The 72089-nt window shown below is 38.7% G+C and overlaps 2 protein-coding genes across 2 annotated transcripts; one reads left to right on the forward strand and one right to left on the reverse strand.

Moving 5' to 3' along the window:
• Positions 1-916: 916 nt before the first annotated feature.
• On the reverse strand, positions 917-23239 carry LOC121244568. The gene is made up of 11 exons (XM_041142696.1): positions 22761-23239; positions 21820-22154; positions 21360-21437; positions 18639-18741; positions 9997-10085; positions 8855-8966; positions 7462-7515; positions 7309-7357; positions 2950-3050; positions 1465-1577; positions 917-1355 (listed from the first exon to the last, which is right to left on the reverse strand). Exons 1-11 carry the CDS (start codon positions 23175-23177, stop codon positions 1007-1009), a joined length of 1800 nt encoding a protein of 599 aa, XP_040998630.1. The 5' UTR covers positions 23178-23239; the 3' UTR covers positions 917-1006.
• Positions 23240-51465: 28226 nt separating this feature from the next.
• LOC121243860 (gibberellin-regulated protein 9-like) lies at positions 51466-54299 on the forward strand. The gene is made up of 4 exons (XM_041141925.1): positions 51466-51626; positions 51734-51787; positions 52206-52263; positions 53888-54299. Exons 1-4 carry the CDS (start codon positions 51576-51578, stop codon positions 54067-54069), a joined length of 345 nt encoding a protein of 114 aa, XP_040997859.1. The 5' UTR covers positions 51466-51575; the 3' UTR covers positions 54070-54299.
• Positions 54300-72089: the final 17790 nt, after the last annotated feature.

Consider the following 72089-nt stretch of genomic DNA (forward strand, 5'->3'; position numbering starts at 1 on the left):
AAAGCAACTTTCACTAAAGCCCTTCTCTTTTTCACAAAACAACTCACAATATTTTATGTAAATAACTTCTAAGTTTCTAGCTACCCACTTTGGCAAAGCCTAATACAAAATATATCTCAAAAACAATTTCCAATCTACTTACTCGCATCTCAATTTGTTTTTACAAAATCCATTAAGTCCTCACTTTTGAAGACATCGCTTCATGTATTTCTTCTCTTTCTTTTTTGAAAGTAGGCCGCACAAAGCCTGCCTGATAAACACCCAGAGATGAAATAGTTATTTTTGTTGAACAAGTTAGAATGTTGACCAAGGTAAATGGACTTGGAGTTGTGAGATATCACTTGGATAAAGCACAATATCAAGCACAAAAGGGTCTTGAACTTGCGCTCTAGCAAACAAATTTTTTGACGAATATTGTAATACCTTCTTAGAGAGGTATATTATTATAAATAAAATAGAAATGAGCGTTATCAGGCGCATGAACCTAGCTTAAGGCCATATGCCCTATGAGCTCCTACTTAGATTTTACCCTCAACTTAGGTTCCAGCACTATTCACTGTATTTGTTTAAATGCTTACAAAAAAGCAAAAAAACAAACAAACAAGGCATCACGAAACAAATCCAAATCTTCGAATGAGAGAGAGAGAGAGAGAGAGAGAGAGAGAGAGAGACAGCTATGTTTATTTAAAATCATAGGAAAATGTAGACATCAAAAGAAGAAAGCAGAACCAAAAGAAAACCATTTAGAAAAAAAATGAAAATAAAAAGGGACTAAAGGAAACAAGAGTAACACGAATGTGCATGCGCGCGCGCATTCACAGAGGGAGAGGTATTATTAGAACCTCCTCTTTCCTATATATTGATTAAACAAAAGTAAATGCTGAGAAAAAAAAAAAAGATTAATTGACAACAAATGGAACATAAATACGATTATATGAATTAAAGAGGACTGAAATAGTGAAATGACAACCAAATAGTACGAACTGTAAATATACAAGCCCAAGGTCTAAAGGAAGTTTCTTTCGAAGGTTCCTGAAGAAAACCTGGAAGAAAAACCCTGAGCCATGTTGTCTGGATCGAAGTTTATACTTTTCCTCCCAGCTGACAAGTCCTTGTCACGATCCCAAGGCTTCCAAGGATGTTGCCCCACCCACTCTTCTTTCTCTAGCTGCTGCTGCTGCTTGGATTTTTTCTTTGAACGACCGATGGCAGACTCTTCTTGGTGCTTCTGCACCAATGATTTTGACCGTTTTTCTTTATTATATTTATCCACCAAATCCGCAACTGAACTTTTCTGTTTCTTTTGCTCTTCATTTGAAGCAAGAGCAGCAGCCTCGTTATATGCTTCCAGATAACTGCGACAGGAAGCATGCATTTAAAATCCCCTAAACTAAATGTGTGTGAGAGAGAGAGAGAGAGAGTTGACCGCCCAAGGCATTCTGAAAACTAAAAATTGAAACATACTTCATCTTTGCTTTCTGGGCTCTATCCGAGGGGGTATCCGTCCAAGCACTAGTGTCCCCACGTCCTTCTTTCGTATTCCTGCTGAATGTTGTGGACTGCATAGTCATACCAGGCTGACAAGAAAAGAACAAGAGTGAACTATTACTTAGTAAGCAATTAAAATAGGTAGCATTTGGAGTTATCAGTAACCCTGGAAAGTGAAACCCTACAGAGCGATATGAACGGTAAAATAGGATTGGTGCACAAGAATCAAAACCAAATATACTTATCCTAAAATAAAACTAATAAGAAAATTACAATCGCAGACTTTTTCAAGAAACGAGAAAACAAGAAAGATATCTATAGCAATGTGAGAGGGAGAGAGAGAGAGAAGGGGGGAGAGGTTGCAGAGAAAACAGCAGTGCTTCAAGAAATTGATGTGGTTGTTACTATAATTGAAGTTCCTTTTACTTGAGCGGCTGAACCGCAACGAATTAGTCATTAATAGCCATGGATGATTATAAAAAATGCATCATTAGAAACTGCTCAAGGGTTATCTTTGTTAATATATAACTAAGTACAAGGTGTATGAAATCATACACATTAAATTATCATATAGAAGGAACACTCCAATAGTTGCGCTTTATTTTAGCCTATGCAGTTTCCCCCTTTTTGATAACATTGGGGCATATATTTGCAATGAGGCATAGGGTCTTTAGTACCGTGAATCGTATCTACAAGATTTCTAACTTCTCCATGCGTTCCCAAGCTCCAAAGTCTGTAAGGTGCATGTGGTCATCTGAGCAGAACAGCATCTAAATAGATATTGACTATTGAGTCCGCCATAAGATAAACTTTCCTCGGATTCAAAGGATATTCATCACATATGACAGCATGCTGGTCACTCCCAAATACAAGTTGGTGCTTTGAAAATTAGTCACATTGAGGAAACAATGTTCGTAAAGTGTGCCAAATGCAAGCAAGTTGCTTACCAAAAGTGAAGTGCATGCAAGAGATTGGTGCTTTTTGTACGAGCTTACCAGTATGGAATAATTAGCACTTATCAAACTAATACATCAAAATTTGCTAATAACAATCCAGAGGTACAATCCTCTTTCTCACTTGTTAATTAGTTTGGGTACTGAGAAGGTATTAATATCTGACTACTATTCATTATTTTATTACTTTTCACCTACTTTTCACTATATTTACTACTATTATTTTATTATTAGTAGTACTATTCACAGAATACCTGAGAATACCTCACTATCCAAACGCAATCTTAAAGTAGTACTTTAAAGTAGTTTTGAATCTGAAACAAAAGAATCAAGTTTGTACAGAAGAAAGTATCACTCCTAATGTCTTGTAGGTAAAAATCAAAATCTTATAATTTGTCTCTGAGAAGGGTGACATGCACAGGAATTCCAAGTTCCAGTAACTCAAGACTAAAGCTAAAGCTATTAAATTAACAATAATAACCAAACGATAATTGAAAGAGGGTCTTACTTTTCTTTCAGGAGGTAGTGTTGTCATCCACTCATCTCGTTTAGGTTCCACTTTTACATCCAAGTCTGCCAAGAGCTCATCATCACCCTCAATTGATATACCTACAACACAATAGCAATCCTGCAGTCAGATCAACAGATAATTCTCAAGTCATAACCTATTATATATACCCACTAAAGAAGGAAAAAATAAAAAATAATTGTAAGTACTCAAGCGTATAAAATCTTTGCTACACAAGGAACTGAAGCAAACTTTACTGATATTTCATTATAAAGTTGTACAAATAATATATAGCACAATGCTAACTCAACTGAAGTATTAGTTTTCTATTAGATTAGAGGAATTGGGACATGACTATTTAAGACTGGTCAACTTGGTTAAAATTAAGCATCTTTAACCAAGCCTCGCTGCAGAAATGGCTATGGTGTATGGTGAAAAGCCATATCAGTTGTAGAGACATCTTATTGGGGAATATGGGGGAAATTAGAAAGATGCATCAAGTGCTTTTGACTTGCAAGGTCTTAGCAGTCAGGTTTCTCTGTTCCCAAGGAGAATGTACTTGTGCATTCTCATCTTACCTACACATTTCTTCTATCGTAATAAAAGGGTGAGTCTCAAACTTACATGATCCTAAGCAAGGACATGACCAAGTTAGGTACATGATTAGAAGATCACACTAGTTTTCATTAGGCAAGTATTTGTTTTGATCAATAAATTTTTTTTTTTTTATTGAGCATAAGGCTTGAGTATACGGGACATATACAAGAGCATCACCTATATATGCGCGTTCAGCAATACAAGGAACTCATGAAAAGACATTCCATTAAAATCAATTACAATCAACCAATGGAGCCATCACCCACCTCAAAACGGATATTTCTTGAATATGTGTCCCATCCTCTTCTTATGTGTTTCCATAAACTAACCCCATATGTCCCCTTTACCTCATTCGAACACCATCCCCCATGGTTCACCATATTTTGATTCTATGACGACTCTCCATAATGCTCCTTGTTCATTGTGGTATCTCCATAGCGATTTGCCAAGCAAGGCTTTGTTAAAAAGATAACAAGTGCTGGATTCCCAATCCTCCTTCTAGGATAGGGGAGCACACTGTGGCCCATTTTACCAAGTGGAATTTAAATTCCTTATTCATCCCCCCACCCCACCCCCCCCCCCCCCCCCCCCCCCCAGCCCAAAAAAAAAGAAATCTTGTTGAAGTTTCTCCATGCGTAGAGCCACCTTGGTGGGAAGTGGAAATAGTGATAGGAAATAGGTTGGCAAGTTGGATAGGGTACTTTTGATTCTAGTGAACCTACCACCTCTGGATAGATACATCCTCTTCCAACTAGCCAATTTCCGCTCCAATTTTTCTCGTACTTCATCCCAAATAGATTTTTATTTGAATGGGCCACCAAAAGGAAGACCCAAATAATTTCATCGGCAGTTGGGATATCTTGCATTCCAAATTCTTCACATTCGGAACGTTCCCCACTGGGACTACTTCTGATTTAGCCAAGTTCACCTTGAACCCCGAAATAGCTTCAGAGCATAAAAGGAGTGCCCTCAAAGCTCAAGTTTGATCATGACTAGCACCACAAAAGATTAGGGTATCATCAACAAATAATTGGTGAGATATGAGAAGTGAGCTTGTATTTGCCTCCCCCAATGAGAATCCAAATAAGAACCCACACTCCACAACCCCTGAAATCATCTTGCTAAAGGCTTCCATAACAAAAACAAAAAGTAGCGGAGATAGAAAGTCACCTTATCTCAAGCCTCATGTGCTTTTAAAGAAGCCCTATGATGTGCCATTCACCAATACATGAAAACAAAGAGTAGAGATGCACAATTTGATCCAAGAACACCATTTCGAACCAAAGCCGCATCTTTCGAGCATATAAAGCAAAAATCTCCAATTGAATCAGTCATAGGCCTTCTGCATATCAAGCTTACACGAGCCCCGGCACTCTCGACTTGAGTATATTGTCCAGGCATTTGTTGGCAATAAGCACCAAATCAAGAATTTGCCTACCTCGGACAAATGCAATTTGAGGCTTTGAGATTAGCTTCTCAACCACCATACTCAATCTATTCGCCAAAATTTTCAAAAGGAGCTTGTAGATTCCACTCAACAAGCTAATATGGAAATAATCTTTTATCTCTACAGCACCAGGGTTTTTTTGGAATGAGCAATAAATGTTGCATTGAGACTCTCTTTTCAAACATACAATTTTCATAAAATTCATGAAAGACCCCCCATTATATCTTCTTTGATCACTTCCCAACAAGTTTGGAAAAAAGCAATAGAAAATCCATTTGGACCTAGAGCTTTGTCACCCGCCATGCTTCTTAACACTTTTCTAATTTCTATTTCTTCAAAAGGCCTCTCAAGCTAAATAAAATCAAACTTTTAGCCAAATCACGCTCGTGAAAATGCAATACACCTGCGCAGTAGATTCTACCACGGAAGTCCATGAACGCAGGCAAATCAAATTGATAACCAACGTATGCACTCGCAAGTATTAATACGAATTCTTCATACCTAGCTCGCTGCACCCGCTTAACTAATTCCGGTAACAAAACATGATAGACTACATTCAATATGAAGGAGAAAAAAAGGATTTCACAGTCAAGAGCATCAAAGTGAAGCCCATCTATTCTCGGTCTCCAATAGAATTGTTCTATATTTAAATTAACATATGCTTGAGTAGATGTTAATGTAACGATCCTATATATAGGTAAGGGCATATTGCATTGCCAAGATAGGCACAACAGTAGTGAACCCAATTATGTCATCCTCATGTATGGATTGTTAATCTGGGACCTTGGGCAGGATCGGGATCATAAGAATCGCTAACCCAAACTCACGGGAGTCAACAATGAGTACTGGCCAATAAGAAAAGTGAAAGACAGGTTTACGGCATTATGCTAGTTCATGTTACATGTATATATGTTTTTTCAAGGAAACCTATGTTCAAATATATTTACTGTATGATATGTTACTTATTGAATATTTGACTCATTTTTATTTTAAATGTTTTAAAATGTCCCACAGGATGGTTATATGAGAATGGCAGGACATGACTTGACTTAGGGAAACGTGGCAAAGATGCCTAGACAGTGATGGAGATTTCAGATTTATGTTAAGCACAAGTACTTATCAAAAAAAAAAAAAATGTTAAGCACAAGACTTTGAATTTTTCTTTTTTTTTTTTTATAAGAAGAATTTATTAATCCACATAATTAGCCAAAGCCCAAGTACACAAGCTAATTGCTTTGAAAAGCAACATAAAAGTCATTAAAGCTAGTCCCATTCCATACAATAGCAAAAATCATTAAGGCTTCCATTGACTGTCTTTAATTTTAATGAAGTATATTTTATTTTAAAACTATGGAATCTTTTATATCTGGTGCATAAGAAAATTTTTAAAGGCTAGTAACATTTGGTCCCTCGAGTTTTTCTTAAACTAACGTCAATCCTCACCCTTGAGGGACGAAGTGTTATAGAGAGAGACTAGAGAGACAAAATCTTGATATATATATATATACTTCCAAGATACCACTATAACGCGGGCAAGTTGCAAGAATTGATCCTTTCAGCTTGTTCTGCAGCTCTATGGTCCATCCATACTATGACATTTTTTTCTTGAATCACCACTCCAAGAAACTCTGATGGAAGAGCCATAGGCATCCAACACAGCAGAAAGATGTAAAAATAAACTTATGACAAATTTTTCTTTTTCAAAATAATACGCCAAAACAAGCTACCTGAAATTACACACTGAGAGAACAAGTAGCTGCAAATCCCAGACCCTTCATTTCCTCCACCACAACATCAGCAAGGGAGCATGCTGATTTCACAGCCGCACAAATGGCATGCCAGAAATCATTAGGATAGGAAAAAAAAAAAATAGTCTACTTCCTTTCTCTTTTTTCTTTTCTTCTCTCTAGTTAACAAGTTGTAGCTGTAGTTGGAGGGTCTTAAATCCATGACCTTACTCTCTAAACTAATATTTCCTCTATGAGAGAGAATTCTCACCTAATATTTCCTCTATGAGAAAATCTTCACTAATAAGCACTAAAGGTGCAATCAAAGTATACAAGATGTAAAAAAAGAAAAAAAAGAGAGAGAGAGACCTATCTAGGAGAAAGATTCAAGAAAATCATGAAACTGCAATTTGATCTTAAGCTAAAACATCAACCTAAAACATTCTTTTCTTTTTTAAGTTAGATACATACCAGTGGAATTTGCACCCACAAGTATACCGTCCACACACAAAAACACAGACAGACGCAGAGAGATCAAACATAGAAAACCAAAAAAGAAACCTTAGTAACAGTCAGCAAGTGATTAACCTTGCAATCTTCTCCATTGTGCAGCCTCACGCATCACCTTCAACTCAGCCTAAAGGAGCAAAAAGAATTAATATATGCGCATACACCAAGAATTACTTAAGATATTACTTCTGTAGGAAATACCTAAACCACTACCACAGCGAATATGCGTACCTTAAATGCTTCTTGTTCTTCCTTTAGTTTAATTTTCTCATTCATAGCTTTCCTCTACAACAAGGAGATTGGGTTAGAAAGAAACACATGTCAAAACTGTAAATGTTTTTTTGTGAAGATGCCACAGTACAACTAATATTACCAAAGGAACACCACGTGAAAATATCAATTCGAAGCAATTATAAGGTTTTTATACTTGCACTTAAAAACCTGCCCAGAAACAAGAAATTGGAAAAACTTTGAAGGAATTGAACAGCAATTGATGTGATTCTTAGGCTCCAAGCCTGCAAGCATGTTGTTGCTTATGCATGGCATGCATTTGAAGACATTATTGTTGATTTTAAGATTTCTTGTAAGTTTCAAATAATTGACTAAACTACTATATTGTTACAGTCTACCTCTCAAAAGGCAAAATTAAGATCCGTCTCGGAAATTGAGTAGCTAAGCATTTAACTTTGGATTTCCATTTAATATGTGCTGCATAAACTGATTAAAGAAATGCTTAGCAGCAACTAGATGCTACTAAAAATCTTGATTCCAATATACAGTTTTAAGATCAATGAAAATTATGGCCATCTTCCATTTTCTTAGGTTTCAGTTAGCAGGAAAAGAAATGTTTGTTAACATTGAACTGGACATTAAGAAAGTCTTTGTTTGTCCTATACAGGCAGTAATATGCTTTCAGAGTAAAACCATGTCTCCTTCTTTGTAGTTAATAACTACACATTTAAAAAATGTAGTAAGAGTTTCCGTCACATCCATCAGTAATACTAGTGTATCTGGCCCACCAAAATATCTCAAGAAAATCAAACTAAAAGAAGGAACGACTGTAAAAGAACATCTTACATAGTATCGCAACAAGCTACAACTAAACAACAATCATGCATAATAACCGCTACTTGGATGCAGACTTTAATATTTTTCATAATACTATTATTGAACTAAAAGAAGGAATGACTGCAGGACACAAAAGTGAATTGTTGATGCCTTTTATACAAATTGATAAAGACAAAGAATCCAAAAACTCTATCAAGGAAGAATGAGAAAGTACACCACCATATGTCCACTGCAAGAAAGCACTCAATAACAGGCATTTGAACCTATCATGGGAAAGTTCAAGACCATCCAATGTTCTTTCATGCCATTCATACACATGAGATTACGGCACTACACTCCAGATAATGGAACAAATCCAACACCGTCATCAACATAACTGATTTAAGACAGATTGATTATAATATAAGTGACCACAAATCATGTGCAATAGGACAATTGAACTTCAAGCATATGTTTATGACCAACCCAACTGAAGCAGAGTGCTAGAAGAAAGTAACCACACAAAATAGATCTTTTATACATTCACATACCAACCATATATACATAAGAAACTCACCTTATCGGGATCTTGCAATTCTTTAAAAGCTTTATTCAACTTAATAAATGCTTGGTGGGCCTGGGGATGAGGGCATTTATCTGGGTGCACTAGAAGAGATAACTTCCAGTACCTGGATCACAACAGTCAGTCATTAGACAAAAGAAAATACCACACACAAGCTGCAGGTTCAGAACCATATAAATATCACTGAAATATAAACAAGAAGCATTGGCCATATGGTGATGAAAAAGCTTTATTTTCTTTTTTTCACTTGCAGCTATTTCACTTTCCAGCATGATAATGTGTAAATCCTTCACCCTGATTTTCAAATTTGTATTGATGAAGTAAATAGGCATGATTCCACAAAGAAAACATCATTCATGTTATGATGGTGATGACTGTACAACCCAAAACAATGTTTTAATCAGAAAAGGCCACTGAATTAACTTATTGAAATATTAAAAATACTCAGTACATCTAAGACATGTTTTTAGGTCCACTAAATCAGTAGATTGCTAGAGAGACTACAAATCACTTTATTCTAGAATCTCAAAATCAGTATATGGCAAAAGATCCAATAAGCCAATTTTTTCTTCACTGTCGATTACATGCTAAGGTCTTTGTTCTTTAGCCTTGTGCTATTTGCTAGTTACCCCCAAGACATCTCCTACCGAAAGAGATTTATTTTTTAGCACTAAGGGTGCTATGAATATATGGTAGAAAACATCTTGTTTACAAGTTAAGAAACACCTTCAAGCCTTCCGAAGCTATCTAAGAGTTCATTTCTTGTGACCATTTTATTTGGGATAACAGATTTCAAAGTTGTTGGCAAGCCCATCTCCTTTATTACTCCAGACTGGCTGGCTGTTTTTATTGGTTTCAGACCAAATCTCTCAGTACCCTCTCAACTCTCCCTCCCTCAGTGTAGTTAAGAAGGACAAAAGATGCTTACTGAGGTAAGGCAGGCATGTTCGAGGTACACGGCACAGGAGGTATAACTTAGATTATTCAACAGACAATAATAAGACCACCCAAAAAACAACACTTCAGATGAACTTACAAATTTCCATTCCAAAATTATTTCAAGATTTGAAGATCATAAACAATGGATATAACAAGTCAAGTTCCATTATTTCAGAGATAAAAATCAAGAAATGAACCTTTTTTTAATGTTATCCGTGGACATATTTACGTTGACACCTACAACATCATATGGACAATCAGCCTCAGCTCCCATGATTCTGGTAACCTGATAAGATAAATGAAACTAGTAGATGAGTTATTGCATTCAATTGCAATCACTACCATACCATCCAAGATGCAATATATATGATCAATACACAAGATATATCTCCACAGACAAGAAAGAAAGGCAAACAAATAACCAAACAAACAAACAAAATATATCTGAAGCTTATATCATCATAATTCATAAAAAATAAATATATAATGCTTCAAATAGGATATATCATTTTATACAACTTTGTTTGGAGAAGAGGCATTTTTGTCTACCACAAATTAAACATAGGTCTAAGGCTTTTGTGTTAAATTTGAAAGCAAAAGAAGTAAAATGGCAAAGAAATAAGAATTTGGAGGACAGGGGGAAAAGACTGTAGGATTACTGAACAAAATAACCACCTTAACATAAAGTAATATTTTTTACTGACGAGGAACCCTAGAGATCATGCAAATGCAACATAATTTAACCCCAAATCAGTTTGATGTGAGCCCGCATCACATGGATCAGGTAAATCATTGGCTTTTCCACGATGGCAAAAGGTCCCAAAAATTATTTGTAATCAAGAATTTGAACTTTAGATTTGGGCAAAGCATACCCCTAAACCAAGGTCCTTACCACATGAGCTAACCCCAAAAAGCTCCAAAATTATTTTGCACAACAATTGAATTTAGAGAACTACTATTCTAAGACCTCTACACCACACACTGCTTACGTGATATAATTTGATTTAGAAGATAAATTTAAAAAAAAAAATTAAGTAAACGGTTAAATTATATTAGTACGAATAAACATAGCCTAAGTACACAAGGGGTATACAAAAGATAACACCTATCTAGGAGGAAGAAATAGAAATAAGAAAATCGTGAAAATCAAGGCCATTGAAATCTACAGCTTTCGCCCAAAGAAAAAGTGTTAAAACAAATAGTAATCTAATCTCCTCCAATGTACGCTCCCTGTCTTTGAACATCCAGTCATTTCGTTCCTTCCAAATACCGGCGAGGTTCGACCAACATGCTAGAAGCTCGACCACTGAGCAGGCATAACCCAAGCTGGCTCTACCCTTCTGAATATATCGACCCATAATGCTCTAGCAATCTTGCAATGTAGTAGAAGATGGTCTATAGTCTCACCACTTTGTTTACATATTCAACACCATTCCACCACTATCACCCCGCATTTCCTTAAGTTATCCATCGTCAAAATCTTTTCCAGAGACGCTGTCCATGCAAAAAATGCCGCCCTAGGAGGGGTCTTGTTTCTCCAAATTCTTCTCCATGGAAAGTGATTATTTTGCAATCGCGTGAGGGCCTTATAGAAAGAACAAACTGAAAAGATACATTTTCTAGCTGGTATCCACCACAAAGTATCAACTCCTCGAGTGCTCGGTCTCATGAAGTATAAGAGCTAGAAGAAATCTTCAAAGTTGTTGACTTCCCAATCTTGGGCCGCCCTAATGAAGCTCGCATTCCACTGGAGTAAATCACCATCCCTCTTCATGAGGTCTGCCACTAAAGCTTCTTTCTCACGTGCAAGTATGAACACTGTAGGGAATGAGTCCCTAAGAGCTCCATCTCCACACCATCTGTCCTGCCAAAATTTAGTTCTTAAGCCATCTCCCATCACAATTCTAGTATGACAGCCAAATACTTCCCACCCTCATCTAATGTGCTTCCATATACCCACACCATAAACCCCATTTACCTCCTTAGGGCACCATCCGTCCCACAAACCTCCATATTTATAATCAATCACCGACTTCTATAAAGCTTCATGTTCTGTATTATAGCGTATGAACCAATTGCCGCCACATTCGCGGGAATTGGGAACAAAGATAAAAAATAAGTAGGTAGATTGGAAAGACTGCTTTTAATTAGAGTAATCCTACCACCTTTCGACAAATACAATCTCTTCCAACTTGCCAAACTTCGTTCAATCTTCTCAACTACTGCATTCCAAATAGCTTGTCCTGCAAACAGCCCCCAGAGAAAGCCCAAAGTAATTCATAGGGAAAGAAGAGATCTTACAACCAAGGGTGTTAGCCGATAGCCAAATATTACGATCATTGCCAACTGGAACCTACTCTGACTTGGATAGATTCACTTTCAACCCAGAAATAGCCGCAAAGCAAAGTAGAAATGCCTTTAGTGCCTGAATCTGGTTTAGATCTGCCTCGCAAAAAAATAAGGGTATCATTTGTAAACAAAAAATGGGAAATGTGAATAGTAACTTAATGTATGTCACCAACCGAAAAACCCACCAAAAACCCATTATTAACCATCACTGAAATCATTCTGCTACATGCCTCTATGAGTATGACAAAGAGAAGTGGGGACAAGGGATCCCCTTGCCTTAGACCTCGAGAGCTATTAAAAAAACCAATTGGGCATCCATTCACCAAAACTAAGAACCGTGCCGTCGATATGCACCACTTAATCCATGTGCACCACCTCTCTCCAAAGCCACACCTCCCAAGCAAATACAACAAAAAATCTCAGTTAACATGATCACAAGCCTTCTCCATATCCAACTTGCACAAGAGACCTAGATTGCCCGATTTTAATCTACTATCTAGGCATTCATTGGCGATGAGAACTGAGTCCAGAATCTGTCTTACCCGTACGAATGTGTTTTGGAGTTTTGTAATGATCCACCCTAAAACTTCTCCCAATCAATTTGCAAGCACCTTGGAAATGATCTTATACACCCCATTCACAAGGCTAATGGGCCGGTAATCCTTAGCCTCCGATGCCCCAACCTTCTTGGGAATAAGTGTAATAAAAGTGGTGTTGAGACTTTTCTCAAATTTCCCCACCGAGAAGAATTCATGAAATACCTTCATTAATTCCTCCTTCACCACTTCCCAACAAGATTAGAAGAAACCCATAGAAAATCCATCTGGCCCGAGTGCTTTGTCTTTTACCATCTTTCTTACCACTTCATGAACCTCAGCCTCCTCAAATGACCTCTCCAACCAAATGACATTCTGCTGCTCAATGGACTCAAATGTTAGCCCATCAATCTTCGACCTCCACCCCTCTGGTTCGGTAAGCAGCTGCTCAAAATAACCAGCAACATGTTCTTGGATCACAGGGATCTCCGTACAAATAGCTTCATCAATATTCATCATCTCAATAGAATTAGTTCTCCTATGAGAATTTGTCACTCTATGAAAAATCACACGCTTTCAACCACAAAGCCCGAGATTTCTACTGCCAAGAAATCTCTTTCAATAGGGTAACCCTCTCTAGTTTTGAGACTAGTTCTATCCTCCGAGCAAGTTCCTGCAATGAAAGGGCTCATCCCTCTATGCCCTCTCTACCTCATAAAGCTCCTCCAGTAGTGACTTCTTATGGTTGCCTATATCACAAGAAGACTGTGCATTCCAAAGTTTTAAATCTTTTTTCAAAGTTTTCAATTTACCTACAAGAATGAAACTAGAGGTACCTTGGATCTGGTATGAGAACCACCATTGCCTAACCCATTCCACAAAGCGTACAGTTTTTAACCTCATATTATCGAATTTAAAGTATATCCTTCCTCCTTGAATTCCCCCACAATCCAACAAAATAGGGAAACGATCAGAACATAGGCGAGGCAGTCTTTTTTTACATACCTCCGAGTAATGAATTTCCCACTCCGGGGAGACTAAAAATCTAACCAATCTAGACCACGTCTGGTTGTTGGACCATGTGAATGCACCACCCATAAGAACAAAGTCCACCAACCCCAACTCAAAAATACAATCCGAGAAACTCAACATTGCTGGCCGAAACTTGCTATCTCCCGATCTTTCACTTGGGAATCTAACAACATTAAAGTCCTTGCCTATACACCACGAAAGGTCCCACCAGTTGTGTAACCCGGCCAACTCTTCCCATAGAAAGTTTCTTCTGCTATCCAAGGTCGGCCCATAAATTCCAGCAAAAGCCCATCTAAAACTACCGTCCACATTTAATGAACAAGCCACTATGTATTCCCCAATATACTCCTTCCATTTTTTCCATCATCCTTCTATCCCACATAACTAGTACTCCACCTGATGCTCCAATCGAAGCAAGAAAAACTCAAACAACATATGGACAGCTCCACAAGCTTCTAATGATGCTTCTTGAAATATTTTCCATCTTAGTTTCCTGCAAGCACACAATATCCCTTCCACTCTCGGAGAAAATTTTTTATCCCAGGCTTTATTTACCTCATTAAGCCCTCGAACTTTCCATGATATAACCTTAGGCTTCATGGAGACAATGTCGACCCCCTCCCTTTCGATCTTTCTCGACTTGAATTGCCCTCATAATTGATAGACCAAGTTAATCTATTGAGCTTGCTTTGTTTTTTTAATTGGATTTCTTGATCTGAATATTTCCTACTTCAATGTCAGTTAACAAAGCCATAAATTGTTCTTCAAAACCTTCACACTCAATCCCCACACAATGCTAGACTTCCTGCACCTTATCCATAACCTAGTCTAAAACAGTGTGCTGACATGGTGGTAGAGACTTCAGCTATATAAGCTCCCCATTCATCTCAGCCCCTTCCTTTGATGCCCACTTCGATGTCACCAGCAACCCCGTCTCCTCCTCAGCAAGAGAAAACCTGCCCACTTTGTTGACGTCCCCGACGCCTCCAACCCTCGCTAGTTTTAGTTCTCCTTCTATGCACCCATCAGCCCTTTATGTCCACTATATGCAAGAGAACAGCCAGCCAACTGTAAGGGAGGTGGGTCACTCGTGTCTAGGACCGTCTGCTCCACCACACACATGCCCGCCGGAGGAGATTCCACAAAAATTTCCACCCCCTTCATCTCTACTCGCCATCAGTCCCTTTTGTCCACTCCATGCCTAGAAACTGTCTACCGACGGTGAGGGAGTTTGAAAACCCGTGATTGATGCCGAGGTAGCCATCTCCGGCAGCTCCACCACTATCGTATCCTCCCTCTCCACCGCCACCGGTGGTTCCTCTGCCTGCAACAAGACCATCGGCACCATCTCCGACGCCGTTGGTTGGTACCCACCTGTCGATGGGCCTGCATAGCTTGTGTCTTGTCTCTTCCATACAAGGCCTGCCTGTCTCTGATTGTTTAATTGGCCCACAAGCTAAGGCCCAAATTCTGGACCCATGCCGTGCTTTGCCTTCCCTCTTAATTGGTCCCCAGCTAGGCGCCCATTGGAGTGGCCCACGCCACTTTGAGCCTTGCCAACTAGCCCTTCTATATCCAGGCCACACATTCCATTTCCTTTTGTATCGAGGCCACCCTTCTGGCCCAAGCCCAAGCCCAAGCCCAAGCCCATCACCCTATTCTCCTCAAAGCACCATACAAGGCACTCCATTTTCTCTTGCAATGCGTCTAACTGTTTTTTCGGGTCCATAAGAGTACGATACACACCTTCCTCTGCCAGGCGGCCCAGGCCGACAGCACACCTGCCACCACCATCGTGTCTTTGTGTGCCTACTATACCAGCAGCACAACCAGCCCTCACTGGACCAACAACTCTACTCAGACTTCCCGACATGTCAGCCCTTCCACCCAGCCTATTTTGTTCTCGGAGCGGCACCGATACCCTTGATTGTTGGGGAACCTCCCTGTACAAACGTGAGGGAAGTTGGTTCATAGCCACCATCATTACGAGCGGCAACATGCAAACCTGTCCCCCCTCTCTTCCAGCCTCCTTCTGTGCCTCCACCAATTTCATCCAACCCTTACCGTCCCTCTCCTTTGGAATGAAGATGAAATTCTGAAATTCAGTCGATCGTCGCCTCCATACTCCACTAGTGACATGTAATAGCCATGGGAATTAGAACATCTTTGTGCAATGAAACCTTTATCTCCCTCCTGATGAGCAGTATAGAACTCTCTACTTTCACCCTTCAAGCAGTCCTCCAATGCTTTGGTAAACCAGAGTACCGTGGCTATCCCAAGCTCATTCCTTTCACAACTCTCCAACTCCTTGCAATAATGTGCAAATATCTTTCATCCCTTGTTACCTCAAAAACTTTTGATTCTATTACTACTAGTTTCGAAAAACCCATATTCCCCTCCAAGACAATAGAAAATCTCATCGTCAAACACCCTCAGCCACCATCGTATCCTTCAGTGTACAGAGAGAAAAACTGAAGGCTACGGAGAGAAAAACTAAGTGTACGCCGTCCCTTCAAGAGAGGAGAAATCTATGTTCTATGATCCTCAAATAATATTAAGTAAAAAAACTTTAAATTTTAAAATTTGAATCTTACAAATCAAATCAAGTGATGTGGATGGTGTGCTCTACACACCAGCTTGAGAATAGAGTAATTCTTGATTTTATTGTCACATACAGATTTTATACTGGCCTAGATAATTCATGGGAGGCCTAGTCTTTTGCAATAAAAGATAAGTATGATTATGGGCCAGCAAGATGTGGGTCTCATACACTTTCTTCTTCGATGGCCATTGTCGTTGTTCATCATCGTTGCTAGACCATTGTTAGCTTGATAAGGAGTTGAGTTTTATATTAACAATGGGTTTTTCGAAAAAAATCTTCAAGATTATGGTGGTAGGAGCAAGTTTGATACACTTGGTAGAGAAGCAAAAAGGTGACGAATTTTGGGAGTTTCAACTATGAAGTGGTTGGTGAACACCCTAGGGGAGATTATTTCTGCGCAGGAAAGGAAGCAATTTTATGCAACATACCAACCTAGTAGCAATGTTTTCACATCCAGAAGTGTTCAATTTCTTAAGGTAGATATCTGGAATTAGTAGAACACGTTGGTGTTTGGAGAAGGGGATTCATCATTATTCCTAAGAAGTGAAGGGGAGATGATGGAAGAGACTAGTGTTGGAGCTCAGGGAGGCAAGCTTCAACATTGTCAATGGAGAAAGTGGGACAAAACAAATCGAAACTCACAAACAGTTAGAGTTGGGCTATGAGAAAAAAAAAAAACACGAAGTCATACGTGGAGGCACTCGTCTTTGAGTCCAACTTCCACCACCAGAGACATACATAACAGAGGGAAGGAGGCATCAGTGAGAGCTGGCTCAGAGTAGAGGGGGCAGTATCAGAAACTTAGTAGAGAAGGAGGACCGTTGTTGAGCCAAACCAGAAGAGGTGTGAGTCGTTTGGCTTCCACAGAAGTTACATAAAAAAGGGAGGCTCACTGTTCAAGACCAATTCGGTAGAGAAGTGAAGCAGCTGAACTTGAGGTATGCGGTCACCTGATATTGGAAAACTGGGATCGGTTTTGGTTTTGGGCTCAGGCTCGGGCTCGGGCTCGGGCTCGGGCTTGGGCTTGAAATGAAAGGGAATGGGTCTATAGTTTCAAGAACCAGATATGGCCCGCAAAGCAATGGGTTTGCACAATATGCGTGCTATCAGAGAGTTGCCAAGAATTTGCCATCAAGCCCTCCTTATCACAAGAAAATCTTAATGCCTCTAGAAAACAACCTTCAATCGCTGGTCGGCTGATCATTGTACCAAACACAATGCCAAAATTTGTTCAACTAATGCAAACCAAAGAATTGGTGTTTACCTCCATACCGTACTTAATTAGAGACTAGACTCTAATGCATACATATTCCCTCTACTATGGTTCTACCATAACATTTAGATCTTTGTAAGCTAGATCAATCTTCTTGTGAACAAACCAAAACCCATTCTATGCCTCACTCGAAAGTTTTAGGATGAGATTCCAATAAAAATTTGTAATTATTCTTCTCTCCTCTAAGCCATCAAAATCATAGCATGCATTTGCAACAACTTATATGTCACACAAATTATGCCACCTTAAATCATTTTGGCTTTTCGTTTCATTTTGGGAAGGGTTAGCCTAAGGTTTTATACAACATGGTTTTTTCAAGTGCATTCAAGCTCAAATTTACCTTCTTGCAATCAAAAAACTGAAAAAATTAGGCTGCATTTGGATGTTAAACTGAGTTGAGTTGAGTTGAGATGATAAAATATTGCTAGAATATTATTTTTTAATATTATTATTATTTTGGGATTTAAAAAAGTTGAATTGTTTATTATATTTTGTGTTGGAATTTGAAAAAGTTGTAATGATGAGTTGAGATGAGTTTATCATCCAAACGTACCCTTAATGGAACTTCACAATTCAAGAGCCAAAAGAATATATTTTGGTTAATTTGTGTCAGGTACTTAGAGAACTTAGCTCATACAATTATTTTTTGATTGAAACTTAGCTCATGCAATTATTATACTTTAACATTTTAAATAACAATTATATGAGAATATTACTTCCCTACCTGTTTCAAATAAAACAACGGATTTTAAGAAAAGTGAAAACGGTGCAGAAGTTCAACAGGTTGGTAGTGGACTACCTCAAATAATTAAAGCCTTCAACAGTTAAGTAGCCGGTGCATTATTTATGGCCAAAAGTAGTAAAGGTCCATTCAACCAAATCCTTATGTTTATTACAAAACAAGGGAAACATAATAGTAGTCAACTTAATATTCCTAATAGAGGATCTTATAAAAAAATTACCAATATACTATCACAATTACAAATCCGTCACAAAAATCAGCTGGAAAAATTTGATTAGTAAGCAAAAATAAAAGGATTAAAATACCTCTTCGAATCGCTCTGCTTCATTTGCTGATGCAGCCTCAGCAACCACAGCAGGTGGTGGGGGTCCTATAAAATTCTCATCATCTTCCTCCAACTCAGCTTCTCTACAAGTATTTGTTAGAAACCCTCGTAACATTTCATCTCCATTCCAAAATATTTCAAAATTACATATCACTAACAGCGTTGGTAAAAACCGCGCTCAAAGCACGCTAAGCAAGCACATTTACCAAAGCGCTCATTTTGGCGCCTTTTTTCAGTGAGCTTAAAAGAACAATATAAAATATCAGTTGTAACTATTACTGATTGCATAGAGCAATAATTTAGAGATGTAGTAAGTGAGGAAGATTATGAGTGGGGTACAAATCTTTTTATGACAATGATGATGGTCCCATGCTTAATGATGAGATTGACTATAAACTTTAGGATTGCATTGCATTGCTTATATTAGCATCAATAAGTACAATATTTGTGCTTTTTTGGTCACTTCTTTCAGGTGCATTTCAATTCACTCATGTACTTATTTTGATTATCTAATATTGTGGTTTTCTATATTTTGTAAAAGTACAAGAGATAAAATTCTATGTTTGAATTAAACATAATTATCAAAAAAATATTCATGTAATTTGTTGATTACTTGATAGACATGGTCCAAAATACTCTAACATATTGAGTTAATAATCTAAATGTATAATTATCTTGCTCATCTGAACCTTTTTTATTTTATTTTATGAATATTTTGTTAGAATACATTGGTTTTGAAAATGTCCGCCATATTTGAATCAAACATGCACTTCAGCTTTGCGCTTTGCACTAAGGCTGTGATTGTTTCAGCAAAAAATATTTTCAGGGAAATGCTTTCATCTTTGGGTCTGTTTAGTGTTTGGAAAGGCCAGAAAAGAGAGGTCAGTGGAAAATGACTAGTTGGTCAATAAGAAAATCATGTATGGGGTGAAAAATACAGTGATACCCCATTCTAATAAGTTATAAGAGTAGATGATGTATGAGATCTCACATTACTTGGGAAGGAGAAGTTCCTTTATAATGTTCCAATGCAGCTCCTATTATATCATTGACCAGTCCTTTTGGAGTATAGGCTATGTTGTTTGGACTTTCCATTGGGGCATTACAAATGGTATCAGAACCTATATCAACTAGAAATGTGAAACTTAAGTCGTGCCACCTACGATGGACTGACCCAACGAGGACGTCGAGAATATATGGGGGGAGATTGTGATACCTCATTCAGATAAATGATAAGCGTAGGTAGTATATGGGATCTCACATTGCTTGGAAGAAGAAGTTCTTACTATTTATAATGTTCCAATGGAGTTCCAATTATATCATTGACTAGTCTTTTGAAATATAGGTCATGTGGTTTAAGCTATGTTGGGGCATTACAAATATTAACCACTCTCCAGGGCCATAGGTCATTTTCCACCCCTTACTTCACGTATTCTTCTTCACCCACACAAAAGTTAGACGTCATTCTTCACTTTAATAAAACAAGTGGCCTAATCATAGACTGCCACATCAATTTTAATTTTTCATAAAAAAAAGTAATTAATTTTTTTCATATAAAATATATTTCTTATTTTTTTAGAAGTATTTAATTAAATTACTTATCAAGAAAAAAGTATTTAATTAAATTATTTATGAAAAAAATAATTTGACACGCGGCGGTTGGTGATTGGGTAAGTGTTTTACATTAACAGTGATAGACAAAAAAATTTACAGATGATTCTATTTCTAATAAACTCATAACACAAGTTATTGCACAAGGAATTTTTTATTCAAAAAATTTATTGGTGCAAAAATCTTTAAAAAATTTAGATTTTCTATTTTTTAATATATATCAATATGATGAATCAATATTAGAATATATGAAATCGTATAATTACATTCATTATTTTCAATGCAACCAAACACCAGAAATTCTTTTCCGCATCATTTTCAAGGTGCCCACCAAGCATCAAAAAGTCATTTTCCTCATTTTATGTTGAAACAAACGAAGCCTAAGGTCTTGGAGGTGTGATGCAAAATAAATTATAACTAAATCAAGTGACAAACTAATGGACTAGCTTCGAAAGTGGAGTTTCGGATTTGAAGCAGTATTGGTTAAAGTAGAAGACCTTTTGACAAATATTGAAATAAATAAACGGGGCAACACTAAAGATTCACGTTAGCAAGGAATAAATAAGGAACTTCTAGGTTGGTTTTAGGAAATATATTCTTTTAAGAGTTGAATACCCTAATTCATGAGTAATAGGACTTTTATAAAAGTTGAGCATCTGTTGTTTTCTTTATTATTAGGAGTTTCTAGAGAGTCGTTTTAGTCCAAGACTAGTACATTTTAGAGTTCTCATAGGATTTGTGTTAGATTTTAATTTGGTTTCAAGAGTTTTAGTTGTTTACCTTTATATAAGGCAAATTGTGAGTCACATTTTTGGTGGTTGATTATTACTTTTAGTTATGAAAATATTCTTTTGAGAGTTTTTCAATATTCTCTATGATGCCAAGATTGGTTCTTTGGGTTTACGGAAGATTTGTGTGATCTCAGTGTTTTAACATCTTATGCATTTGTAGTGTCAGATAAAATCTACATGCTGCATCAAGGTTTCTGTGCTTAATGTACCTGGTGCTTTCACCAACACTGCACTAAGATGTCCCAAATTATAATCTCAACTAAGTCCAAAACCAGCTGTTGAATTTTTCAAGGAAATACCTGAGCTCATCCTGAGCTTCTGTTAACTTGGCTGCAGCTGCAAGTAACTCAGCTGATGGCATCTCAGGGCCAATTATTCTGCAACAAAAAGTCACAAAGAAAAAAAAACTCATTTGATGAATGTTGGCATGTATATCCTCGTAAGTGGTGTCTTAATTGTATTAGAGCAGAGCATTTATTTTACTTATCAAAAAACAATTATTAGAGCAGCATGACCAGGAGGTGAATCTCTTTCCTCCATTCTGTGATTGGGTATACTCCACCAAGATGAGATAGGGAGGGGAAGGCAAACAATTATGGACTGCTTCCAAAAAAGGGGGTGTTTAAAGCAAGGTCATTCCATGCTGCTTTATTTCCCAGCAAAAGTACTCCTTTCCCTAGAGGAATATCTAGTGCAGTAAGGCTCCTCCAGGAACCACATCTAATTAGGTGAAAAATAATCCAAATGTATATTATTTACCTTCTTTTAGTAGCACTAACGCCATCCTCGGTACTCGGTCCTGCCACATTGTTTTCATCCATTACATGGTTGCAGCCCACATCCGCTGCAACCAACTGTACACCATTTTCTGGTATAGAATGATCAGCTTGTTGCTCTTTAGGTTCCATACAAGCACGAATCAGGGGTCCTACAACTTCTAAAGTAGGACGAGCCTTTGAAGGTAGTAAAAACACCCTATGACCATTCTCCTTGAGTCTTAATGAAAGAAACAGCCTCTTTATATGTTTTATCAGAGATCTTTCGGATATACCCTTTATGTCAACAGCTTGCCCATCATCAACCATTTGCAAAAGCTGTACATCAAAAACATGGCTAGGTGTAAACTAAAAATGATACCAGTGTCATGAAAAAAGCAAGGTCTGCAACACACGATTCCTATGGTCAGAAACAGAGGTTGCATGTCACAAAGACCAAAAAAAGAGATTGTAGCACAATTACTTTGGGCATGAGAGCCCGATAAAACATCAATTTCTAAGTTCTAAATGCCTAATAGCCACATGGAAACCTTATCACACGAGGAATAAAAAATAATGCAACTTTCGCAGAAAAAGAAAGGTATGCTATGCAACACACGATTCCAATGGTCAGAAACAGAGTTTGCATGACACAGACCGCCTAACAAACATGTTATAATAGCAAAAAACTTACGAAAACATATCATTATGAAATAGCAAAGACATGAACTCAAAAACAGATAACAGTACAATCCTTTGACATGAGTGCCCAATAAACATCAATTTCTAAGTTCTTAATGGCTAATACCGAGTTACCGACAAGGCATCCTAAGGAAAGGTTCACTGCTGAAAACCTTATAATCTTCTACTGATTTAGCTTCAAATTTACCCACCAAAAAGATTCAATCAAAGAGCAAATTGTCTTTTCTTTTAAACAAAAAATACCAGCATCAAATCATTGCCAACGCTAGGAAATTCCGTCAACATGTCTCGCACCACCACTTCGGGATCGGCCTCAACCCGTTCCGGATCACTCTCATCACTCGAAGACACGGACCCAGACTCGGATCCAGACCCAGACTCCTCATTCTCATAAACCCTACGCTTCTTTCCGTCTTTTCTCAATTTCTTTCTCTTTCGCTCTCTCTCCCTCTCCTTTCTTCTTTTCTCTCTCCGCCTCTCTTTCTCTCTCCTCGATTCTTTCTCATCGCTTCTGTGGCGGTGACGGTGCCGACGGCGCCTCTTCGAGGAGTCATCATCAGAGCTAGAAGGGGATGACGATGATGAACTCTCTGTGTCCTCTATATGCTTCTTCGTCTTCCTCTCCGTCTTCGTCTTGTTCTTCTTCGATTTATCCCCCATTTTAGGACGCTGTCTTCTTTTTGCAGAATCGAAACTGTTTCGTTATATACACATGTATTTAGCTTCAAGTTGGAATCTTTAGGTTGTCGTTGGAAAAGGGATCGGGTCAGTGATTCTAAACCGGTTGGGTCCATTTGAACTCCCAACGGGTCGGGCTGCTTTGTCGCTTGTCAATTTTTCTTTTCTTTCTTTTTTAAATAAAAGATTCGTACAATTAGGACCGTTATCAAGTTGAAACCAGCCAATCCGATTTTTAGATTGCGAAGAAGATTAAGCCCGAGTCTAATCTCGAGATTTTTATTTTATCTTTGATTGAGATTGGCTCGGTGAGTTAAGTTTTCAACTAGGTTTGATTACTAAACACATTTTAAGTCATTTTAATTTATTATTATAATTTTTTTAAATTTTAATATAAAATATAATAAATAATTTAACTTTTTCAAATTTTAAAATAATAATAATATTAAAAGATAATATTCTAATAGTATTTTATCATCTTAACTCAACTTAGTTTAACATCCAAACGCAACTAACTCTAACTCAATCCAAAAACAAGTTTGAGCCAATCTTAGTCAAGTCGTAGTTGCTTATTTTTTAGTTTTTGAATTTAATTTAATAATTAAGAAATTAGATATATAAAAAATTAAAAATATAAATTGTATAATGAAATTTCTACAACTAACAAGTAATTAACCCTTTATTGAATTATAAATTGTAAAAATTTAGTTGATATTTATATAGGCTACTAATATATATAGATCATATGATAGTTTATATCAAACATTTCATATATGATTTCTATATACTAGTATATAAAATTATTAAATATTATTGAATAACTATTGTATAAATTATAAAATAGATATAAAGTATCTTCAATATATAGACATAAGTAATTAAGTTACATACTATATATTTACTTATAAAATGTGTTATGCTTATATTATTAAAGAATATATATATATATATACACACATACATATATATATATTATATATACACATTTATCAATATATGAATGAGCTTGTTATGTTTGGTTGGCAAGCATACATCAACCTATCTCAAACCAATCATTGATTGGTCCCAATAGTTTTTTGACTTCCCATAAGAAAATTAAACTCATATCAATCTATTTCATACATTGAAACATAAATCTCAATCTATTTACATTCAAGCACATCTTAATGGGACCTACAAAACACTATTATTCACATGTCAACTTAGATCATCTAAGATTACATCAAAATCCAAATGCAGTCGACTCATGTTGAGTTTAGTCGAATATGTTTCATTTACTAATCAAGTGAGTATCTATTGTCACAGATTTTTTTCAAGTTTTAACGAATGAGTATCGAATGAACTATTAAACAAACTGGTTCGTTTACAACCCATACGGTTATTTTATAACTCTTTTATCCTAACTAAATAGTATTATTTTATCCAAAAAAATATCATTTATTTCAATAGAATTATAAAAAAATTTCAAATTTAAAACTAGTATTTGTCACTATTGAGAAGCAATTAATTTAATTATTCAACAAAAACAAATAAGGTGCTATTAAATAGTTCTCTAGACATACTATGTTTTAATCGTATCATAAAATGGTAATTATTAAAAAGAAATAATATTTCCAATTTAAATAAAATGAGATAATATGAAAAAAGAAATGGTTTAGCCACAAAAAAGGCCAAAAAATAAATTTACAAACTGAAAAATGAAAATACACATTATCTATATGTCATTTTTAGCCTAGAGCGGGCGTTTATTTTGTATTACAAAATATATTATGGTTTTGGTTCCCTTGTGTTATTTTTGTGTTAAATACTCATTTGATCCGGGGTTTTACATTTTTTGGAAAAAAAAAAAAAAAAATCCGTAGGTTTTAACAATACATAAAAACATTCCTTTGATTTTCGAATTTGGATGAAAAAATGATGCACTTACTCTAAAAGAGGCAAATTACTCTTTGGTTTTCGAGTTGGGGTACTTTTTTGTTAAAGATGTAAAAAGTAGGCACCAAATGAGTATTTGAATTTTTTTTTTTTTATTCAAACTAATAAAATGAATGAAAAATTTGAAAATTGAATTCATTCTTAAATTTTATTCAAGCTTATTATGCATCCAATTTTCCTCTATACTTTAGGAAAGGCTTATCAAATATGAACTCATCGCGTGTGTATCTTATGTTAGATTCCTTTTTACATAAACAAGCAAAAAATTAGATATAGTCGCAATTAATTGCTTAATGATATGAAGAGCATTTGAAATAGAAAAAGGACATACATATAACCATGGGGAGACTTAAGTAATCCTGATAAGAAATTGGCCCAATAAGGAGGCTCGGCCCAACGAATGATAAGGGTGAGGTCGGTGAGCTCTAGACGCCTATACATCTCCATCTTGCAGCTGCCAAATGAGGCGAAATGGATAGTTAACCTAGGAAAGTTGAGATAAGTCCAACATTCCTGGGATAGACATCAACTATAGAAATATGGTGATAAGAGTATAACTAAAGAGATAAAGCCTTCTAGGATAATCATCGTTGATATTTATCGATAATCCATTACGCCTATATATATAGTGAGCAAGTAACATGTTAAGGGGACTCTCAGAAAAACCATACTGGACTAATACCTTATTCTATATATCACTGACTTAGACATTGGAAGTGCATCAGGCACACTGGGCCACCACCTTTATTGGTTTCAGGTAAGGCGTTCTAGTCAGCAATGGGACAAGTCTTCAATAATGGGGCCGTCTGCGGGATACTATAATTTGTGATTTCAGTTTCCTATAGAAATCCAATGTGATTCTCACATGCCGACCATGACGCATTCTCAAGTAACAAGCGATCCTGGAACGACGCCCGTAGGCATGGAGACGCGGCTTGCAGAGATGGAGGGAAAGCTTATGAAGATGATGGAAGCCATGGAGAACCTGCGACGTGAGAATGAGGAGCTGAAACACTGTGATGCGAAACTCAGTGATGCCATAGTGCCAAGCCATAACGAGAAAGTGGAAGGGGAAGCACAAAGCAATGAAGGGACGAATGTAGAGGAGTTGGAAAAGAAGAAACTGCACGATGAGCTACGTGGTCTCGTCAACAAGTATGAGGAGATGACGAAGAATATGGGAGGATCTTCATTAGTCGAACATCTGTTGAGCCGTACGAACCTACCTTATAGCGCGAAGGTGATGGCCATGTCACTTCCGCCGAAGTTCAAAGGACCACAAATCGAGATGTACGATGGGTCCCGAGATCTGATTGACCACCTAGAAAGCTTTAAAGCATACATGAGTCTCCACGATTTTCTTGGAGAGATAGCTTGCCGAGCTTTCCGCCTAACACTAAAGGGAGTGGTGGGGCGGGGGGGGGGGGGGGGGGGTTTGGAGCACTACAACCTGTGTCCATTCACAGTTTTGAAGAACTGGTCAAGTAGTTCCTAACGCAGTTTATGGCAAGTAGGCTGTGTTAACGTCCAGTGGCATACCTATTGACCATCAAGCAACAAGAGGAAGAAAGCCTAAAGGCTTACCTTACTCAATTTAATAAGGAAATGTTGACTATCGACAATCAGGATGAGAAAATTACTCTGACAGCCTTCTTAGGCGACGTATGGCCTAGAAGTCCATTTATGACGGAGTTGGGAAGGAGGACTCTCTCAACCTTAAGAGAGTTTATGGACATGGTCGATGATTTTGTTAATGCATATGACACCCTGTAGACCCTTATCGAGCCAAGGAAAGGAAAGATGAGATCAGATGGCAAAGATAGAAATAGGGACAAGAAGTCTAGCTTGAGCCACCAAGAGAGAAGGCACGATAGGCAAGCGCCCTCATGTGACCAGGCAACAGGCTCGTCCATAAGAACCTGAATGTTTAGGAAAAAGAGGCCTCAAAGAGAGAATCAAACCAGGTGAGGACAAGGCAACATTTTTGCAAATACCATCAGATGAACACCCACTAGACGCAAGATTGCACCATGATGAAGAGGAGGGTGTCTGAATTGGCAAGAACTGAAGAGGTAGCTAGAGCAGGATTGTAGTCGCCGAAGAAGCGAGAGTCCAAAAAGACAATAGCCAGCACAGGAAGGCGATCGCGATCCTCCTCGGCAGAATAATAATTGCAATGGTGCACTCCTGGGAGAAATCCGCACCATAGCTGGAGGGTTTGCTCAAGGCGGCGCCTCCACCTCCAACAGAAGAGCGCACGCTCACAGGGCGAGGTATGAAGAAGTCTATGTGATGGATAGACTGCTCAAACACCCACATCACAGTACAACGACAATCTCCTTTGGGGAGGAGGATTGCGAGGGAGTCATGTACCCACAAGATGACGTGCTAGTGGTGACCCTCTTGGTCGCCAACTACACTACTAGGAAAATCCTAGTGGATAACGGAAGCTCAGCAGACATTTTATTATGGGAAGCCTTTGTTAGGATGGGCATTGAAGTCGGTAAGTCACGACCTGCGCCCAACCCTGTGAAGGGCTTCTCCGGTGACACCATTCAACCAGTGGGTGCCATAACCCTACCAGTCACAACAAGAAAAGGAACGTGCACCGCCACAACAATGACTGACAACTTGGTGGTTAAGGCTCCGTCATCTTACAATATTAAGGCGACCAACCTTAAACAGCCTGAAGGTTGTCACCTCCACCCAACATCTTAAGATGAAGTTCCCAACGGAGGCTAGGGTAGGGGAAGTGCGTGGAGAACAGGCATTGGCCTGGGAATGCTATGTATAGAAAATGAAGACGGGGAGGGTCAGATGTCCGCATAGTTGAGGGCCATGTCTAGAGCAGGTCCCCACCCTCGCCCCAATATTCCTTAACCAAGGCGTGGAGGCAAGGGATGAACATAATTTGCAGCAGGTAGAAATGAAGGAGCCATTGAAGCTAATGGCAGTGTACCCAGAGCACCCATACAAGATTACACGGGTGGGAACATGGCTTCCCCCAGACATTAGGGAAGCCTTAAAATAGTTGTTGATCGACCATAGGGATGTGTTTGCTTAGAGTCATGAAGATATGCTTGGGATCGATAACGCAATCATTAAGCATAAACTATGCGTTGACCCCTCATTCCAAAAGGTCTACCAGAAGAAGAGGTTGTTCATTGCTGAAAAGTACGAGGCCATAGCTGAAGAAGTAGATTGGCTCCTTGTGGCATGGTTCATTAGAGAAGCTCACTACCCCGAGTGGGTGTCGAACATCGTCTTGGTCAAAAACGCAATCGGCAAGTAAAGAATGTGCGTAGATTTCACTTATCTTGAACAAGACATGCTCAAAAGACAACTTCCCGCTACCTCAAATCGACATCATCGTTGATGCCACAACAGGACACCATAGGCTAAGCTTTATGGATGCATTTTCAGAGTACAACCAGATTCGCATGAACCCGGCGGACGAGGAGAAGACGACGTTTATCCTAAATAGAGGACTTTACTATTACCAGGTGATGCCTTCTGGCTTAAGAAATACAGAAGCAACTTACCAAAGGCTGGTAAACCCAATGTTTAAGAAACAAATCGAGTGGACCATGGAAGTGTATGTGGATGATTTGTTAGTCAAGAGCAAGGACCCCACCCGACACCTGACAAACTTAAGGGAGTCCTTTGCAGTACTTCGCCAATATCAGTTGAAACTAAATCCAGCGAAGTGTGCGTTCGGTGTGGACTCGGTGAAGTTTTTAGGGTTCATAGTGTTAGAGAGAGGAATCGAAGCTAACACCGAGAAGATCGATACTATTGTAAACATGCAACCACAGTGGAGTATAAACGATACCCAGCGGTTGGCAGGAAGAGTAGTAGCCTTGAAGAGATTTGTGTCCAGGTCTACTGACAAATGCCTCCCTTTCTTTAGGGTCCTACGCAATTTGCACCCACGAAACGAAGAGTGCGACCAGGCAATTGAGGAGCTGAAGCGGGCCCTATCCGGCCTGCCATTGCTGAAACAACCCAAGTAAGGGAAAACTCTATATCTGTACTTAGTAGTGTTGCCACACGTCGTGTCTACGGCCCTGGACAAGGAAGAAGGAACAACCCAAGTGCTAGTATACTATACCAGTCATGCACTAAGGGGCGCGGAAAGCCAGGTACCCACAAGTAGAAATGTTGGCATTTGCCTTGGTAGTGGTTACCAGGAGATTGTGACCATACTTCTGGGCTCACCCTATTAAGGTCCTCACGGAGCATCCCCTCATGAAGATACTTCATAAACCCGATAGCTCAGGCATGTTGGTCAACTGGTCGATTGAGCTTAGTGAATTCGACCTCGACTACCTGTCAAGGAAGGCGGTAAAGAGGCAAGCCTTGGCAGACTTTGTGGCCAAGTTCAACGGTTTCCTGCTGGAGCCAACTACCACTCCCGTTAGGAAGCCATGGCAAGTCTTTGTAGACGACTCCTCTTACTGCGCTAGAGGGGGGATAGGCGCCTACATAGTAAGCAGAATGGGCTGTAAATATTAGTATATGGTCAAACTCACATTCAAGACAACCAACAATGAGGCAGAGTATGAAGCGTTTATAGCAGGACTCTTGGTGGCAGAGGCTTTGGGTGCTACTGAGGTAAAGGTGAAGGCGGACTCCCAAGTGGTCATCAACCAAGTAAGGGGAGCATATGCCGTTAGAGGTGATAGTTTGAAGAAATACCTGAACCATGTCTGGGAAGGTTGCGATCGATTCTCGTACTTCAATATCATACAGATACCTAGAGAGGACAATTCAATAGCCGACAGGCTAGCAAGAGCAGCATTGGGAATGGACGAGTCTATCCTACCATGGGAAGTGGAGAAGAAGGTGTTTAAGGTCCCGGGGATAAGGGAAGAGGTGAAGGATGTGGAGCTCAAGGAGACTAATTGGATTGGAGAGATAGAGAAATACCTAGACACAAACGAGCTCCTAGTCGACAAGGAAGAGGCCAAGAAAATTAGGCAAAGGGCGACATTGTTCACTAAAGTGGATCGGGTATTGTACAAATGGGGCTTCACCACCCCATTACTAAGGTGCTTCTTGCCCTAGAAAGCCCAATACATCTTGCAGAGATACAAGAAGGAGTGTGCAAGAATCACTCTGGGGGAAAAGCCTTGGCTAGGAAAGTCATAAGGACAGGATACTATTGGCTCAATGCCCTCAGAAACGTTAGAGAGTTCATAAAAAAGTGCATTAAATGCCAAATGTTCCATTATGTGCCACATTGCCATCCAGAGACCATCACCATAAGAAATGTCACCAAGTTCGGCTAGGAGAACGTTAATTTGCCACTTTGGGATCCCCAAGAGCATCATTTTAGTGAACGAATAGCAGTTTGAATCGGAGCATTATTGGGCGTGGTGTGCGGAACTGAGAATTCAGGTTAGATTCTCATCCCCTAGACATCCTCAAGTCAATGGACAAATGGAGGCCATGAATAAGGCCCTACTAGGAATTTTGAAGAAAAAGCTCATTGACAGGCAAGGAGAATGGGCGGAATAGCTCCTAAGAGTACTGTTGGATTATAGGACTACAATAAAAATCCCAATGGGAGAGGCACCATTCACTTTGGCGTGTGACAGCGAGGCAGTGCCCCTGGTGGAGGTTGGGCTGCCCACCTACCTCACTCGCCACTTCAACCCCCTCGAAAAGAACAAGGTACTAGAGAAGTACCTTGATCTCTTGGATTAAGAAAAGGAAAAAATAGAGGTCCAGAAAATTCTAAATAAGAGAAGAGCAAAATGTTTCTTGAACAAGAGGGTGAGACCCAAGGCTTTCAAGGCAGGCGACCTAGTGTTGAAAGAAGTGGGGGTCACTACAAAAGAGGAAGAAATGTTGGGCCCTCTTTGGGAGGGACCCTACATTGTAATAGCCAGCCACCGGCCCAAATCTTATTGTCGAAAAGGCAGACAGGGGAAAAAGCTACAGCATCTCTGAAACGCAGAGCATTTGAGGAAATGTTTCCTTGATCATTTACTTTTGGTTGCAAATGATAATAATGAATAAATGTGACAATTTCCCTCTATGTGAGCGTGGTTTGAAATGAAAAGGAGGCGCAAGCCACATGGCCCCACGACCCCTTACCAAACACCATATGTGAGTCCAAAGACTTGTGGTGCCAAGGGCGCCCAGACTACAGGACGTCGCTACCCCTTTCCAAACACCATATGCGAGTCTAAAGACTCATGGTGCCAAGGGCTCGCAGGTCACACTGCCCCGCGACCCCTTCTCAAACACTATATGCTAGTCTAAAGACTCGTGGTGCCAAGTGCGCATAAGTAACAAGGCCTCACAACTCTTTTCCAAACATCATATACAAGTCCAAAGACTCATGGTGCCAAGGCATGTAGGCCACAAGGTCTTGCGACCCATTCCCAAACACCATATGCGAGTCCAAAGACTTGTGCTGCCAAGGGCGCACAGGCCACATGGCCTTGCGACCCCTTCCCAAACACCATATGCGAGTTCAAATACTCGTGGTGCCAAGGGCGTGTAGGCCACAAGGCCTCACAACCCCTTCCCATACACCATATACGAGTCCAAAGACTCACGTTGCAAAGGGCATGCAGGCCATAAGGCCCCATGACCCCTTCCCAAACACCATATATGAGTCCAAGACTCGTGGTGCTAAGGGTGCGCAGGTCACAAGGCCTCGCAACTCCATCCCAAACACCATATGCGAGTCAAAGACTCGTGGTGCCAATGGTGCACAGGTCATTAAGCCCTGTGACCCCTTTCCAAACACCATATGCGAGTCTAAAAACTCGTGGTGCCAAGGGCGCACATACCACATGACCTTGCGACCCTTTCCCAAACACCATATGTGAGTCCAAAGACTCGTAGTGCCAAGGGCGCGCAGGCCACAAGGCCCTACGACCCCTTCCCATACACCATATACTAGTCCAAAGAATCGTGGTGCCAAGGGCGCACAAGCTACAAGGCCACGTGACCTCTTCCTTAACACCATATGTGAGTCAAAAGACTCATGGTGCCAAGGGCGCACAAGTCAGACTCCTGGTGCCAAGGGCACGCAGACCACAAGACCCCACAACCCTTTCCTAAATACCATATACGAGTCCAAAGACTCCTAGTGCCAAGGTTGTGGCCTGCGACCCCTTCTCAAACACCATATTCAAGCCCAAAGACTTAAGGTGCCAAGGGCATGCAAGCCACAAGGCCTTGTGACCCCTTCCTAGACACCATATGCGAGTCCAAAGACTCATGGTGCCAAGGGCTCTTAGGTCACGAGGCCCTGCGACCCCTTTCCAGACACCATATACGAGTCAAAAGACTTGAGGTGCCAGGGCGCACAAACCACAAGGCCCCATGACCCCATTCCAAACGCCATAATGCGAGTCCAAATACTCATGGTGCAAGCAGTGCTCAAGCCATAAGACCCCACAACCTCTTTCCAAATGCTATAATGTGAGCCCAAACACTCATATCCAAAGATTCATTCAACAAGCATCCAAACATCCAAAGAACCTAGTAGAGGCACAAATAAATGAAACCCTACTTTTTCACAAAAGTTTTTATGCATTGCTCGATCCAAAGTTCATACAGTGCACAAGCAAAGATAATGAATACAAATTTTTGCTTAAGAAGATGGGGGAATAGCAGAGCCTGTACCTTGGGACGGGGTGGTTGAAAAGGTCTGGCATGTTATTGCACCTTAATGCGTCGACAAATTGGTGAGAAATCAAATCAGGCTCGAATGACTCAAGACTTAATTTCTTCAAGTCAGTACGAGGGTTTTCTAGTAAGAATGATCTAAGCCTAGCCACACTAGCTCCATAGCCATAGCCAAAGGCACGGTCGCGAACAGACCTGGCTACTTCAATCTACGATGATCGTAGCACAAGTTCTTCTTTAGAGGAGGCCAGAGCCAATTCAAGCTCCAACACTTACTGGTCCCATTTTTGGACCTTGGCATTGAGGTGCAACATGGAGTCATTCAACTTCTTCTGATTGGCATCTACCCACTCCCAATCCTTTTTCATCTCAGCGTGCCTATGACAGAGCTCCTCTAGAGAACCTTGAGCTTTGGAAAGCTTGAGCCCAATGTGCCGCATGTGCTCTTCAACACTAGTTGCAACCCCTGAGTGCTCAATGCAGTGCTACTTGACAACTGCCAACTTCTTGTGGGCGGAATCTAATTCCTTCTAAAGGCCTGAAGAATGGCTCTGTTCTCAAAAGAGTTAGCTCGAAGTTGTGCCGAAGGTTGGCCACCTTTGCTTGCGCGAGCTCGCTACGGAGGTTAGCCACCTCCTCGCAAAGGCTTTCCAAATCACCCACTAGCGAATTGGGCATAGCCATCAGCTTGCTCGAGGAGTATCTCTAGTTCAGCCTTCTCGGCCATCCACCTCTTGAATTCTCCTTTCGCCCAGAAGGTGAAAACAAGCCTATATTGTACTTCCTCTTCGAGCTTAGCTCGGCCTGCAACTATCCAAGCAACCAAATTGCTATGTCCTGAAACAGCTAAGGTCTCGTTTGTTTTCACAAATGAGATGAGATGAAATGAGTTGAGATTAAAGTTAAAAAGTTGAATAAAATACTGTTAGAATATATTTTTTAATATTATTTTTGTTTTGTGATTTGAAAAAGTTGAATTGTTATTTTATTTTTTATTGGAAGTTGGGAAAGTTGTAATGATTAGATGAGATGAGATGAGTTGAGATGAAATGAGATGAGATATTTTTTGGAAAAAAACGAGGCCTAAGATACACACGGTAGGGAGGTGGTTGTTTTTACCAGCGAAAGGAAACCTCGTAGCTCATGAACCATGTCTTTAACAAAGTTGCTCCTAAGGGGGTGGGAAGGACCTGCGCACTCCTCCATTTGAGACCTTGGCGTCAAGGCAGGTCGGGACCCAAGGGAATGGGAGCCTGGGGCGACAAAAGTCGATCTCTTAAACAGGGTGAACAGTCTCCAATATAACTAACAGAGGGACAGGCTCCTCCCTATCCCAGCCAGCCTTAGAGGGGGAGTTTCCCTCACAAGGGGAGGACTCCCCTTCACCCCCAAAAGTCGAGTCAAACAAAGAAGGGATAGACACCTGCTCACCACTCGTGTCCAATTCAGTTGGCGAGGAATAGCCCCAGACACTATAGTGGGCAAGGAACTTGAGGTGTTTTCTCTTTCACTAGACTCTTTCTGAGGAACATTGGCAGTCAACTCCTTCAGATCTTTGCCTTGATCCTCGCCGATAGTAGGCGAGGTGGTGTTCGATAGAGTTAAAAAGCCAAGGGAGGTCAAAATCGAAAGTAGAGGCAAGAAAGCGTCGCGAGAGAGGACTAAGTCGATAAACGCTTGGCCCATGAAGTCGTCGAGGTTGTTGAGGCTAGGAGAAGTCTCCCAGGCATTAGGGGTCTAGCAATAGAAAGTGGCATGGATGGAGGTGTCTCCTCAACACGGGTGGAAGCCTTGGCGCCACGACCTTGGGGCTAGAGCAGCACGAGAGTGTTGTTGTCCTTGCAACAATGGGTGTCTTCTGCTTCTTCACCAGCGGTGCATTCTGAGAAGGAGTGTTTGCTCATTTTCTTAGCAGGGGGAAGGGGTAGGCCTCCTTTTAGGAGGCACCACCGCTTTGGAAAAAAATGAACGACTTTTCACACCTGAGTGAGAAGGCATGACTAGAAAATGATCGATGTTCGCAAGGGTTAAGAGGGCTTCAGTCCATATGGCGTCCTCATTCTCCTAAACCCAAGTGAGGACCATGTCAATGCGACCTTGATCTCACTCTACCAGTCAATGACCATCGGTTTGTCGTTTGCTACTTTGCTCCAGTTGGCGCGGACAAGGAATTCACCCCTTAGGGCTTCATTGCTAGGAAATTGCTAGCCTTGGCTCGAAATGAAGACAAATTTCTTTTGCCACTGTTTGACATTAGAGTGGCAGGACTAAAATCGCACTAGGCTCCCAAAGGGCGTGAGGAAACTGTAGATGTTTCCCACCAAACTCATGATTGAATAAACGGTCGAGAATTCTTGAGCTGTTAAATCAGGGTACTCTTCCCTGGTAGGTTCCAAGACCATCAACCCAACGATGCAACTACACAGAAGAACTCGCCAAGCATGAGAATGAAGTTGGGCAGGCGCCAACTTCAAGAGGTGAAGAATGTCGCATATGGGGTGTAAGAAAGGAAATCACAAGCCATGTGCAAAAGCACAAACTGATAAGGCTACTTGCTCGGCAAAACCTTCTTTGTCTACGGTACCTCAATGGGGGAGTTCAAAAGTCATGGATTCAGGGATCCTGTAGGAGCTACGCAACTTGGGGAGGTCTTTGGGGGTAAGAATAGAGCGCCAATCAACATCTTCGAAGTAAGGAATGTCCCTCTGGATAGATGATTTCGGAACTAACAGAGTGCCAATCAACACCTTTGTTGGGCCATTGCAAGTCAATGGAAGCTAGGGTTTTGCATCAAGGGAAAAGAAGAAATGCAAGATAAAGTGTGAGGAAAGAATGCTAAGGCAAGTAAATGTGAACAAGGGAAATGAAGAATAGTGAAAGAGTAGTTATGAATGAGTAGAGAAGTGACGATTACACAATTGAGTAAAGGAAATTGAGGGTGACTGACAACATCATCATTGTGCGATGTGGTGATGTAATACAAAGGAGGAGCTCAAGGACACACGTCACGGAAGGACGATTGATGTTTGAAATTTTCGAGACTAGGGAGGTGAACTACCAAGCGAGGTATCCGTTAGACTCTCGCCTAAAAGGGGAGTTAGTCTACTACCCACTTGATGAGTGCCACATCTGTTATAATTCACAGTTGAGGGAGGTGAATAGACAAGTGGGGTAGCATCATCAATAATTCCCTTCACACTCATGCAAAGGGAATTAGCGGGGTAACTGTGGGGACTTAAGTAGTCTCTGATAAGGAATGGGCCCAATGAGGAGGCCCATCCCGATGGATGATAAGGGTGAGGTCGGTGAGCCCTAGAGGCCCATACAGTTCCATCTTGTAGCCACCAAATGAGGCGAAATGGGTAGTTAACTCGAAAGGGTTGAGATAAGTCCAACATTCTTGGGATAGACATCAACTATAGGAATATGGTGATATACAGTGAGCAGGTAACATGTTAAGGGGACTCTTAAAAAAATCATACTAGACTGATACCTTATTCTACATATCACTGACTTAGGCATCGGAGGTGTATCATGCACACCGGGCTATCACCTTTGTTGGTTGCAAGTAGGGTGTTTTGGTCAACAGTGGGACACGTCTTCAACAAACCATTTTCACAACTTTGTATACTATTATGCTTTAAATGAGGGGATTTTTGTAAAATAACTTATAAAAGTAATATATTTTTATAAAAATACCCTCATTTTAAATATAGTTGTATGAAATATTGTAAAAAGAGTTATATGTATATTATTACTCTTTGAAATATCGTCTCTTGACCATAAGAAATAATTCTTGACTTTTGGTCCAATATGCAAGGATGTAAAAGGCGAGATTGATCGGACATAAAGCAAATATGAGCATAAAGCTGAAAGTAGAAGAAAATACACACATCAAAGGAAAGAGACTTGGGGAGGCACCAGAGCGGGTGAATCGAGGTTTGAAAGGAAGGAGGGAGAGGTGGCTGAACCCTTTTTTATATAGAGAGCTTCATGGGACATATTGTATAGATATTACTGAAGATGGAGAACTTGTATTAAATTCTATTTATATTTTGGGGGCTGCTACAACCATCGAGAATCCTCATTGAACGGGTAATTCTTATTTTTTTACTTTTTTCAAACATTTTTTAAAATTCCTTAAGCATTTTTTTTTAAAAAAAAAATCACAAACTCATTAAAAAAAGAGAAAAAGAAAAGAAAAAAGAAAATAGAAAGGACAATTGGTGAGCATTGTCAGTAACCGCTCTCAGTGAGAGTGGCATTTTTCTTATATTTTATAGTATTTTACTCCCAAGACTCGTGGACATAGACTCAATGTTTTTATTTCCGTTCTGTTCTGGCCGGAATGACCATAATTTACCTTACCAGAACAGTAACTAGTACAACATAGGTGGATATTCTGTTCCAGATTTTGGTGTTCCAGTCGGAATGCTCATTTTGGTCCGAAATACATTTAAATGACATTTTCGTAAATAACTTGAAAACTGAGACAAAATGGTAATTCTTCTTCCATTTTTTACTCTTGACCAGTCTGGCTCCATTTTGCAGTGAGCTCTCCGATTACTACTCCCTAGTGAGTTTTTTCTTGAGTTGTTTTGGGGTATTGGCATTGTTGAGCAAAGACTTTATTTTGCTTGGTTCTTATTTCTGACGGTACTTCTTTTATTTTTGGGATTTTTTTATTGAAGTGGATTTGTAGTTACCTCTAGGCCTGTGTAGGAAACCGATCAACCCGGCCCATACACGAAATTTGACCTGAACCAAACAAAAATGTTGGTTTTAACTAATGCTCGGGTTCTACCCGTACATCCCGTTAAATGTTGGCAACCCGCCTAGGAGTGAAAAAAAAGTCGGTGAATCGGTAAACCGGGCAGGACAGGACCAAACCCACTCGGTCCGGTCTGGTTTTATTTTTCTCAAAACTGATCAAAATTGGTCTACTTCTGGTTTTCCTTTGTCTAACATCGGACCAAACTGGACCAAACTAGTTCATATATATATATATTTTAATTTTTTATATTGTATAAAATATTTATTATAGTATATATAATTTTAATATATAATATATATTTTTATATATAAAATAATTTGTATTATATGATAAATTAGTAATTAATATAATATTAAATTTTAAAATCTTATATAAATAACTATATATTATCACTATAGTCTATTGTATTAATAGTTATATTAATATTATATCACTATATATTATAATATATTATTATGTATTATAATATATAATATACCAGAAAATCGAACCGAACCGATAAAATCGAAAGTAGTGATGTAACCAATACGGTATCAATTTTTCAAATCTCAAAACTAATACATACCGATTGGATTATAAAATATGTCTAGAACCAAACCGGTTACATTTAAACCCGCCTCTTAAAACTTAAGCCCATGTTTTATGCTCTACAGATGAAAACGCTACCTAGCTAGGCCCCCCTCCCCGAGTCCCCACTTCTCTTTGTCACGACCCCATCGTCATCGCCTCCGTTCACCTTCGTATGTCCGTCTTCTAGATGAAAAACAACTCATCTGCCTACCAACATTGAACGCTCTTACAAGTCTTCGGGATCTCAAGTTAAGAAACATTTGGAATCGCTTGCTCAATTAGATGTGATTTGTAGGGGTGTAAATTCAAACCGGAAAACCGCTCCGGACTGGACCGGACCGGACCGGTTTTACCGGTTTTGAACCGGTCCGGTCCGGAACCTGTTTTTAAAATCTAAAAACCGGCCGGTTCCGGTCCAGTTCCGGTTCCAGGATTTTTTGGACCGAACCGGACCGGTTGATTAAAAAAAGTAAAAAATAATATTTTTATATATAAGTTTTATACAAAATATTTTATATAGATTAAATATTAATATATATAAGTTTTATATATAATGTATAATTATAAATTTTTATGTGAAATTTTTATATATAATATATATAATTATATATATTCATATATGAAGTAATTTCTTGTTATAATTTATAAATTATTACATAAAATGTTAATATTAAATCACTAAAAGTTTATAACTAATACTAATATATAACTTATAACTATACCAATAGTCTAATATTAATACTATTATATAGTCTAATATATTAATAAAAGTATAAAACAATTGTTTTTAAATCAATTTTTTTTTTATAAACAAATTTTTAATAACAAATTGTGAAACTTACATTTTAAAAAAATCAAAAAATCGGACCGGACTGGACCGAAAACCGATAAAACCGGAAGTACTGGTTTAGGAGGATAACTGGTGCGTAATCGATTTTAAAAAATATAAAACCGGTACATACCGGTTCGATCCTAAATTTTATCCAAAATCGGACCGAACCGGACCGGTTACACCCTTAGTGATTTGTGGGAAACGGGAATCAAAACATTTCCCAATGAGATCTATGAGTTGACTCATTTAAAGCACCTGGATCTGCCCATGTTTATTTAAGAATTTGACTTGCGGAAGATGAAGCGCTTGCCGGAGGAGCTAAACTGGAATGAATGCTGCAGCCTAGAGCATTGAGAAAGGAAGCCTTGCAAATCGGTTAAGGCTTCGTTTGGTTCATAAAACCATCCAAATTCATCATTATAATTTTTTTAAATTCTAAAATAAAATATAATAAATAATTTAATTTTTATAAATTTCAAAATAATAATAATATTAAAAAATAATATTTTAACAATATTTTATCATCTCAACTCAATTCAGTTTAACATCTAAATACAATCTAAATGTACGAAATTTTTCCCAAATTTGAAGGAAAAATCTGGGTTAGTTGAATTTATCCTCATCAAACTACTCATGAATGTATTTTTTGAATGTAAATATGTTGTCACAAAGTCGAAATTGAATTTGTGAAAGTGTGGATTAGACTAACCCCTTTGCAACTGTAACGCTCCGATCCCGGAGGTCCGGAGAGTTAGCTCTTAATATTTAATATCAATTTCAATAACACAACTATAACATCTAGAAAATTTTATAAAATATTAATTCATTTACTCAACTCAAAAATCTATGTTCCTTCATAGGAACAATAAAGAAATTCTCAATAACATAAATAAAAACTCTCTAAAGACTCGAAAATATCATTAATTCATCAAATCAAAATGACCAAAAATAAATCAATTTATTAATTACGACTCTCAAATAAGCATTTGTACTCTCAGGTACTTATTCCAATACGATCATTACACCTTACTAAAACTTCCTACTCTTGTTCTCCAACTGAACCATCAAAATTATCTGAAAAATATATAGAGATAAGGGGTGAGTTATCAACAACTCAGTAAGCAGAGGACATATATTAGTGTGTAAACATGAACATTTACAGAATTCAGAATGTAGAATAAAATATTTTCTTTCAAAATGTAGAATCAGAGTATTTGTTTTCAAAATGCAGCGTCAGAACATGTTATAAAAAATATCAGAGCAAAAGTTCGAAAATATTTATAATCAAAATTCATTTGACATAGCATAAACTAAAACATCACATCTTATCTTATCAGAACAGAACAGATACCATGTTTAACCCTCGTGGTAGGGTTGTGCAAACCTCGGTAGCTAACCGAGCAGAAACAGAATGTGAATCTTCCTCTTATTCATTCTCGGAGCCTTGAGTGTGCACATAGGAAAGACCACGCATAAAACCACTTTGTTTTCAAAGTAGGTGCACTAGAAACAGAAAAGTTGGTACCAACCCGAAAAGAGGCCACAATTTTACACCCATGGTAAGGTCAGAATGGAATAGAAACAGAAATAGATTGTTATGCTAGAGGTTTTCAGAAATCACATCATATTATATCATATCCGAGTACAAAACATCTTCAGAACAGAACAAAATCAGATCACAAAAATATAATTTATGCACAAAATTTCATATTCGCTCTCTTTTGCAAAGTTCAGAAATGGAATGTCAAAAAAATAAGCTCATGTCTATACCAGTCATGACAGAAAATACTTTCTCCTTAAACAGAATCTCATGAGTAATGCAGAACAAATAACTGAGGTAGTTCAAATTTCTTTTCATGACCAAATATGTATATTTTCTAAAAAAATCAACCTCAGCTCATTTTAATTTAATGCAAAGTCTAGTATAGGAACCCCGCTTACCTGGACTTCTTAGCTTTTCAGAAAATTTTCTCAAAATGCCGAACAACTATTAATCGTCACCTAGAACATAATAACATAATTTTCACAAATTTCCAATCGAACACATATTTCAATATTTAAGCCTAAGATGCTAAAATAACCTATTTTAATTCTTCAAAAACTTAACTTCATGTAATCCTAAAATATCGCCATATTTTTTAAATTCATTAATGTCCCAATAACCAGTCCGAAAAAAACACAAAATCTAACTTATTTACCAATGAGATCAAATTATAAAATTGGGTAACATAATTATATCAAAAATCTATTAAAGTAGACAAAGCAAAAATACTATTTAATTAAAATAGACTTAATTAGTCTCTCTTTGAAGTGTTCAAAATAAAAGTCTTGTGCACTACATTGTACTTCTAAAAATATATTAAAAAAATATAATAGTACTAATACCATATTACAAATCTTTATTACTAACATTATAAAAATCATGTATTTTACTAAGTAAAATTAAACCAAGACCATTTATTAAAAACATAACTCATTTAAACATAACCCAAAAAGACCTCTCATCCAAAAACCTAAATCTGGGATCTACACTAAAGGTAAACTGGTAAGTACCCAACCATTAGGTTAAAACTTTCCATATATATTATATATATATATTTATATATTATGTACATATATATACTTATAAGAATAAACCAGACGAACACACATGAGATTAACACCCAGTATGCGGCGGCATCAGCTTACCCAAGGGAAATCGAGGCACGTGTGGAGGGGTGAGGCACGACGGGGCTGGCTGGAGGGACCGAGGTAGCGCGACAGAAGAGCGGGAGTGCGGCAGAGACTTTGTCGAGCTGGGTTGCGCACGAGCGAAAAAGAGGGAGCGGTGAGCGAGAGAGAGAGTGAAAAGAAAGGAGCAAGTAAACCGAGAGAGATGCTCACCTTGAGGAGGAGCTACGGGCTGAGGTGACCTGTGGGTGTCCGGCTTCCTTTTCTGTGTAGGTGGTGACAGCTTAGGGCGGCTGGCGAGGTACGGTTGTCCGGTGGTAAGAACTCTCTGTTTTGAGTTGCAAAAACAGGGGAGTAACGTGTTGAGTTTCTGTGAGATGGGGGTGGCGGCGTACTGGGTTGTGGGTTGGTTGAGCAGATGTTTACGAGGAGGTGCACTGGTGTAGCGACAATACGGACGATGGAGGGCTAGGCTTCAGACGGTGTGGAGTCAAGGAAGAGGTGTGATTGGGTTACTATTGGTTGGGCGTGACTGGGCTGGTGAACATGGGAGGCTTGCATGGTGGTGGTGTGTACGAGGCAATGGCTCACTGGTCCATCTGTGGAAGCCACAAGTTGGCGTGATGGTGGCCATGCGGGATGGTCGGCGATGCCACAGCAGTGAGTGATGACCTTGGGCTACGGTGTCTGCATGGAGGTTTGCAGTGAACGGGAGAGATTCTGAGAGAGAGAACTGAGAGTAATGAGAGACACGGATAGAGAGAGTTTGTTGGGAGAGAACTTAAAAGGGAGAAAAAAAAAATAATTACAGAGGCATGGGGAGGTGGTACTCGAGGTGGAGAGGCATTTGGAGGTGTGAAAAAAAAAACTGAACAGAAAGAGATAAGAGAAGCAACCGTCGGGTCAAGAAAAATAAAAATAAAAATTTGAAACGAGAAAGCCTACCCAAAACGGCGTCGATTTCTCATGAAGGCTAGGCTTCCATTTGGTCTAGGTTTGGGTTTCACGGTGGAACCGGGTGTTACAGCCACTCTCTTTGATTCTCTCTATCCATGTCTCTACCCGTTTAAGCCTTCTCTCTTTTGCGGACTCTAACCGTTTGAATAAGTGCCTCAAAAAGGAAAAAAAAAAATTGATACCAAAGCCACTGCAAACGTTAGGGACCAGCACTGTTATCATTCTTGGTAGAATACTAACTGAATCTTGCTTCCTCCAAGTCTTATTTTTTATTTTTATTTTTTTTTACTTATGGCTCTTTTTCTTGTCTTTGTTGAGTCTTATTTTTTTATTGGTAGGTTTCGATGCAGAGAAAGGTCGCATTGCCTTGTGGTGTTTGCGTTGGCAAAGGGTTTTATATATGCAAATTGTGCAAAGGAATTGCAAATCACCATTATTTGGAAATCGTTGGGTTTGATTCTTTTCCTGCTAGGGTTGAGTATGCCCTCATGAAAGGTTCAAATGTATCTTTGATTGGAAATAAGTTCATCACATGATTACCAGATTTAGGTGTGGAAAATGTGATGGCAATGAAAGGTTGTTGACTAAAGAGAAGAAACAGAAGCCAAATGGAGGAAAATCTAGAGATTTTGTGGGCATCAAATGGGTTCAATGTTTCTCTGGGTATACGCCCAAACTAACTGCCATCTTTTTTCTTTTTTAAAAAAAAATGTTGACCCGACCTGGATTCTATGTGTCGGGTTGTTTGACTCACTCAGAAGCACGGGTCGGGTCGGCTTAACTCTGAACGGATTGTTTCGGTTTGAGGCCTAGTTAGCGCTTGATAATACGGTACTCTCTCTCTCTTTCTCTTTTGATGGGAATAGATTTCATTTCATTTCATGAATTGAAATTACAGTTGTGACTTATTAATACAAGAAAAACCCGAACTACAAGCTAAACTACGCATATATTCTAGAGCACCCTGCACATAAATTCATTTATGGTGGATATTGTCTTAACTTCTATAAAACTCTCCTAACAGAGAGAGCGCTCTATAAAAACAGAACTAAATGACTCATCTTCTAAAGAAGAGAAGCACTAGCCCCCTCCGTCCTCTCGGGCGAGAGGAATACAGGACTCTGTTACTATGGACACCAAGTTCAAATAGTCTATTAATTTTTTATTAAATACTAAAAAATAGAAAACTGCAAAAAGAAAACACATTAAAAAATACAAAAACACATAGCAAGTGAGCCTTGGGTTTTATCTCTTTCTAAGCCTGCCCCCTTCTACTTTCCTTTTTTTTTTTTTTTTTTTTCCTTTTACTGCCTTCTTCTTCTTCTTCTTCTGCATTTTATGTTGCCCATCGCCCCCCTCTGCTACTCTCTCCCTAGCCCATCTCCCTCTTTGCTATTGCCACCCTCTACGAGCACCGACGTGAGCCCATAACAACTCTCCCACCGCAAGCATCGGCATCCCGAACCCAAACGGCACAAGCACCCAGCTTGCACGAACACTAGCCTCCACTACGTAGAAGACCCTCCTACGCACGAGCTTTGCGCGCACGACCAACTGGTCATAGCATCGCCCGCCCCTCTCAACCAACTCTTGCCCTAGTTGCAGCCGTTCCAGGCGACTCAATACCACACACGGGTCCGAAAGAAAAAATGAAGATGAGGTTTCCGGATCTTTGAAATGAGGATCTTTGAGTTTAATCTGAAACACAAATCTTAGAAATGAGGAGGAACAAAACCTATACTAAAATTTGAGCTCAAACTAAAACTAAAACACACCAAAAATAAAACAAAAATAACAGATTGAACATATAACAGATTGGAAGAGTTTCGGTACGAAATAGTGAGCTCTCCGATTATCTATTGATAAGACATCCTTATTCCTTTCGACAAAGACAACTTGCTGTAAATTGCAATTTATTTTTCCTATTTAAGAGAAATTGTGATTTAATTTAGTTTTTTTTTTTGGAAATTTAGGTGAGTAGTTTTTATCCAAATCTTTACTCATTGTTTGGTACTTTTTTTTTTCTTGTTTTTATAAAAAGCAGTACTTTGCTCTTTATAGGGAGGAAGTGAAAAATGAACTCCGGATTCTTAGAGTCAACATAAAAACAAACATAGCTTTCCAGTTTTCAAATATGTATATTTTTGAGACTTATATTAAAAATTATTATTGAGTTTTTCGTGCATATATAATTTGAAAACTTGTATTGATATTATTTTGGAATATAGTTTTTTTTTCTCTTTATATATATATATATATATATATATATATTCATATAACAACTATTTTGAAATGGTACACCGAAACATCTCGGTATTGAAATATTCCGTTCCAGTATCTCAACTGGAACAGTCACTAGAATAGAATTCAAAACTTTGCATAAACTTGAGATGAACCACATAAATGTTAGTCTCTTTATTTTCAATCATTTATCACTAAGCAAGTTATGGATGAGCATTCTAAGCCCACCACTAACAAGAATTGCAACACGAGATGAGGGGGTCATCCAACCATATTGTTGAGGTAAAAAAATGCATCAACAAACCAAATTAAGGATTTAAAGCCATGATCCAAAAGCAAAACCTAATATATGATTCCTTGTTACTATACAGACCAAAATAGAGATGAACAGAGTTTGAACCAAATTGTAGGCATAGTTGCGTCGAATTCAGGTTGAGTGTTCAGTTTGATTTCTAGATTTCTTCATGCTTTTTTTTTTTTTTTTTTATATATGAAAAGAATCCCATTGAATACTCCGTTTAGATTGAGAAATTATCTCAACTCATCTCATCTTATTATTACAATTTTTTCAAATTTCTATATAAAATATAATAAACAATTCAATTTTTTCAAATCCCAATTTAACTTTTTCAAATATCAAAACAATCATAATATTCTAACAATATTTTATTCAACTTTTAACTTTTATTTAAAACTATCTCATTTAGGCCTGTGCATAAAAGGCCATAAACCGATCCATCTGCAAGACCCGCATTTTTCAACCAGAACAAACATGGGTTCATTGGATCAAAAGTTAATTACGGGTTTTATACCAACAACCTATCGAATCCGTCGAAACCGAAAGAAAAACCCTATCAAACAAAATGAAAACACCTTAGACTCGAAAATGAAGACTCGTCGTTCGCCATCACTGTCTTCTGTCATTGCAGAGGTGTGTTCTCTCTCTCTCTCTCTCTCTCTCTCTCTCTCTGTGTAAGATTTAGGTTTTCTACTCTTAGGTAGGCCTGTGGGTCAAAGAGGGAGTGGTGGGGCTGGGGATGTGTCTGGAACTTTGGGTCTGTTGTGGGATGAAGGAAGAGAACGTGGTGGGTGTTTTGTTAAGAGTAGTCTGAATATTTTATGTGGTTAAACACTACTGCTGGTCTCTATTTTAACTTTAACCATCTCAGTTGCACGCCATCTACTGCTGTGTTCCTTTTTCCTTATCTCAATAAGTATTTAGATGAACTTGGACGAGAGCAAGTGTATAAAGCAGGTGGTGAATGACAATTCCTGTATTTTTGAGTGATATAGCTGTAAACAGAAAAATCATGTTCCTTAGTCTAATTATGGTGTCTGTAAATGTTGAATGCTAATTATTTATTCAAATCTAGCTATATTTGTTAGTCTTTTGAAGTTCAATTTGGATTTTTGCCGTAGAAGAACCTATTCTCCTATTTATTAATAGGAATTTTGCCGTGTATGGTCAATGGATAGAGCCCTGGAGTTCTTGAAAGAAATGGTGACTTATAATTGCTTGATTGATGGGTATGTTAATTAGTTTGGGAGATGTGGAAGGAGCAGGAGGGGTGTTGAGGTTGTGAAAGGAGGACTTCGAGGACTCCGGTGACTTACTCTCTTTGTTTATAACTTGTTTAAAAACACCATTTGTTTGTGGAATAGTTGAATTGCAGGGTAGTTTGAAATAATATAGAGTAGTTTGAACTAAATAAATAAATAAATAAATACATTGTGGTTTTTGTTTCCTCTGGGTAGCTTTCCTAAAATTGGTCTAAATACATTGTCTTTTAGCTGAAATTCTGTTATGGGGTTGAGTTTGAGGATGTGTACAATGTAGCTACCTATAACAATTGGTATCACTTGAACCTAAGTATTGAACAATATAATTTATTTCGCTTGTCTTCTTATATGTTTTCTTCTGAGATTGTCAAGTAATGAAGGGAGGACTTGGAGCATTGTTCTTTTTTTTTTTTTTGAATTTACCTTTTACTGATCTAACAAATATTGGGGCATAATTATATTCAAGCCTTTTCTTTTCTGCTTCTTTACTTTTTTTTTTTTTTTTTTCTTTTAACTTTCTTTAGTCAGGCATGAAGTATCTCTACATTTTTTTTCCCTCTCATATTCATTATGTTGGTGCGGCTCTTTGTTTACACTGCTTATGGCTCTTAAAGTAGTGATTTTTCCTCTCCTTTCAGTTTTACTATTGAAATTACCTAAGTATTCCTGTAATACAGTAGAAATATCTACCAATTCACTCAACAAATTGGTTAGTATTCAAGCATGCAATTAATTTAATAATTAAACAATAACATAAAATAAATAAATTGCATAACACTAAGATTGGTATCGAAGGGAAACCCTTTAAAGAACTCTTTGAAGGTAAAACCCTACGGGACAATCAAATCCAGGAAAGTCAATCTTATTATTTGAAAATCAATTACAAGTACTCATCAATTACAAAACCTTTGTAACTTGACTCTCTCACTTGTCCAGACAAACGACTCATTTGTCTTCTACCGCAGTAGCAGCCAGAACCTCTGGCAATCTTCAAATATTGCCTTTCCTCCTAGAACTCTAGGGGCTGAAATCCAATCACACGATCCTCCACGCATGAAGTACGATCACACTCAAAGAGAGATCACAAATATGAAAATTCACTAAAGAATTTTCTCACCCAACAATGCACTAGAAAGTGCTCTAGAAAATATGTAGATCTGAATCTCTATAGATCTTAACCAGTAGGATCCTTTAAATAAACAATCTGAAAAGAGTTCCAGTTTCAGTAGGATTCTGCTGACGGATAGAATCTGTCGCGAAGACGTCTCCTGACAGATTGCTGACATGTTGCGATAACTATTCTCTACAGTAACTGATTTCTGTTCAGCTTCTGTTCTGGATAGTTTCTTGATAGTTCGAAATTCTTTCTGCTTGATATCTTCTTTTTGAATCTTCTATCCAGATCACTTGATATCTCCTATCTTTTCGAATATTCAATCTTGATCAAAAGTATTTTGAACCTTTATCTATTTGACCACTTATCTTAAAATTCAAATATTCATAGATAAAGATAAAGACAAACCTTTATCTATTAATTTATTTATCTTTGAATTTAAATATTCATAGATAAAGATAAAGACAAATTACATTAATCCAATAATTCAAATAGGTCCTAGTCATCTAATCCTAGCCAACAAACTTTTACATTAACAACTGTTTTTTGCTATGAACTGCAGATCAAATCAGATCATTGAATTATATTTATGATACATGTACGTTATATTACAGTATTAGCATCACTAATATATTGACTTTTGTATGTTATATTATATGTCAGCCTTCAGTGTAAGGGGTCGTGTGCTTGATCCATTTCGTAGTTCACTATTACCAAGAACAGTCGAGGCACTCGTTTGTACACAAAATTGGTTGAGAGATCCAATATCCATTGATCTTCGTGCCTCCTTAGATAATATTAAAAGCTTTGAGGTAGAATTGGGTAATAAACTTATTTCTTATTTACATATTTATTAAACTTTTTCATAATGTTTATTTTTACATCATTAATAATCATCATGTACTTTTTTAGAGTTTGATCCAAAATCAAGCTTTACTTATGTTGATGAGGAGTAACTCAAGACTTATGATCTGTATGATGGTATGCTTTTCATTTTCACTCATTTGTTAGAGAAACTAAGCCATTTTGTGTTGATTTGAATGATTTGATGTGCTATTATTAATTCGGTGTTAAACTTTTTCATAATAGCAGATATAGAGGAAGAGATGGGAAGCTGCTATAATTTGATCGTTGGATGCTCTTTAGTCTTCTATCAGTTGACGTTCGTATTTTCTAATTTAGATAGTTTTTGTAGTAGATGGCTTTTGTACTTTTTTTTATTAGTTTTTGTATAAATTTAACCTATATGTTAGCCATTAAATCAAGCAATTCTAAGCAAGGACCTGAGTTGATTAGTGGTATCATGGGCAGTATGGGTAAAGTCCATCTAAGGGCCTCATTATTGATGAATTTTTTTTTTTTTTAGTAAGTATTATTGAAGTGAGGTTGGAATAAACTTAATCTAAAAAAATATGACGTGTTTCAACCATTGATGATACACAATAATCACTGTGGCAAGTAGCAAGGAAAAAAAAAATAGAAAAAGAAAAAAGACCCGGCCCAACTCCATACAGTAACGGGTTGAGTCGGACCAGGTTGGTGCGCAAACAGTGACGGGTCGGGTCGGACCGGGTCCATACCCGGTTAGATGTCATCGGGTTGCAATCCTAATCTCATCTACTCTCACTATCTAAACGGAAAAAGATTTTATTTCATATGTTTCAGCTAGACATCTAAAGGAATGATAACTCTAACGGGCGGCTTCGAATCTGAAATTCTAGGAATTTGTAATGCTAAGAGTATAAATTGCACTGGATTTGCTAATACGATCAAATGACTTTTGATGTAACTACGACTTTCTTCCATTAAAATGCGGTTTTTAATAGATACTTTAAAAAAAAAAAAATCAAATGGCACGTAGTATTTTTTGTCAACTTTGGCCATCAAAATGAGAAGACATTACAAAACTCCAATAAAAAATAAAAATAATAAAAAAGGCTCACCCTTCCCGGTATTGGGGGGTCGGTCCACACGTTTGATGGCATGACCTACATCATGTAGTGTGGCTCTTGAACCACCCTATTGCAGAGTGGTTTGACTATCCCACGAGTTTAGCTTGTCAACAATCCACCGTGGGAGGCTGAAATCACACTGCGATAAGGAGGTGAGCCACCCCCATTAAAGGTGACGCCTACTGTCAACCAATGGGATGGTTCAAGAACATCCTTAGAGGGGCTCAGGCCATGTGTGGGGTTAGGTCATTAGCAAATCACGCTTGCAAGGTAGCCAAACCACCCTATGAAGGAGTGAACCCGTCATGATGGTGACTTCTGCGCCATGGAATGAGGCGTGGTTCGAGCCACGGAATGTGGACCATGTTAGAGCTAGCGCCAATGAACCTGCTTTTCGTGGAACTAAGGATGGCAAAGATCGAAGGACAATGCTAGGGCCAACGAAAATAGTGACCTTGCATCGATAGTGCAAATTGTACTTTTTTTTACATATTTTTTTAAACCCTTTCAAATATTTAAAAATAAATAAAAATCACAAATTCACTAAAAAACATTTACTTAACCATTAAGTACAAAAAATAAAAATAAAAATTGATAGACTTTGTTGGTAGCCTTTCTCGGAGGAAATATGATTTCCCGGCAAAAAAACCCCCTTCCACTTGCCACTAGAGTTTTTCTCTCTCTTCTTTTTTTTTTTTAATTTTTTTTTAAGTTTTTAATTTTTTAACTTTAATTTCAAAATATTGACTATTTTGATTGTTTTTAATTCGAGTTTGTAACTTAAGGTGGAAGTATCACCTTTTGATTGGCTGACATATGGGTCCTATTACACGTACATGGATATTATTGTTTTCTCATTAGAGAGTCTAATTTGAGGGACAAAGTACTAAGTTGCGATCTCATTAAACCTTAAAATGTAAATTGCAAAAATCGTGAAAATATGAAGGCTAATTACACAAATAACCTAAATGAAAATTCCCTAAGAAAAACTGATACAGAGTTGGCGGCTGCGTGCATGCGTCTCAAAGCCCTTGTTATTACCATTCGTTTGGTTATACAGTTTAGATGAAATGAGATGTAATATTTTATTAAAAATTAAATAAAATATTATTATAATATAATTTTATAATATTTTTTTATTTTAAAATTTAAAAAAGTTAAACTTTTTATTATATTTTGTATGAAAGTTTGAGAAAATTATAATGATTATATAATATGAAATGAGATGAAATAATTTGATTTTGTGTAACTAAACTAGTCAAATTATGAATGTCAACTCAAATAAGTTTCATGCCCAACCAAAACTGCAGTGCATCTAGTATTGATAAGATTGGATAATGTTATATACAGTTCTACAATATGCAAATTTCGTACATTCTTTGAAAAAAAAGTGAAGTTTATTATTAAAAGATTAAAGTTTTTATGTGGGTTCTATATTTACCTATTTTTTTTAAAAAAAGTGTGCGATGCTTGGCAACTTGCACATTCTATATAGGCTGCAAATATAATTTCTTATATAGATATTCCTTAACCAGGTATGAGAGTAACTTGTTGGTTAAAAGTATAAACACTTGTAATTTTGTAATGCTGATGCAGCTCACTATAATTAACAAGACTAATTAGGATCAAGCATACTTGGAAATGAAGATGCATGGGTGATTCAATCTTTATTATATATATGTCGGTGCCATTTGATCAGTACCATGCATGTTTTCCTCGTTCAAAAGCTCAGCTCAACCAGGATCACAAGACATTATATCCTATTCAGCAGCTATCTTAGGGGACCATCCTCTCTCTCTCTCTCTCTCTCTCTCTCTCTCTCTCTCTGTGGTCACAGGCACCATATATCCAGCCAAAGCATCAACAGCTGTGCTTACAATAAAGGCAATTAATAAAACCAAAAGTGAAAGAAGCTTCCAAAGACATTTCCCCGTGGACTCTAAGCCATACTTGTGAAATCTATCCAACCTTGCGTGTGAGTTTTAAAAGATAAAGCTAAAACAAAAGGCAAAAAGAAGATGCCTATATGATGGCAGTAGTCTAGTACTACTCCTCCTGCCATATCCCATTTCATTCACGCAGACAGTCTCATTACCATCAACCTTATCGTTTTCCCCCCAACATCATGAAGCTGATCTTCTCAGTCTCTGTCATTGCAGTCCTCCTCCTCCTACAGGTACATTAACAACACTGCAATTTGCAGCTTAACATTGTCTGTCGGGAAGATTACTGTGCAATCATAAACTTTACATGATGTGCTTTGGCATTGTTCCTTTTTTCCAGGCTTTTGCAGAGGCTTCATCAGCCAATAGTGTCCCAAGCAGTACTCTTGCTAGTGTGAGTCTCTCTCTCTATACTTAGTCCTAAACCCTAGTTTGTGACTGAACCCTCATACAGAAGAGAGAAGCCAGATTTAGTGTGCCAATATTGATTGTAATTTACCTTCAAGTTTAAAATTCCTTGCCCTTCACTATTAGACTATGCATTAGGCCGTAAAGGAAAATACTGATCTATTCACAAAGGGATTATACAAAAATAATTCCATAACCTATCTTGGTTTGATGTGGTTCGTCAGATTGTAAAATTACTTATATTGTAAAGCAGATATAACGGATTAGATAAAACCACATCAATTTGTAGGATTATATTTATGTAATTTATTTGTAGATGTAGCACTCCTCGTAGGTAATATTGCATAGAAGTCGAATGGAAACTCGGGTACTGATTTTGTTATTGTTTTGCCTTTCCAATTCAGATGGATGCTGGCGATGCGGCATCTCTTCGTGCTAAACATCGTCCTCAAATCAAAATAAGTAAGTTGCTGCTAATATGTGTGCTCATCCAATTAGTTTTTCATTCCTTTTACTTTGAGCAATCGTTTTTTTCCCCCCCCTCAATTTACACCCCAAATGCTGTATATGATGCTAGAATCCTAAGCTATCAATTTTGTTACAATTTATATATTCAATTAAGATATGACCATTAACATCGATGAAAATGAAACATGTGTCACAATCGTAGCCATTAAAACTTAATAGTTTAACATGCAAATTGAAAGTTCTGATAATTCAATATGTAAATTTTAAAAAATAATAACAATTTGACAATTCAAAATGTAATTTTCTTGTTTATATAATGATAATATAATGTTATTATTTTAATTTGTTTAGTCTACGCATTCATATGCTTGATTTTTAAAATATATGGCTAGTGAAAAGCCAGGAAAATATTCTCCACTCAACTACTTTGGGGATTAATGTACGGATCGACATAGATCACATGAATAACACATTTGTTATTTTAAGAAGAAATATATATCACAATGTTTATTAGGATCCACAAACCTTAATTTGTAAGTTACTGATCAGTACAAATTATGTTTAAATATGGGTTTCTTGAGAATATTAAAATGATGAATATTTTAAAAATTTTAAGAGATGAAGGGTTGATTTGACAAAATCTCTACTATATATTAATTTTGAAAACAAAATAGTCGGAAATTCACTAATTAATCATCCACATAAATTATCTTTAAAAAATATAGAGGATGTAAATTCAGACGAATAACATGATTAGAGGTCCTTGAAACGCTCTACCTTTCTTACCTGTAAAGTATTATAAGGACAAATGCCTGTACATGTGTTTCTGCATCTGCTGAATAGATACCTACCAATTAATGATCTTATTGGAATTCCATGCATGCAAGCATATTTTGGCTTTTATGAATAGTTGTTTAAGTGTATTATTATATATAAAAGTGTATATTCTTATTAAAGTGAGAAGAATATATAACTTCAATACACAATCCTACTCTTCAAGTACGTACGGTTTTTGTTTTTGGCACTGAGTATTCGGGAACAGCATCTCGACGAATTCCAGTGGTGCACAAGCTCTTGACAATGAATTTTTCACAAATGCACCTCAAATAATTTAAGGAGAAAATCCCTCAATCCAATGACTCCAAGAGATTGTAGGCACCCAATTAAGAGATTTGAATCTTAGACCTAGGGTTAGGGAGCATACCCTTAAGTCCAAAACCTTTACCACTTAAGCCAACCCCAAGAGTTCTTCAATTATGTACGCAATCCCATGTATTGAGCGAAATATTAAAGACAAAAAGAATATACTTTAGTGCTTAAAACTATTTTTGTTAAAACTACTAAAAATACTTTTGATACATAACTTGCAATTTACAACATATGAGGTGATATGACATGATGTGAACGATTGAATGTTAAAGGAGGAAATGAATTGTACAATGACATGGTAGTACACTATAGAGATCAATGATAATGAATTATAAAATCTTCCTTCTTGGTCGAGCTTGCTTGATGCGAAAATTTTATAGAGCAAGATTGCAAGTTCACTAACTGTAAAATAAAAATAAAATATGAGTGTGATATATAGCATAACTCACATATATATAATAATTTTCAGATTGCAGCTCAGCATGTTCGAAGAGATGCAAGAAGGCGTCGCGAAAAAAGAGGTGCACCCGGGCATGCAAGAGCTGCTGCATGAGATGCCACTGTGTACCACCAGGTACCTATGGCAATAAGAATGCATGCCCATGTTATGCACGCCTCAAGACCCATGGAAACAAGCTCAAGTGCCCTTAGAGCAAATTAAGCATTACAAACTTCCCATGGAAATTGGCATTCAAAAACATATTTGAATGTCGTACTATTCTTATTACTAAAGGAATAAATTAAATTGATAATCTAGTATTCTTATTACAAGAGGAATAAATAAAACTGATGATGATCAGAGCTATGCTTTGAGTAATAAATGTTGAGTACATTCTGTATTTTTTAAATGAAAGTATTTCCTTCTGTATGTTTTTACCTAATGCAAGCTTCACATTTCTTTGAGTTGTGTGTAAATCCCGCATTCTTAAGTTTGTAAGTGATAATCAAACCATAATAGATGTTTAAGAAATACAGGTCCGGGCGATGACATGTTGTGCGAACTGCTTGAAATTTCTGAGTTCTGCTATTTATAAATCTGTATGGTCGTAAATATTCAACTAATTATTGTAGACCCGAAATAATTATAAAAGAAAACTCAACATAAATATTTATTTTAGGCTAATTAATGTGATAGATTTTAACATTAAGATTGCGTTTGGGTAGTGAGGTGATCTCAGATATTCTATGAATAGTAGTGAAAAAGTAATGATAAAATATTGAATAGTAATTAATAGTAATAAAAAATACATAAAAAATAATAATAAAATAATAAATAATAGTGGAGTATTCTGATTTGTTAATAAACGGATTTATAAATACTACCAATGTGTGCCTATGAAAGAGACAACCAGGCTCTCTTTTAACACAAAAAAAATTCTTCAACTCCAAGCATAGCCTTCTAGTTCCTAAGACACAAACGCTCTGTACAAAACCAATCTCTCCACCCTTCACATTTATTTCTGCATACAAGTTCACCAAATAACTGTACGTATCCGTACTTTATATACTTGCTGTTTCTCAATATATGATAACTACATTAAATAATTAACAACCTCGCATGGTAATGATCATGTTATTGAGGGGAAGATTTCAAAATAGTTTTAGAAATTAATTGTGGATTTGCCCGATATACGAGAGTAATTAAGTTATTTAATAAACATAATATATACATAATTTTGACTTACAATGGGAGAGGAAATGAGGTCGAAACAATTTTGATTAATTGCTTATATTTTACAAACCAAAAGTTTCCTCTTGAGGATATCTCCCCGCCCCCACCCACCCACCCACCCCGCGACGGGGCGATGCGGCTTCTCTAAAGCGCACTTAACCCATGGGTGGCCAGCCTATTTGTGCTAAGTAAAAGAAGACCTAGGCCAAACCCACGGATTGCACATCAGAGGGAAAGGGGGTCATCATGTCACTGACACAACCCAACCCACCTGGATGACAGAAGAGTGTATCGCATTAAACGACCAGAGGCGGCAACAAGCAACAAATCTTGGCGGGAGACTCACATTTTCCAAGGACTTAGGTAGTGGGTGCACCTTCCCACCTGCCATGGGGATAGGACGTGCAGAGGAGTGTATTGCATTTAATGCAGTGGCATGGCGTCCAAAGCAGTAGGTGGTCATCCAGCTGCAGGTTTGGCACCCAGTACAATGCGTGGACCTCCCATGGACAGGGTGTGGGGCCCACACCAACTAGGGTATAAAAGCCCACTTCTAGGTTAGAATCAAGGATCTTTCCTTCTTATTGGGCAATTTCATCATCTTTTTGGGAGAAGTTGACTTAGGCATTAGAGATGTTTTACACCACCCAAGCCCTCACCCTTATGTGACTTGTAGGAACATCAGAGCAGGCCAGGAAAGTTGTACGGGAGCGAAACACGTCAGTAATAGTGGCGCAAAGAATCCATGAGAAACATGGAAGTCAGGTTTGCATGCTGGCAACAACACGCTCCCAAACCACCCATGGACAAGAAGAATCCTGGAGAAACATGGAAGTCATGTTCACCAAAATGGAAGATGTTGTTAGGAAGATGACAATAGAATTAGACATGCTTCAAGAAGAGAACAGAGCACAACAGAAATAGATACGGTTGAGGAAGAAAGGAGGCAGATGCACCACAAGTTGCATGGTCTTATGGATAAATATGAAGAGATGGCCAAAAAACTGGGCGCATCATCCTCAGTTGACCAACTTCTCAGTAGTACCAACTTACCATACAGTGTGGAGGTAATGGCAGCTCCTCTCCCACTAAAATTTAGAGTCCCACAAATGGAGATGTACGATGGGTCCAAGGACCCGCTCGAGCACTTAGAGACTTTTAAGGCTCATATGACCCTCTACGAGTTCCTGAGGAAGATAGCCTGTCAAACCATTCCTTTAACACTAAAAGGGGTCGCACGGGGTTGGTTTGGAGTGTTACCACCGGGCTCGAGTGACGGCTTTAGGGAACTGGCTAGTTTATTTTTAACACAGTTTATAACAAGTAGGAAGAGGAGACGACCGACGGCGTATCTCTTGACCGTCAAATAACAGGAAGATGAAAAGTTGAAGGCGTATCTATCTTGATTCAATAAGGAGTGGATGACGACAGACGACCAAGATGAGAAAATCACTCTGGAGGCCATCTTAGGAGGCATTTGGCCACGCAATCTGTTCATAGAGGAATTGGCAAGGAAAACCCCCACGACGCTGCGTGAGTTCATAGATCGGGCGGATGGCTTTACCAATGCAAAAGATAACCTTCGAGCCTTGACGGCCACAAGGCAAACCGAGTTGGAATAGGCTGACAAGAGAGCTAGTGGCCCAGGCCATGGAAAGGCACCTGAGAAACAAAAGACGGTGCAACATGATGTTAAGCGGGGAGAGAATATATCGGCCAGGTAGGGAGCCACGAGGTGAGCACATGGCATCCTGAATGTACAATAAGAGAGTAAGTCTATGTTATAGGATGCTGACCAGCAGAACCATCGCTTTTGCATGTACCACCAGTCGAACGGTCACCGAACCAAAGACTGTTACACCATGAGAATGAAAATGCAAGAGTTGGAGCGCCTGGTCGCCCAACACCCAATGAAGAACTGAAAACTGTCTGATCGAGGAGATGGGCACACGAGGTCATGTCATAGTGAAAGCATTAAGAAGCGAAGAACCCAAAGGGAGATGCCCCAAAGCTCCTCCTGCTGTACCCCGGCATGCAGCAACAATCCCCTGGGAGAGATCTGCACCATAGTGGGCGGGTATGCTCGGGGCAGCCCCTACCTCATCCAGAAGGAAGGCCCACGCTCGAAGAGCCCAGTACAAATAAGTGTTCTCAGCAAAAGGGCCTCTGACTACATGTTGAAGGCTTTCAGAGACCACTGTTATCACTTTTGACGAGGGAGACAATGAAGGGATGCTCCACTCGCATGACGACTCACTAGTGGTGACCATGCTGGTCGCCAACTATACCACCCAGAGAATTTTGATAGACAACGGCAACTCGACCGATGTCATATTTTGGGACCCATTCACCAAGATTGGAATTAATCCTAGCCACTTGGCACCCACGCCACTTAAGGGATTCGTGAGGGACGTAGTCTGACTAGTGAGAGCCATCACCTTGTCAATCTTGGTAGGAAAAGCCCCCAGAACTGCCGCAACAATGAGCGACTTCCTATTGGTTAAGGCCTTGTTGTCGTATAACGCGATTTTGGGGTGTCCTACCTTGAATTGCCTCAAGGCTAACATCAACCTATCTCCTAAAGATGAAGTTTCCAACAGAAGCCGGAGTTGGCGAAGTAAAGGGCGAACAAGTGTTCGCTTGCGAATGCAATGTGAAAGAGTTAAAGGCCGACATCAAAGACGTCCAAGCACTCGAGAAACAAGTTCATAGGGAGGAGGCCCCACCACCGCCTGACCTTGCGGACCGAGATGAGGAGATTCAGGATGCACAAACCCTCTAACAAGCAAGATTGAATGAGATCTTGGAGCTGATATCTATCAACTGGAGGAAACCAAAAAACAAAGTGTTGCTTATAACCTGGATGGACGCTGGGATGAGGCAGTCCACGAAAAAACTCTTTGCCAAGTATCATGTGTGTTCGCATGGAGTTATGATGAGATGTCTGGGATTGACTGCATTGTCATCGAACATCGCTTGTGTGTAAACCCTAAGGCCAAGAAGGTCTAAAAAAACATCGAACACAGATAAAAACACCGCCATAGCCGAGGAAGTTGATCGCCTTCTTGAGGTCAGGTTCATTCTGGAAGTGCATTATCCCGAGTGGTTGTCTAATGTAGTGCTTGTGAAGAAATCAAGTGATAAATGGAGGATGCGTGTCGACTTTACCAACCTAAACAAGACATGCTCGAAAGATAGTTTCTGCTACCCCGCATAGATCTGATCATAGACTCCACCACAGGTCATCAGATGCTAAGCTTCATGGATGCTTATTCGGGGTAGAACTAGGTCCAGATGAGTCACGATGGAGAGGAGAAAACGACGTTCATCACAAACTGAGGACTTTATTGTTACTGAGCCATGCATTTTGGACTGAAGAATGCATGGGCAACATACCAACATTGATCAATTGAATGTTCGAAAACTAGATTGGCCATAACATGGAGGTCTACTTGGATGACTTGTGAGTAAAAAGTAAAGAACCCATGCACCACTTGGACGACCTATGCGAAGCCTTTGCCATCTTGAGCCGGTACAAGAAGAAGCTAAAGCTCACAAAGTGAGCCTTCAGGGTGGAATTTGGAAAATTCTTGAGTTTTATGGTTTCGAAGCGGTGGATTGAAACAAATTTGGAGAAGATTGAAGCCATAATAAATATGCCACCACCGCGAAGCATAAACGACATATAGAAATTGACTAGACCGGTGGCCGCCCTCAATCGACTTATCTTATAGTCGATGGACAAGTACTTACCATTCTTCAAAGTCTTGAGAAAGGCCCACACCTAGAATGATGAATGCGACCAGGCGTTTGACGAGCTGAAGGATTACTTGGCCCACCCCTGCTTCTCACCTAGGATGAGTTGGGGGAGGCCCTGATCGTATATTTGCTGGTATCCCCACACCCCTTTCAACAGTCTTAGTTTGGGAGACGGGGGGATCCCAAAAGCCAGTGTAGTACACCAGTCGAGAGTTCCGAGCTGTGGAGACGAGATACCTGCAGATGAACATGATGGCCTTCGCACAAGTGATTGCGGTGCGGCGTTTGAGACCGTATTTCCAGGCTCACCCGATGAAGGTGCTAACTTAAACACCGCTAGAAAAGGTTCTACAATAGCCGGACACCTCAGGCTGCTTGATGAATTGGACTATTGAGCTGAGCGAGTTCGATTATATTATCTCACTCGTACCTAGGGGTATAACCGCTCCGGTTCGGTCCATTTTTGAACATATTTTATAACCGAACTAATATACACCGGTTTTGAGATTTCTAGATTTATAAAATTAAGGATTATAAGATTAATTTTATGTTATATCAAATGTTATATTAATTTTATATTATTAGATTATTATTATACATGTATAATAGGATTTTAAAACTTAATGTTATGATAATGAGCAATTTAGCATATAATATAAAATTATTTTACATATAATTATATGTATTAAGACATATTCTATTATTGTTATTTTGGTTACTTTTACTTGTTTTTTATTTATTTTATTTGGGTTTGTATTAATGGGCTTGGGCCTTAGCCCATAGACTTTCTAAGATTTATTTAGGGTTTGTGTTTTTTTTTTTTTTTACTATTTAAATGCTTGTAATGAAACATTGAAGAACAATTTTTGGAGATTAATCAATTGAGGCTGCCGCCGTCTTCCATCCTTTTCTCTTTATCTTATTTGTCTATTAATTTTCTGGTTTCTTTCTTCTCTTCTGTTATTTCTTTCTCTTCTAGTGTTTTCTCATCTCTCATCCTACATCATATTTGGTATCAAGAGCCGGTTCTATTGTTTTCTCAAATAGTAGAGTAATTTTTGGTCTCCATTTTTGCTCATCGTTTTTCTGCAACCCACGAAACCCATCTCCACCAAAGAACTCCCTTTGATCCAAACCAAAACCAACTCGTTTCATTGTCTTCTCACATCATTCGACCATCAGAATATTGGAGAAGAAGATTGCCGAAAATCATTTCATCTTCTTCTCAGACCTTGCTGAGAACCACCAAACCAATATTCTGAAACCCAGACCAGAAACAGAATTGCTGAGATAGAGAGACACAATTTTGGGAGAGAGAAATACAGACAGAGAGGGTAAACAGAGAGACGAATAGAGAAGAGGAAAGAAAGACATTCCCCTACGTGTTAGTCTTGCTTCGCCGAATACGTTACTATATGTCTCGATCTGTCACAGCCCAAGGAAGACACGATCGGTCACCTTAACCATAAGAAGCTTTTCCTTTCGCGCAACGTCTTCACCAATGCATAGTTTATCAACGAACAAAGGGAGTCATTGTTTCCTATCTCTTTTTTTTTTTTTGGTTTTATACTACCGGATCATTTTAAAGATGAAAAGATTGTGTTGACCAATGATGGAGAGGTTCAGCGTTTCCTTGCTTATTGGGTAGATCAACCTGATTCTGACTGTACATGGATCTCCAGAGAGACACTTCAGCAGCATGATCCATATTTATTGGAGCTTTATTGGAGTCAGCAAGATCTTCCTTTGCCAAGTCACCATCCACCCGTTCCGAGGGAGTTGGTGAGGACACCAGATTCAGGCCTTCTCTCACACATGTTTATGAGCGTTGGAAGAAGCTTGCTCAACCACTTATCTTATGGTTGGGTGATTGATTGCAACCTTATTGTGTTTTGTTAACTTGACAGAGTTGATTTTTTCCCACCCCAGGAAAGTTGATGAGGACATATTCTATTATCGTTATTTTGGTTATTTTTACTTATGTTTTATTTATTTTTTGGGGTTTGTATTAATGGGCTTGAGCTTTAGTCCATAGACTTTCTAAGATTTATTTAAGGCTTGTGTTATTTTTTTTTTACTATTTAAATGCTTGTAATGAAACACTGAAGAGCAATTTTTGGAGATTAATCAATTGAGGCTGCCGCCATCTTACATCCTTTTCTCTTTGTTTTCTTATTCTATTAGTTTTCTGGTTTCTTTCTTCTCTTCTGCTATTTCTTTCTCTGTTGGTGTTTTCTCATCTTTCATCCTACATCATATATTATATATAAAAATGATATATAATATAAAAAATCATATAAAAGTATTTTATATAATAAAAATTAAAAAATATATATATGAACTGGCCCGGTTCGAGAAAAGGAAAAATTGAAACCGAACTGGTTTTGAGAAAAATGAAATTGGTACCAAATCGAACTAGTTCACCGGTTTTTTTTTTTCACCCTTACTTGTACCACGGTAAAGGGACAAATATTGGTTGATTTCGTAGCTGAATTCACCGACTTCTCTAAGGAGATCTCGGTCGCACACACATGAGAACCCCGGAAGGTCTTAGTAGATGGCTTATCCAGCTGGGTTGGTTAGGGAGTAGACATCACCACAAATTCGGGAGAGGAACACAACTACAAGATTAAGCTCGCCTTTAAAACTACCAACAAAGAGGCCGAGTAATGGAGAGAGAGGTTAAGACCGATTCCTAGGTAATCGTTAACCAAGTGCTAGGGGAATTCACCGTAAAAGGCGAGAAGCTAAAAAAGTATCTACAACTGGTGTGGGATAAATGTGACTCCTTCTATTTTACTTTGGCATTTGACATATACCGAGGGAAGAAAACTAGAAAGTCGATAAGCTAGCACAGGCCGCCTTAGAAAAAGAAGACTCACCCTTGCCAGAACATACGGTTGCCCAGACAGTGGAGATCCCGGCCATAGGAGTTGCAGTCTAGGTAGAATGACCAAGGGCACCAGAATGGGCATTGGATGTGATAAAATACCTCAACTCCAATGAGGTACCAAATGAAAAATGGAAAGCTTGGAAGGTCAAGAACAGGGCAGTGTGCTTCACCTTGATTGACGTGATCTTGTGCAGGCGAGGCTTCTTAAAACCCTTCCTGAGGTGTGTCTCACTGGAAGAAGACCAGTAAACTACTGGCTAGATACACAAGACAATCTGTGGGAACCATTCGGGAGGCAAGGCATTGGCTAGGAGAGTAATGAGGGTCGGGTACTATTGGCCCCACACCCTTAAGAAAGTAGAGGAATTCGATAGGAAGTGTTCGAAATGCCAGATGCATGCCCTGATACCACATTGCTCGCTAGAGGAATTAACGTTGATTGTGTCTCCATGGTCATTCGCACAATGGGGGGTGGATCTAGTCTAGTCCTTACCCACAAGCAAGGGAGGAGTAAGGTTTGTATTCTTCGTAGTGAATTACTTCACCAAGTGGGTGGAAGCAGAAGTGCTGGCAACCGTAACTACCAGCGCCATCACAAGATTCCTATGGAAGGCCATTGTCTACCGGTTTGGCATCCCGTGAAGTATCATATCAGACAATGGGTAGCAAATCGACTCCTGCCACAACTGTGACTGGTGTACCGAACTAGGAATTAAGTTCAAGTACTCTTCCCCTTGCTACCCGCAGTCCAACGAACAGGTCAAGGCAATCAATAAGACTTTGCTAGGAATCCTAAAGAAGAAACTGATAGAGAATAAGGGAAATTGGGCAAAAGAACTCAGGACTATTGTAGGTGTACCAAACCACCGTTAGGACACTGACGGGGGAAACGTCATTCGCCCTCACTTATGGCAACAAAGCAATAGTACCAGTAGCGTTAGGTGTATTGACCTATAGGGTTCAATTCGACCCAAACTCCAATAATAAAAGACTGAGGGAGCAGTTAGATCTACTAGAAGAAAAAAGGCAAGAGGCAGAGATACGAATGATGATCAACAAAAGGAAGGCTGAGCATTATTTTAACAGGTAAGTCTGACCCAGGGCCTTCAAAGTGGGCGACTTGGTGTTGAAACAGACCGGGATAACTACACAAGAAGAAGGGAAGCTTGGACCACAGTGGGAAGGGTCATTCGTTGTCACTACGAACAACCAACTGGATCTTATTGCTTAACAGACACCCAAGGAAATGAGCTACCGCATCCATGGAATGCCGAGCACCTGAGGAGATATTTCTCGTAAAGCTGTATCAAACATCCATGGAATGCATTGATAAACCTGAAAAGTGATGAACAAAATGATTTTTCCTTTTGAACCATTTCCTTTGACCAAGCAGGATATGAGCAAAAGTTGAGTCCATAGACTCGCCGTGAAGGAATGACTAGGACTAAGTCCCTTGACTCCCTGGCCCTAACGCTAACAAAAGTCGAGTCCCTTGAATCACCGCGAAGCAACAACCGGGACCAAGTCCCTTGACTCCCCATCCCTTGCACTAACAAATCCTTGTGCACAACACGAGGTAACAGCCAAGTGCAAGACAAAGGATAAAGCAGGAGAAACAAAAAGTGAAGGGGAGGCAAAAGATAAACAAAGCCTTTAGCATTCAACGAAAAGCAACAACAAAAACAACGAAAAAGAAAACAACAAAGAAAAACGATGAAAAAAAAAACTAAAAAATTAAAATGTTCCGGTGTTGGGGTCCATCGAAAAAGGCATCAGGCATCATATCTTTGCCTAAGGACTTGGAAAATCAGAGCGCTTGGAGGTCTTGAGGGAGAGAAACTAGATTAAGGGTGACTAGATCGATCCCTAGGTTCTGCAACAAATGGTCTTTCAACCTGTCAAGACCCTCATTGTAACCATAGCCCTATGCTTGATTATGGACCTTGATTATGCCCAAACTAGTATGTGGTGTTATAGTATGGTTCAGAGTGTCGATCCACAAGGAGTTGGAAGAAACACAACAAGTCTCAAGTTTGAAAGAAAATATCAAATCATATTATGACAAGAATCTGAAAATTCTATCTAAAGCACGTAATTAAAATGAAATTAGGGCACATATAAGAATGCAAGTAAAGCTTTGGGCTTCCATCAACCAGATCCAATACTTTGACTTTTTCAATCCAAACGATATACACAATTAAGAATTATAGCACCAAATTTCTAATTGGAAGATATGACATTATATTCATCTACTTCCTCAAATTTAATTTTAGAATCTATTCTCCCTTTACAAACCACATTTTTCATATATAAGAATAAATATCAGATCTAAAGACGACCCTATGTTCATAAACAATAGTGCAGTAGAAGATCACATCAATAGCATGAAAAGCTTATTTAAGTCACAATCATATATTCATAATACTATAGCTTAACAAATTCAAACCATAACAAGATTCAATATAATTGTCTCAAACTTATAATATCCAAAACAAATGGAGAATTGAATCCTAGAATCTTAAATAATAAAGCTTAACATATGAATTGAAATAAAGTCAAAGTATTTTCATTAATCAATTTCCACCCTAGGCTTTACCCAAGATTTAGTTCTCCATGGAAGAACTAAAAATAAAAACAGTATTTTTTTCTTCTCTAGATCTGTGTCTCCTCCCCTTTCCAAACTCTCAATTTTGTGCTAATGACATGCTTATATAGGGTAGAAAAGAAACCCTAATGTCTTCATATTCCCACATAAAAAATTACCTAAATTTTATGACTCATCTTGGCAGCCACGTACGTGCTTCAAGAGTTTGAATTTAGAAATACTTTTCAGCAAAAAATTTGTATCCCTCTAAGATAGCTTTCCAATGCATCAAGAATTGCATCAATCCGATATTTGAGTGGAAAGTTACGATCAAAATACTAAAGTATGTACATGTTGTCTTCTAGCGAATTTCGAACCGACTTTTTCTCTTGATCTGAATTACTCTCAAATCCTATCATTATCCTTATTTGAAGAGTCCTATACTCGTTGAAAGTTCTTAAATTATTATATCATCTTGCCCACTTGAAAGTCCTTTGAATTTGACTGGGTTTTGCTTGCTCTTTTATAATCTCTGAAATTAAATATAAAAATTTGTTCAGGAGTATCTCAAAGTAAATAGACTTAATTCAAGAACACACATTAATTCCTATGATTTCTATTTACATTTTAGCATTTTAGTCTAATAATAAGATATTTAGAATGCACTTTCATACACTCATCAGAGGTTCTTTAGCTTTCAACATCAGGGCCGAGAGGTTCTCAATTGACGATCAGGCATCCTCCAAACCGGACTCCTGGCCTGACTTTGCAAGCCCTAGGACTCAGGCTTCGTTTGGAAGCTAAACTCATCTCAATTCATTATTACAACTTTTTCAAATTTCAATATAAAATATAATAAACAATTCAACTTTTTCAAATCTCAAAATAATAATAATATTAAAAAAATAATATTCTAATAATATTTTATCATCTCAATTTAATTCAACTCAACTCAACTCAACTCACTTCAACATTCAAACGCAGCCTCAATCTCGCCATAGGCGGAGTACAACTCGGACTCCAAAGCCTTGATGCGCACGTCTCGCTTAGTCATTATTTCCTTCTTGCGCTGCAATGACTTGGTCAGCTCTAGATACTTCCTATGCATCCAGTTATACACCTCATATCTGAGTTGTGTTGATTGACCAGCTTCCCTTTCTCATCCTTGAGGGTTTGCGGCGATCCCTTCAGCTCCTATAACTCCTCCTTCCATTTGGGCAACAGATCCTTAAACCAATCTTGCTCCTGCTCCAGAAGTTTGGCGCCGAGATGGCTATGGCCGGCTTCATCCCGGGCCTTGGCCAAATCCTTTTTAAGAAAGGCTGCCTTGGCCAAAGTGGTTTTCAAATGGGGTCAAGCTGGAAGTTACTTGCTGATCAAAAGTTATTTGAATTTAAGCGTGAAAATGATCTGTTGTGAATAATAATGGAGAGTAGTCGTTGGGTTGTCAAGTTTATTTCCATTTATGGTGCAACGATGGATTGACTGGCTTCAGTGGTGGGGGCGTGTGGAGCTTCAAGGGGTTCTTATGAGTTTTTCAGAACTCACAGGAAAGGGAACCAAGTTTTGGTAGTGCAGAGGAATCAGAACAGTTTTGGTCACTTTTTTACGATGTCTGAGGTTAGGCATGACAAGAGGTGTGGGTTGATTGTTGTGCTAGAAGGTTCGAAGGGAAAGGGTTGGAGGAAGTTTGGAGTAATGTTGAAGGAAGTAATTTTGTTGTCCTCTGCTTCGGGTGACAGAAACATAGCTCATGAAAACCTGGTTCCTTTACTATGGTGACTGTTAGGCGGAGGGAATCGTATGTGGAGGCTCTGAAGAAACCACTGCAACAAAGATTGGAGAAGATACGGGAGGCAAGCGAAAGGGATGCAAGATCGCAGTCGCGTTCTATCTTGGAGAAAAAGATGGTTCATTTCCTCAAAGGAGATGACAAGTCTCATAGCACGATGTTGCTTAGGGAAGATGAAGAGTCGTCATTGGTGGGCTTGATGGATTATCTGACGGATATAAAAAATAAGGTGGAGAGTATTTTGGAGTGGGTCAAGCTGGGCTTGAGTAAGCGAAAGCTAGGCCCATTTTATTTTAGTTTTAATAAGGGGAAAAAAGTGGTTAGTGAGAAGGGGAGTGGGTTGGGCTATGTAGTGGGTGGTTTGGGAAGTGAAGAGCTGAAGGGAAAGAATAAAGAGACTTGACCAAGCCCAAGTAGAAGCCCAGTAAAGGTCTAGAAGGAGAAATGAAAGGTTGTCGATATTTCAGAAATTTCGGATAAGGTTACCACATGTATTGGTGTCGATACTCGAGTTGACGGTCCTAGTTCTAGCACAGAAAAGTTTGACGGGTACATTCAAAGTTTCTGGTGGCGTAGTGGTGGTGCCTTCGGCTTCAAAAATTGAGGAAGGGGAAATCATGGAGATATTTGAAGGTAGTGCAGTGGTTTTGGATTCTATAGCTAACAAGATAAATCTGGTGGAAGCTAGCACTAGTTTGTTGATGTAGTTCTTGGTTATCGAGAGGAGTCGACAGTAGGAGTTGGATGCAGATTTTGAGGAAGAAACTGAGACTAGTTTGAATGATATGGATGAAACTTTACAATGGGGCATTTTATCTGGGAATGAGAGGTCGGATTCTAATATATAGATGGATGAAGTTGAAGTAGTCAACATTGAGGAGGTGTTGGGTAGTCTGACGCCTTTACAGATGCTTCACCCTCAGATTGCTTCCAAGGAAATCTCAGATTGGGTGTTAAAAAAAGTGGAGGAGATATAGGTCTGTGTTGGATTATCATGTAAAGGGTATGAAGAACAATTTAAGGCTCTCCTAGTAGCCATAGAAGCTAGTTGATCCATGGCCATGAAGTCAACTGTGAGGAAGGAGAGAGTTAAAATGCTTGCAATGATCTATTAACTATGATAATAAAGAGGGAACTATGGGGAGGGACAGATTAAAAGGGAGGGATTCCTCTTCAGTTAATGAAGTCTAAAATCTTGTCTAGGAATGTAGGGGGGATCAATAAAGTTAATAAATGTCTTCGCATTAGATCTCTCATTCGTAGTTGGAAGGCTGATATTGTTTACCTCCAAGAAACCAAATTAAATTTTGTGTATAGAAGTATCATTCGCAGCTTGTGACGATGTTCATATGTTGGTTGAACCTACTTAGCTTCTTCGGGGGCCTTAGGTGGTATATTGGTGATGTGGGATAAGAGAGTTGTTTGGATGGTGGAGTTGTGTTGGAGTTTTCTAGATGGCTTGTGTTTTACAAAAAATATAGATGCGTGGAAATGGGCATTAGCAAGTGTTTATGTGCCAAATAAGGATCGGGATAAATATTTGATGTGGGATGAATTGTCGGGATTGTAATATTTGAGGGATTTGCCTTGGTGCATATGTGGGGATTTTAATATAATTCATTATCCAAGTGAGAGGGCGGGTAATTCTTCTGTCTTCAGCCATGGAGGATTTTTCTCAGTTGATATTTGATTTGGATTTGTTGGATCTGACTTTGGTGGGGAGAGAATATATGTGATCTAATTATAGAGGAGGTTCAAGGCTGGACATATTCTTAATCTCTTCTTCTTGGGAGACTCATTATCCGGAGTTATGTGGCTTGAAGTTTAAGGTTTTATAGATAAGGTGAGAAGCTGGTGGCACTCTTATCAATTTGTGGGGACTCCTAGCTTTGTTTTGGTAAGTAAACTTAGAGCTTTGAAAGCTGATTTGAAGAAGTGGAACAAGGAAGTTTTTGGGAATGTAGAGTAGCAGAAAAAATCTCTTTGGAAGGAGCTACAGGCCTTGGAGGTTGAGGGGGAAAGTGAGGAGTCTTTGTTAAGAAAGAAAGAAGTGGTGTTAGAACTTGAACGGGTACTTTCGATGGAAGAAATATCTTGGAAACAGAAATTGAGAGTTCTATGGCTTAAAGAGGGGGATACCTGCACTAGTTTCTTTCATAAAATGGCTAACTCTTATAGGTGCAACAATGCTATTGAGATGATTAAAGCTGATAATAATGTGCTCTCTACACCTAATGAGATTCAAAATCATGTTGTGCAGTTTTATAGTACTCTCCTAATTGAGATGGCGGATTGGAGACCTAAAATTGATGGCTTGAATTTTGAGATTGTGGATTCTTTTACAGCAAGCTGGTTAGAGAGGCCGTTTGAAGAGCTTAAGATACATCGGATGGTATGTGGGATGAGAAGAGACGAAGCTCCCGGCCTGAATGGGTTTTCTATGGTTTTTTTTTTTCAAGATTGTTGGGAGATTGTGCGAGATGAGGTGATGCAGGTTCTACAATTTTATGATTATCAAAAGTTTGAGAAGTCAATGAATGCCACATTTATCTCTCTAATCCCTAAGAGAGTGGGTGCTTCGGAGTTGAAGGATTTTCGTCCCATTAGTTTGGTAAATGGAATTTATAATATTATTTCGAAAGTTTTGGCAAATCGAATGAGCAAGGTGGTAGATAAAATTATTTCCAAACCCCAAAATGTATTTGTTAGAGGCCAACAAATCATTGATTCTATGCTGATTGCGAATGAGTGTATAGATAGTCGGATGCGGGAAGGTGTTGGGGGGGTTTTTTGTAAGCTGAACATGGAAAAGGCGTACGATCACGTAAACTGGGATTTTCTCTTCTACATGCTTAGAAGATGTGGTTTTGGTGACAAGTGGTGTGGTTGGGTCAGACATTGTATTTCGATTGCTCAATTTTTAGTTTTAGTTAATGGGCAACCTTGTGGTTATTTTCAGAGTTCTAGGGGATTGAGACAGGGGATTCATTATCTCCATTTTATTTGTTCTTGTTATGGAGACTTAAAGCAGTATGGTGGAGGTCGTGGTAGGACGAGGTTTTATATCAGGTTTCTCAGTGGGAACTAATAGTAACGGCTTTATTCCTATATCACATTTGCTTTTTTGCTAATGATACTCTTATTTTTTGTGATGCTATTGGGGAACAGATTCAAGCTTTGACGTTGTTATGTTTTCAAGCCGTATCCTTGCTAAAGGTAAACTTAGGTAAATCAGAACTAGTCCCAGTGGGAGACGTGCATAATATTAACAATTTGGCAGAATTATTGGGGGTTTAGAGTTGCATATTTGCACATGAAATATTTGGATCTCTCAATGGGGGCGTCGTTTAAGACAAAGTATACTTGGGATGAGGTGGTTGAGAAGATTGCGAAGAGGTTGGTGGCGTGAAAATGGTTGCTTTTATCAAAAGGGGGTAGAATCACCCTTATAAAGAGTACTGTTTCTAATATTCCAACATACTCTCTTTCATTATTTCCTTTACCAGTGGGAGTGGCTAATCGTATTGAAAAGTTGTATAGAGCATTTTTGTGGGGTTGTTTGGGAGAGGTGAATAAGATTCCTTTAGTAAGCTGGAAAAAAGTTTGTTGTCCAATTGTTGATGGAGGCTTGTGGGTTCATAATTTGTTTAGTTTTAATAAGGCATTATTAGAAAAGTGGTTGTGGAGATATCATAGGGAAGAGGAAGCACTGTGGAGGGGGTGATTGTTCGGAAGTTTGAGAGTGATTGGGGGGGGGGGGGGATGGTGCACTAATTAGAGTAGAGGGACTTACGGTGTGAGTTTATGGAAATTTCTTAGAAATGGATGGGGATAATTTTGTGAAACAAGTCAAATTTGTGGTAGATGATGTTTCAAGAGTTCGATTCGGGTTTGATAGTTGGTGCAGTGAGAATGCACTGTTTAGAGTTTTTCCGGCTATTTTTAGGTTAGTTGTTAATCAGGAGGCCTCAATCTCAAAGTTAATGAGTTACTCTAACGGAAATGCGCATTGGGATGTTAGATTTTTCAAACCTATCCAGGATTGGGAAATTGAGGAGGTTACTAATTTTTTCAAATTGTTGTATTCAGTGGATATTAGATGACATGAGAGGGATCAAATGTACTGGAGATATACAGTGTCTAAAAAGTTTTCTGTTAGATCATATTATAAGATGTTGTCAGATCAACATTACATTTCTTTTCCTTGGAAGAGTATTTGGAAGGCTCATGTTTCGTCAAAGGTTGATTTTTTTGTATGGATAGCAGCAATTGGGAATATCCAAACAATTGACAATTTGAGAAAGCGTGGAATGATTATTATGGAGTGATGCTTCTTATGCAAGAAAGCTGTTGAAACAGTGGATCATTTACTTCTACATTGTGATGTGGCTAAATTGTTATGAGATGGTGTGTATAGAAGATCCAGACTGGCCTGCGTTATGCCAAAATTAGTGGTAGATTTACTTGCATGTTGGACTAGACTTCATACTTCCTCTCAAGTGGTAGTTGAGTGGAAGATGATTCATTTGTGCATTATGTGGTGCAATTGGTTGGAAAGCAATGAGAGGTGTTTTAATAATAGGGAACACAATGTAGAAGAACTTTGGAAAATTTTTATTTGTTCCTTGTTTAGTTGGTTTTCATCTATTGTACTTAATGAAGAGGCTGTCCATGAGTTTTTGTCCTCGTTTTTCTAGTATTAGAATGTATTTAGACATTTCTTTTGTATACATCCTGCGTACATGGGCTTCGCTGGTGTTGGCCCTAGGAGCCCCCACCGTGGACCCCACACTCGACGCAAAGCCTCATTCCCCTACTTTCCACCGCGGAGGGGCTGGGTGGTCTCTTCCAGCCCCAAGGAGCAGAGGGTTCCCTTAAAAAAGGTCAGGCCGAGAAGTAAGAGTAGTCCGGCATTGACATGTACAGGGTAATGTTGGTGTCGGTATGAAGGCATCCGACCAAACATTTTCTAGATGCTCTTTGATCCAAGCATTAATCACTGTCAAATGAGTATCCTCTTGCTTGAACAAGGTGATGGAAATGTCTTTTTCGTCTAGGATAACTCCCTAAATGGCATAGACTGGAAATTCTTGGTGGATGGCCTCACCTTCGGGAAACTCCCAATCAAGACTCGATACGAAGAAATTTTTCTAAAACTAGCCTTTGACACGGGAAAAGCCCGTCTCCAGATAGGCGACCCAGTTTCGTCTCCAAATAGGCGACCCAGTTTCGGCCCTTTGCTCAAGAATTGCACAGGTTTCCCTCAAGCCACAACACCCCGTGTGTGAAAGGAATTCCCTGGTGGTCAAGTCAGGGTATTCCTCACCTCGGGCCCCCAGTACCATGCGACAGACCACACAATACAAGATTAGAATCCGACAAGCGTTGGGTGAGGTTGAGTAGGGGTAAGCCAAAGGTAGTCTAGGACGTTGCGAACGACCCAGAAGAAAGGAAAGCGCAACCTAATTGTGAACATTGACAGGTATAAGGCAACCCTGTCGGCGAAGCCTTTCGAGTCTACTACCCCAGAATGGGCCCCAAGAACCTCTAGAACCACGGAATAGGGAATGCTGTAAGATCCCTTCACTGAACGAAGGTACACAGAAGAGGTGGTTGAGGACCAATGGTACCCCTTAATGTACTGAGAACCCCCACGAACCTTGAGAAGAACAGAACCCTCAACTTTTCCAGAAGGTCCCTTAAAGCGGACAGAACGTGACTCTTATGTCCGGGACGTGTAGCATTCCTAGGAGCCATCGACAAGTTGGAGGTGCACGGAGGAAGGAACTAGAATAGTCGAGCGATGGAACATGGAAATGGCAAACTAAGTAAAAGATCATCCAACAAGGTAGAAGGGCTTGAGAAGGAAACAGAAGAAAAGTAGGGAAGAAGGGGGAATTGGGGCTTAAATAAGGAGGTCACTCTGGTTGGACTGCCCAAATCTTGAAAATGACAAGTACCTTGAGATCCT

Source organism: Juglans microcarpa x Juglans regia, chromosome 8S (genome assembly GCF_004785595.1).
Source record: "Juglans microcarpa x Juglans regia isolate MS1-56 chromosome 8S, Jm3101_v1.0, whole genome shotgun sequence".
Classification (NCBI taxonomy): Eukaryota; Viridiplantae; Streptophyta; class Magnoliopsida; order Fagales; family Juglandaceae; genus Juglans; species Juglans microcarpa x Juglans regia.

Coding starts and splice junctions, on each gene's coding strand:
- LOC121244568 (XM_041142696.1), bottom strand. CDS start 23,177: ATGGGGGATAAATCGAAGAAGAACAAGACGAAGACGGAGAGGAAGACG. Junction 21,438..21,819: donor GTTAGTGCTACTAAAAGAAG/GTAAATAATATA, acceptor TTTTTGTTGCAG/AATAATTGGCCCTGAGATGC. Junction 8,967..9,996: donor ACGGATAACATTAAAAAAAG/GTTCATTTCTTG, acceptor GTTGTGATCCAG/GTACTGGAAGTTATCTCTTC.
- LOC121243860 (XM_041141925.1), top strand. CDS start 51,576: ATGAAGCTGATCTTCTCAGTCTCTGTCATTGCAGTCCTCCTCCTCCTA. Junction 51,788..52,205: donor CAAGCAGTACTCTTGCTAGT/GTGAGTCTCTCT, acceptor TTTCCAATTCAG/ATGGATGCTGGCGATGCGGC. Junction 52,264..53,887: donor TCGTCCTCAAATCAAAATAA/GTAAGTTGCTGC, acceptor AATAATTTTCAG/ATTGCAGCTCAGCATGTTCG.